Genomic DNA, 72,089 nt, shown 5'->3' with positions numbered 1-72,089 from the left:
AATGTTTGTTCAATACAGTGTTTACAAACTACAGAATCCAACGAGAGTTTAGGACATCATCCCCAACACTTTGGTCTTAAAAGCTTGAGAACTTTGGGAGCTTGAGAACTTGAGAGCTTGAGGAGCTTCGGTCTTCAATTTTTTAGATCTTAAGAGCTTCGGTCTTTGGGGTTTGAGAACTTGGGAGCTTCAATCTTCAAATCTCTAAACCTTTGGTCTTCAGATCTTGGGAACTTTGGTCTTTAATTCTTCAGAACTTCAATCTCTAAAGCTTTCTATCTTCAAAACTTTCAGTCTCCCCCCCTCAAATGAAAGGTGAGGACCTTTATTTATAAAGGTTTCTCATGGTTCTAATATAGGCTTGGGCCTAGTTGTTATTGGGCTCAAATATTAGGTTTGAGCTCAATATTTAATTTGGCTCAATTTTCACCATGAGCTTGAATTGGATTGGGCCTGAGCGACTTTAATTACCCGACTCGATCCATTTGATAATTTTCACAATGCCTCTAGGCTTTCATTCTGATGACATGGCAAAATTTAATCTGCCAAAATTTCTCATTCAACAAATGGCCCTTTTCGAAATTTATGCGTCTATATGGTGGGTGAATCTAAAAAAAGATAATTAAAGATAATTTGAAATCAAAGTATGATTTTCACTCCTTTAATTTGACGCATCATCTTAATCAAAATATGAGAACTTAACTTAAAATTTTGATTTAAAATTTTGTTTGCTTGATATACTTCTCGTCAAATAAACAAAAGATGAATTTTAGTCCTTGATTTTCTTGTTCATGAGTAAACTTTGATTTGAATTAAAGTAGAATTTTTGCTCAACTTTAATTGAAAATTAAATTTTGAGGAGTATTAAAAAAATTTAGCAGTGTTTTTTTTTTTAGAATATAATGCGAATTTGACATAGAATTTTCACTTCAACTTTGACTTGGGACAAAAATTTGGAATATGCCAAAATTTTAGATAAATTTAAGGTTTATACAAGACGAAGGTGAAAGAAAATAAAAATTACGTCGTGACTGCATTGACCAGTGAAAGGAAATAAAAATTATGTCGTGAAGTACTCTTTGCGTGGATTTCCACTAGCATTCCAAGTAAATTTACTTAACATAATAATCGTGTTGTTTGATTTAACATTACTATTGTTCTTAATATGTGTTAAATTTTTTTTAGGTATGGACGTATGAGATCCTAGCAGCATTGATAGCTAGAAACAATGCAGAGCGAATGAGCAAGGTGGCTTTGCCTTGTATATTACGATGGTCATGCTCCTACTCAGTGTCCTTCGAAGTACTCGAGAGAGACATATTCGAGTCTAACAATGTACGTTTACTCTATGCATAATATGTTTATTTGGTTGTTAAATTGACACTAACAATTTTATTGGGTTGTTAATGCAGACAAAGGTTAAAGAGGGTTTTGTCATGGTTGACACTAAGAGGGAGTTTCGCGATACCCTAGTGGATAGTCGACCTATATTCGATCTAGGTGCCAATGATGATAGTGCTGAAAATGGCAGTAAGTCGAGTAGTGAAAGTAGTTCTGAAAGCGACGGTGATGATCATCGTGGAGGTAACAATGATGAACACAAGCATTCTGAGCACGAGGATGCTAAATGTGGAAGGGTAAAGGGAGGGACATACACACCTAATGATGATATGTTCCGTGTGTGTCCTAATTCTCCCGGAGTCTCGATGTTTTGTAAAGACACACATTGTTTAATGAATAAAATAAGTGTTATTTAATTCTGGCATTTACTCATATCCAATAAACAAAGCTCCTTGGTTATCTTATGTGAACTTAAGCATGTATATGTGATATACAAGTGGATCATGCCTTAAGTGATAACCTAAATAGATCTGTAGTATAAGGATTAAGGTGGGATACCTAATCCTGGTGACACTACGGATACAGCCTGCTTTGTAGAGGTTTGTAAGTGTTATAAACTACTACAGATGGTAGATCCTGACCATTCATGTGGAGATGTGCGAGCGGGGGTGTCCTATACAAAGAGTTTGTATAAGACCTAGACCACGAGATGATTAAACTCTGTATATAACAGCGTTGATACTAGAGACTTGCATCTCACCTAAATGACCATAGGTGACACGACCTCAATCCTGAGTGTTTTGGGAACTCTTGCCTTTTAGAGAGGTCCTTTGATTAGTATGGGTGAGATGTGGCCAAATTGCCAACTCAACATGCCTACCTTTTTGGGGACTTGTCTGATCTTGGAGCTGGGAACTCAATCCACAAAATGGAATTTACTCCTTTCTCAAAGCAGGGACAAGTAGAGAGATTGCTCCCTTAAAGGCCGATTCAGGGGCTTGAACATAGTGGCCACAATTTCTCTTTGGAAAAGAAGACTCAGTCATAGTAAGACTATGACTTATGTTCATTAGAGAGATCAGTGGTACTTAAGGGGACATATGTATCTACAAGGGCATAACGGTTATTAGCCCAGCTATACTTACGAGCGATCTGTGAAGGGTTGTCGCACTGCTGATTGGTTAAGATGAACACATAATATATCTGTGGTAAGAAGAGTTCAGTTGTCAGTCTTTAGTGGAGTGTCTGGTAGTTAACGAATGGTGGATCCCATGACCAAAGAGTTTAGTCAGTTATTCATGTACCGTTGGAGCTTTAAGCTACAGGTCTATGAGATCCCCTTGGTAGCTCAATGGATTCAGTTGAGGATCAGTTCTTGGTGTTGATTTGAAATGTTCAAATTGAAAAGAGGTATTTTGATTATATATGATATAATCGATATGATGTATAAGATACATCTAGTGAAGGATTGATATAAATGAAATTTACATTAAGTACTATAGAATAGAAAAAGAACTATGGTTTATATGTTTCATGAAATGAAATATTAAAACTATAGGTTATAAAGATAGTATAATAAGTTGGTTATCATTTATATTTATAATAATATTAATTACTGGATAATCAATTCTTTTTCTTTAATAACCAATTGAGTGGGTGGTTATTAGATTTTCATGGTAATCGTGAGTTAAAAGAAAAATTGTTTTCCTAATTTTAGTAAGGTTTTACAAAAATTGAAATTTTTTTTTGAGCTTTGTCTCGACAAAAAGAAACTCACGACGCTTGTCAAGTAAATACCGATTTACTAAGTGACAGTGTGTTTTCTAAATGATTGTGTAGTGTTTTGTAGGCGACAAATACCGAGCTAAACGATGAGCTAAATGATCGCATAGCTTTTGTTAGACGAGCTAAACGATTAGGCATCGACCTATGTGATAGGTTCTTGTCATCTCCTACTTGCCCGATCGTGTACACGATTGTTCTTTCCTCCTTCGTCTGCCTTATTCCAAGTCCGAACATAGCTCACCCTCTGGATTCTCACAATGAGAATACCAAGATAACCTTTTTAGTGGTGTCATACTCAACTCGACACCGTCAAGGTTATGTAAAGGTCGTTGGTGCTATTAAGGAGTTCGTAACCAAGGCGATCGCAGAGTTCTAGTGCACGGTGTTCGTGCTGCGGAGTTGTCATATTGTTCAAGCGTTCGAGGTTGTTGTGTTTGAGCGTTCGTGAGCAAGGAGTGTGAAGACGAGTCTACAAATGTTCGTAGAGTTTTCTCTTTGTTCAGTAGTAGTTGTTCATGCTGTAATTTCTGTATTAATTGTTTAACCGCATGTTTTGTGTACGACTGTAGTTTATAATGTTCATTCATGATTGTAATTTGGAATGATCTATTTCCGCTGCTCATGGAAATCTAGAGTTCGATTTTCTTCAATTGGTAGCAGAGTCAGATTTACTGATATTCCAAATTATAACTCTATTTTGAACTTCATTTTACAGTCGCGGTGGGTTTCTACATTTGTGATTAATCGTTTTCTGCATTTGTGGATGAGTTAATGAATGTTTCAGGTTTATATTGCCTTTTGTTAAAGCTTTCTATCATTATAAAGTGTTAATTTGTAAGGGCCCCTGAGTTTTCTGACATAATTAACTTTGCAATTGAGTCTGTAATTCAAAAAGTTTGAGTTAGTCGAGTCGTTTGTGATGAAGCTTCGAATCATGGTGATACAGTTCTCAACGAAGAAGAAGACCACGCGTTGGTCGTATCGTGTAGCTGGTGACGACAATTTGGTGAACGCAATTATGATGCATGTCTTAAGCTATGCATTTATACTCATGCATTGGTGGTCATGCGCTGGAATGAAAATATGTGTTAATCTCGTATGCAATGACCATGTGTTCCTATCATAAGTTTTCTTGCGCTCTTGCTAAGTATAACGGGATCGCAAGTTTCTCGGGTAATCCGAGGTCAAACTCAGGGATTTGTAGCTAAATATTATGCGGTAGTGTGTTTGCGGCGAAGAAATAAAAGAATGATGATGGTTATGACTATGCACTACTCCTACTCCTAACTATCAAATTAAGCGGTGGAAGTATGACCGAGAGGTAGAGACACGAGAACTGTTAACGCGTATTAAAATGCATGGAAAATAGATGAAAAGGGGAGGATGTCTTCATCGCATTAATAAACTCGACCGCAAGGGTAACCCCAGCTAGCGCAAGCTTATGCGATCATGCTATACACACTTGACGAAGACGCATGCGATGTGTAATAGCAAACGGAGCTTATTCCTAAGTCTCCATTCTTGCTTATGCGATTCTAATCTAACTTTCTCAAGCCTAGATTCTAATCTAACTCTCTCAAGTCTTAGGTTCTTTCTTTAGTCTCTCTCTCGAGTAGCTATAAAGGGGTGATGGACGCATACATAAGACAAGATGATTGCATACAACATGGCTGACGTAAGATTATTCCTATCTCTAGTGAACATTTACTTACATTTCTTAATGCGATCAACTACTTACCCTCCCGGGCAGTTAGTTGTTGTTGATTCTACTCATAGACAAGCATTGCATCCGCTTATAGAAAAGCGTTGCTACAGCTTCACACTAAGCAAATAAGGTTTTGTCACAACACTCGCGCAACACACACCTCCCGATGGTTTGCTACATGCTTCACATCCCTATGTCGCATGATTAAGTATGCGATACTCTAGCAGTCTTACTCAGTTATGCAATGAAAGTAAAGGATGCTAAGTAAATGAAGATAGAGATGGAATCGAAGGAAAATATAGAAATGCATTGATAAAAAAATGTATTAATCTCTTAAAGCATAATGTAACACAATACAAAGATAGAAAAGATATGGAGGGGCGGATGAAAGCAATGTCTTGCTTCCATCAAATGTATGTCAAGGCTGCTGGTGGTTCCATGGATGGGCGGTGGAGTAGACTCTCTCGAGCTTTAACTCCGGCGAAGGCTCCGGTCATCACTCGGAATGATTGAAGGGATGAAAAACTCTCAAGACTATTTTCTCACGCTTTGGTTTGGATCACAAGGATTCACCCTAAGGCAGGAAGCCTTAGGCGAAAAACCTTGGATGATTTGAAGTTCTGCTCAAAGGCTTCTATTTATAGAGCTTGATCACTGACAACATTAATGAACCTACTCTGAATTTGACACTCGTAGCGTGATGGTCCTTTTATGAATCTCTGCTGCTATCGGCGTGGTAGGTGAAATGTCAACATCATCTTTTTAATAATCCCAATGTATGCATTCATGTTTGCATTCCACCAAGATTGTGATCACCCTTCTATTATAGTCATTATTCTGTAGCCACAATCTCTCTGTGATGACCGCATTCGCTTGACAGCCGTAACTTTTATGCGATGGACGCATGCGGTTGATGTCCGTAACATCTATGCGATGACCGCATTCGCTCGACAGCCGCAACTTCTATGCGATGGACGCATGCGCTTAATGGCCGCAACATCCATGCGTCGAACGTATGCGTTTGCTTCAACAATGGAGAGATTCCCTGCATGCGATCGTCTTTGTTATAGCCTGGCTTCCGCACATGCGATCGCTTTCTGCGGTTGTTACAAAAATAAACAATTGAACACATAATGGTGGGTTAACCGGGATTCTTAATGCCCATTGACGCAAACTCATTTTCTCATGAATTCCTAATATAATCGTCGCATATTCTACTTAATAGCCCTCATAATTCTAAATAAAAGACCTATGATGATGTGCATTTTTGCCCGTCATCAGTAGCCTCAGGTAAACGATTGTTGGGATTTAACTAAGCAATCGTTTAGATTTTTCTAGACGATCGTATAGTATTTTCTAAATGATCTTTTAGCTAATGCTAAGCGATGGGGTAAATGGTTTACTTTATTGCGTAGCGTTGGTTGCGTGATCGCGTAGGCGCTGGTAGATGATCGTAGTGGGAGCATGTGATGCTCGTCGTTTAGTATAAGGCGCACGTTAGACGATTGTGTAGTTAGCAAACTTCATCGCATAGTTACTACCTACACGATCACGTGTATGCGATACGGAGGCTCTAGCTAAGCAATCGTTTATATACTTGTGGAAATACAAGTTATCTATATACTTGAATAACTTCTGGGAGCTTGTTGATCCACCTGATGGGGTAAGACCTATTGGGTGTTGATAACTTGTAGAAATACAAGTTATCTTTGCTATTAAGTTGGAACAACTAAGGTTTTTATGATAAATTCTCCTCATTTATAGTAGAAATGCATGGAATTTTTCAAACATTAGCAAATTGATGCAAAATAAGTTTTATTACTAAATATCGCGGCGCTAACGCATTGTACTACAGGATTTCAACACGAGGATTAACACTAATGCATTAGAGAAGTGCCGCAGAGAAAGCTCTAACGCATGGGCCATGCGTCGGAGGGAGTTTAACGCAGAGAAGATTCATTGATCCAGGCTGATTGTGTCATGTCACCACTTGCAAGTGTGGGCACCTGCAGCAGGCGGCGTCTGAAAAGCTTCCGAGAGTCAGGCGGCAGACCATGGCATGGACTTTAATGCTGACTAGGATATGGAATTTGGTGCTGCTCATTCACCAAGTGGACATGACCAACGCTTATAAATAGATGAAGTCCCTCTAGCGTTCGCAGCGAGAAAATTATTCAGTTCAGAAATTATTAAGATCCTTACTCTTTGTAATTAGTGTAGTCGTAGTTTAAACTGTGCTGTGGTGCCAAGACGATCAGAAGGGTTGAGAACCACCACCACCGCCGGTCAGGGAGCGGAGGAAGCTAAGCTTAAGAAAGACACTTCGTCCTCTTCCTATACAAGTGATTGTACACAACAAAATTGAGCCAAATAGAAACAAGAGATTGTACTCTGCGACTTGACTCAATTTCCTTCATCTCATTTATCGCTTTCATTTCACCTGATTGAATATTGCTTTTGTAAAGACAATTTTCTTCTTTATAAAATTCATATATTTGATCCATCACATTTTTGCCATTGTTTATTTCTTGTTCATGTTGAATGCATTTATACTTTATGCAAAATTTCATTTCAACGCTTAAGCCAACTTGATCACTTGGTAAAAGCATCTTTAACTTAGATTACTCGAGAGAATAACTAAGCTGCATCAAGTAGGACACCTAGTACAGCTAGAGATAACTTACTAGTGTTTATTGCATTCTGTGTTAGACGCATGCATCCTAGAGATAGGCTTTGTTTGTTATTCACATTAAGAAATGTTGAGTAAAGTCTAACGCATGAACAAAAGATAAGCAAACCAGTCCATCTCATCCACATCACATTTTGGTTTGTGTACACTCATCTTAAACCGACGCATACCATTTACATTAAACTCCATTTTTGCATGATCCATCAGTCACCACTCAACTCTTTTGTATCTCCTTGCACAGGCACAACACTTTAGTGTAAATAACATATCTCTCATTCATTTAGGAAAACCCCTATAATAGATACAACACAAGGTCTGCATTTGTTTAACTGAATCCCTGAGTTCGACCCTGGACTTGCCAGGAACCTAAATTAGATTTATACTTGGGTCTGATTTAGGAAAACTTGAATGTCATTAATAGGAGTGTTGTGTGTTCTGATTGCATATCTCTAACGCATCAACGCATTTTAACTACTTAAACGCATCACAGCATCAATGCACCATTTATACTTGACACTTATTTTTCCAACTTATTTTATACAATACACTCCCTGCTCGAATTATGATAGCAACGAACAAGTTTTTGGCGCCGTTGCTGGGGATTCAGATACAAGACTAACCAAGAATTTTGTTTGTCTCTGTTGTAGGAACACTTCGGTCGAAGGAGTATTACAAGCTAAGCCTAAGCTTGTGAACATTTATAAGCAGGGAGAGCACTCCTGAACTCATATATGACCCTGAGATTGAAAGGACCTTCCGGCGTAGGAACCGATCTAACCGTTGTCGAAGGTTGAGGCAGCAATTTCTCAGACAATAGAACAAGCAACGAGCAATGGCGGAAGAACAGGAAAATCAACAACTAGCTCAGTAATTAGCTCATGCTGCACATAATCCAATCCTAATGGTGAATAGTAGCACGCGTCCTATGAGAGAGTACACGTCCTCTGTACTATATGATTTCTCTCCAGGAATCATCTACCCAACGCCAGACGGGACCAGGTTCGAGATGAAATCTGTAATGCTCTAAATGCTCCAAATTGCTGGACAATTTGGGGGTGGTCGTGGTGAAGATCCTCATGCCCACATGAAGCATTTTTTGGAAACGTGTAATTCATTTGTGATTCCTGGAATCACCCCAGAGGCGATCAGGCTGTCTTTGTTCCCCTATTCTTTGCGTGATGACGCAAAACAATGGGTGAACTCATTGGAGCTTGGTGAAATCACCACCTGGGAGAAGTTGGTGGAAAAATTTATGCAAAAATACTTCCCACCTACCACCAACGCGAGAAGGCGTCGAGAGATTATGAACTTTGAACAAGAAGAAGCTGAAACCTTAAGCGCCGCATGGGAGCGTTTTAAGGGTTTGGACAAGAATGGCCCGAACCATAGACTACCACTAACTATCCAAATGGAGACATTTTATGGAGGATTGAATTGAGCATCACAGATGGCAGTAGACATAGTAGCGACTGGTGGACTTATGGACAAATCTTACACTGAGGCTAAAGAGATATTAGACCGCATTGCTAAACACAACATGAAATGGGTGGACAATACGTATGATGGAAGAGCTGACAGGAAGAAGAGATCTTAGAACGTTAATTCTATCAATTCCAATGCAATAGCTACACTTTTTGCTCAAGTGGCTACGATGACCAGCCTTTTGTAGAACATAACGCTAGGAAATGCATCAAATCAGCAAAAGATGAATCAGGTAAAGGCGTTTGGGCAGCCCATGGTATGGAGATCCTCACTCCTATGTGGATTGCCCAAAGAATCCTCAGTCAGTATGTTTCATTAAAGACAACCCATTTTCCAATACAAATAATCCTGGATGGAGAAACCATCCAAATTTTTCTTGGACAGGAGGAAATCATCAAGAGTACCACCCAGGGGCGAACTAACAGCAAAGGAATGGACCGCCACCTGCATTTCAAAAAATGCATCAGCCACATCAACAACCCTTTAATAGAGAAGGACAGACGTCGAGCTCAGGATCTCCACTTGAAAACCTATTGAAGGAATACATAGGCTAGAATGACGCGTTGCTGAAAAGCCAGGTGTCATCTATCAGAAACCTGGAAATCTAGGTAGGGAAGATAGCGAGCGAGTTGAAAAGCAGGTAACCTGGAGTTCTACCTAGCAATACTGAAATGCCTGGAAACAACAATGGGAAGGAGCAATGTCACGCGGTGAGGTTGCGAAGTGGAAAAGCTCTTGAAGAAAGAAAAATGAATCCAAGAAACAGTAGTCCTTCGAAAGAATGCATCACACGTTCAATGGATCAAGAAGAAAAAATGTCTGAGACTACAAGCCATTCAGAACCCATACGTCCAACGCGGGAAAGCCTGAGGTGCCACTGAATGCACCATTCCCTAGACGTCTGATGAAAAAGAATGATGAACAACAATTCAAGCGCTTTCTTGAGCTTCTAAGGCAGTTGCATATCAACATTTTACTTATAGAGGCCTTGGAGCAGATGCCAACATATGTCAAATTTTTTAAGAACATATTGACAAAGAAAAGAAGAGTCAGTGAGAATGAAGTAATCGCGCTAACGCAGGAGTGCAATACGTTAGTAAGCAACAGTCTACCAAAGAAGCAGAAGAACCCTGGGAGCTTCACAGTTCCTTGCTCGATAGGAAGATTGGATGTGGGTCATGTGTTGTGCGATTTGGGAGCCAACATTAATCTCATACCACTCTCAATTTTTAAGAAACTAGGAATTGGCGAAGCACAACCCACTTCTGTTACTCTTCAGCTTGCTGAGAGAACAATTAAGTACCCAGAAGGAAAGATTGAAGACGTTCTGGTAAAGGTTGACAACTTCATATTCCTAGCAGACTTTATTATCTAGGACTATGAAGCAGATAAGAAGGTACCAATTATTTTTGGACGCCCCTTCCTACCTACTGGGAAAGTTTTAATTGACGTGTATAAAGGCGAATTGACTATGCGCGTAGTTAATCAAGAGGTGAATTTTAATGTGCTCAACGCATTGAAGTTCCCAGATAGTGAAGATTGTCATCTAAACAGTATTGAGTTGCCTGAAGAAGAGACCCATGTATGTAAGGTCCTCGCGTTGGAGAACTTAAAAGAATCAGAGCCGCCAAGTCTGAGTGAGCGGAAGACAAAACCAACACGTCCATCACTTGAGGAACCACCATAACTCGAGTTGAAACAGTTACCTGGACACCTAAAATACGCATTCCTTGGAGCCAACAACACTTTACTTGTGTTCATTTCCGAAAATCTTATAGAGCCTAACGAGCAATCTCTTTTGTAGATGCTGAAAAAGCACAAGCGTGCAATAAGCTGGACGCTTGCAGATATCCGTGGCATTAGTCCATCTTATTGCATGCATAAGATTAGGCTGGAAGAAGGGAAGTCGGGGTCAATCGAGCCTCAAAGAAGGCTGAACCCCATAATGAAAGAAGTGGTCAAGAAAGAAATTTTAAAATGGTTGGACGCGGGAGTCATCTATCCTATATTCGACAGTAGTTGGGAAGTCCAGTCCAATGCGTTCCTAAGAAAGGGGGAACGACTGTGATAGTCAACAACAATAATGAACTCATACCCTCGAGGACTGTCACGGGCTGACGCATTTGTATGGATTACAGGAAGCTCAATGCGGCAACTAAAAAAGACCATTTCCCCCTTTCTTTCATCGATCAAATGCTTGACAGACTTATGGGCAAAGAATTTTATTGCTTTCTTGATGGTTATAACCAGATTTTGATAGATCCGGAAGATCAGGAGAAGACAACATTTACCCATCCCTTTGGAACATTTACATTCAGACGCATGCCTTTTGGGCTGTGTAACACACATGGGACATTTCAAAGATGTATGATGGCTATCTTCTCTAACTTCCTAGAAAAGACCGTTGAAGTCTTCATGGACGATTTTTCAGTCCTTGGAGACTCATTCCAGTCATGCCTAGATAATTTAGAGGCCATCCTCGCTCGATGCGAGGAAACAAACTTGGTGCTGAATTGGGAGAAATATCACTTCACGGTGGCTGAAGGAATTGTCTTAGGGCACAAAGTATCTAAGGTTGGCCTAGAAGTAGATGAAGCCAAAATAGATGTCATAGCAAAACTTCCACCACCATCAAATGTTAAAACGTTACGAAGTTTTCTAGGGCATGCTGGCTTCTATAGACAATTCGTTAGAGGATTTTCTCAGATTGCGCGACCTCTGAGCACGTTACTAGAGGCAAACTGGCCCTATGATTTTAATGAAGACTGCACTGACGCGTTTGAAACCTTAAAGTATGCGTTGACGACAGCTCCAGTACTAATAGCACCGGACTGGATGCAACGCTTTCTTCTCATGTGCGACGTGAGTGATGTGGCAGTAGGAACAATGTTAGGGTAGAAGAAGGGAAATTTGATACATCCCATCTCTTACGCATCCAAAACACTAAATGACTCTCAGGAACACTACACCACCACTGAAAAAGAAAGGTTAGTTGTAGTATTTGGTATTGAAAAGTTTAGATCTTACCTAGTTGGTGTGTCAGCCACCATATATACCGATCACTCAACCATAAAATTCCTGATGAGCAAAAAGGACGTGAAGCCAAGATTGATAATATGGGTGCTACTGCTACAGGAGTTTGATATAGATATTCAGGACAGAAAGGGAACCGAGAACCAGGTGGCTGACCACCTGTCAAGGCTAAAACATCAAGAAATACAAGATTAAGAAAGTGAAATCAAGGATGCATTCCCTGATGAAAGCTTGTTTAGAGTTGAAGGCAGGGAACCTTGGTATGCAGACATCGTCAATTACTTAACTACCAAGAAATTACATGGGAACTTCAACTCTCAGCAAAAGAAACGATTAATACATGACAGCAAGTTTTATTTTTGGGATGAACCGTTTCTATATAAGCAAGGCCCTGACTTCATAATGCGTCAATGCTTTCTGGAGGAGAAGACACAACACATCTTAGCTGAGTGTCATGACTCTCCTTACGGAGGTCATTTTAGTGGGCAGAGAACCGCTGCGAAGATTCTTTAGAGCGGATACTTCTGGCCCACCCTATTCAAAGACGCCAAGGAGTTTGTTCGTAATTGTGACCCCCGCCAATGCACTAGAAATATTTCTTCAAGGGACGCAATGCCCTTGAACAATATTCTCGAAGTTGATCTATTTGATTTTTGGGGTATTGATTTTATGGGACCTTTTCCTTTGTCCTGCGGCCAACAGTATATCTTGCTTGTAGTAGACTATGTGTCAAAATGTGTAAAAGCAGTAGCCTGTGCTAGGAATGATGCGTCCACTGTTTCCAAGTTTCTTACCAGGAACGTTTTCACGCGATTTGGAACACCAAGAGCCTTGATAAGAGATAAAGGTACACACTTCATTAATTGTATCATTTCTAAATTACTTGCAAAATATAATGTTAGGCACAAGATCGCTACTGCCTACCACCCACAAAAAAACGGTCAAGCAGAAGTATCCAATCGAGAAATCAAATCTATCCTGGAGAAAGTCGTCAATGCAATGCGGAAGGACTAGGCACAAAGGCTGGATGAAGCTCTCTAGGCTTACAGGACTACTTACAAAATCCCTATAGGTATGTCTCCATACTCTCTTGTATTTGGAAAAGCTTGTCAATTACCTTCAGAGTTGGAGCACAAGGGGTTTTGGGCAGTTAAGAAGCTAAACATGAACTTGGGCGCCGCGGGCGCTCAACGCAAACTTCAGCTCAATGAGCTCGAGGAGTGGCGATTGAACGTATACGAGAACAACAAGCTAGACAAAGAGAAGACAAAGCATTGGCATGACCAATGCATCAGTAAGAAAGAACATGTTGGTGGCCAAAAAGTTCTATTGTTCAATTCACGTCTGCATTTGTTTCCAAGGAAGTTAAAATCCAGGTGGTCAGGACCCTTTATCATTAAGACAATCTTTCCATATGGAGCAGTGGAATTAATACGAGAGGATGGCACCAACGCATTCAAAGTAAATGGCCAAAGAGTAAAGCCATACTTTGAAGATGGACTGGAACGTCAAAAGTCATCTCTCACACTACGCGAAGCCAGCTGAGGCCTGCGTTGAAGTATCCCTGCGTTCGCATCGCCATATATTCCAGGGACGCTTCCTTTATCCTTGTCTTTTTGCATTCTGTATTTTATAATGCATTTGAGTTTGTTGGTTTGTTTGTCTGCCTATGATTTCAAGGTTGATTGTTCTTTGTTTCTGCCTTTATAAATTAGAAATTTTACTTGTTTTCTTTTTAAAAGTTGTGTATAATCGAGTTGGGAATAATGGACGTGTTAGACTCAAGTTTAACGCATGGCCCAGATGAAGGTACGCGTCTCGAGAATACAAAAGCACTCGAGTTCTTAGAAACCTAAGACATCTCTTCAGCTTTACATTTATTACAGACGTCAGGCGCTGCCTGACGTCAGCCCACTAACCCTCTCTCAGCCTATAAAACGATCGAACGGTTCATTTCCTTCTTCTCTCTTATTTCACTCTCGAGCTCTCTGAAACGAAAAAAACCCTAGCCTCTCCGTTTCCTTCACCTCCGATCTGCTCAAACCTACCTCCGGCCACAATGTCGTCCGCCTCAGATAGCCTGAACCAAACCGTGGGCTTTAAGAACGACTCACCGATAAGTTCCTACTCTTCCTCGTCTATTTCGCTTTTGCCTCCCCCAAACTCTTTGTCCAATCCAAACCTATGCACGGCGGAGCAACCTCCTCTTCCTCCCAAAGGCCATCGAAGCCCACCACAACACCCACAAAACTCCCTTCCAAAACCTTCAAAGACATCGTTACTCTTCCGGCCAAGACCCCTCATCCAAAACTCAAAACTACACCTAAGTCGAAGCTCAAAACACCTGTAAAACCGAGGTTGCGTCCATCATCTATGGCTGCCTCTAAGCCCCACACCAAGCCTGCCCCACCACCATTCATTCCTAACATAACCCCGGTGGGTACAATGCATGACCCACTTCCAGCCTACCTTTACAATGCCTCATCTCCAACCGTGCGTCCACCGACTCCACTTTCAATCCAACCCTTAACAATCATCTACTCTGTCGACTTAGACGCGTTTAGTTAACCACCACATTCACCCATCGTCATATCCTCCCCTGGGACGCCTCATACCCTAGTGGGCACCCCTCCATTCACTCCACCCATACCCCCTTCTGACAGTCCTGCGTCAGAGCGTAACCCTGAAGAGTTGGCTAAATAGGCTCGACTGGATGAGCAGGAAGTATTTGGAGCTATTTTGGTGAGCCTCAATCAAGGCCAAGAGGAAAATTAAGTGATGCGTTTCGACCCACCTAACGCATTACTCGAGTTGGACGAAGCGGAGCGATACGCTATGATGCTAGAGGTAGAATTAGAAGAAGAAGATAGAGAAGAAGATAGAGAAGAAAGTAGAGAAGAATAAGATGGGAGAATTGGCCCAGACATGTCTCAATCACGCCAAACCGACGCGAATGAAGGGCCTTTAAAATCAAAGAGAGTAACAAGGAAGAAAAAGTTAATATTGGAGGAAAAAGATGAGCAATCTACATCTGGCCCTGAGGATGCAACGCATGAGAGTTTCTCAAGGCACGACGCACTAGAGAAGAACTTAGAAGACTACCAGCCTGCAAGGCAAGAGCGAAGGAAGACGGCTCTCCAAAGGGGATTGGAGAATGAATTGAGAGAACTGGCAAGGGAAGCTAAAGAGCATGCGGCAGGAAAACGTAAGGTAACCGACGCGTTACCTAAGAAGACCTCGAGAAGAAAGTGTCAATTTAGTGATATACTTGTAGAAAAGGGCTTCTTTCCCGAGCTCCACCCATTGCCTATATACATAACAAAAATAATAAATGCATTGGGGTGGAATCAGTTCTGCATTGGGCATACATGTATTTGGCTCAACCTCGTCCGCATGTTCTACAATAGTGAGTTTGATATGGAGAAGAACACAACCTTCATTGATGGGGTATTAGTGCGCTTCTCAGCCGATAAGATCAATGAAGTGTTCAACATTGATAGTGATACGGATGTGGAAGGTAATCGCATCTTGGAGCAGCCAACGACAAGTCAATTGGAAGATGTGTTAAGAACGGGTAGCCAAACCTGGAAGCAAGTGGCAAACTTCTAGAAACGGAGCAAAGATTCTAGCTTCCAGGAACTTAACTCCAGATGCGAATTTATGGTATTACTTAATCAAAAGGAGAATCATGCCTACAACGCATGATGAAACATTGTCAAAGGAACGCATCCTGGATACCTATTGCGTCATGCAATGCATCCTTTTAGACGTTGGAAGAATAATAAGGGATCAGATCAAGGCCATCAAGACCAAATCGAGAGGGCAACTATACTTCCCATGGCTGATCTGTGCATTGTGTGAATGCGGGGGCATCCCTTTGGGGGATAATCATGAAAATATCAATGGCTTGATAGATATAAAGTTAGTAAGGCGTCTACTTCAGGATTTGTCGCATCAACCTGCCTTACCCACCAAGGAAGTGGCAACCAAGCCTCGATCATCAAAACGCACCCCCAAAAGAAGACGCGTCCAGATTGTTAAAGACAGTGATGAAGCTTCAGAGCATGAAGAATATGAAGCTAAGCTTGAACTTCCAGGTGAAGAAGCGCAACCAATCCTCAACCTTACTCTTCATGACTCACCATTGGCCCCACTAGAAGGGAGTCCTGAACAAACGTACCAAGAACCAACTCATATGTATCAGGACATCTCTTACTCTCTTCCTTCGCCCCCACCAAGTCCAATTCCTAATTTCGTGCCTCCTCCAATAATCTTTGAACCAACTGGGTTAGGATCGAGCAACGCAACAAATTTTGAAGACCCAGTTGGAAGAAATGAAGAACCAACCCCATCTCGACGCAGCGCTGATTTAGAAGAGTTGAAAACTTTTATCAGTGATCAGCTCAGACCACTGGCCGCGTCCATCGAAGGTCTTCAGCAACAAAATCGGGTTCTGAGGGATTATCTAAGGCAACAAACAAGATGGATGCAAGTCCAATTCATTTATACAACGCAGTACATCAATCAGGTCTTGATTGGAATGTTTGCTCTGCCTCCACTGCATCAATAAGTACATCATAAAGAAAAGGGAACAAAATAAGAAAAGTTAAACGCAACTCCTCTGTCATTACTTCAAAAGAAAAAAAAACCTTAAAATGGCATGAGTTAAGTTGGAAAAGGAACTTAGCCGTAGTTGGATGCTCGCATGACACCCGTGGGGGAAACCCAAAACGAAGTTAAGTCTCCTAGACCAACGCGTCCCATAGAACTCCTCTATCTAGTATGAAGAAATTATATCTTGAAATTCACGAATAATAGATATGAGTTTAGTTGTGAAGGGTTCTCACCCGTAGTTAGATGTTCGCATGACACCCGTAGGGGTAAGCCACAATGAAAGTGGGATACCTGGAACAACACATGGGTAAGTAAAAATTCATAATTGTTTTTTTCTTTTTATCCAGTATTTATCTTAAAAAGTGCATTTAACGCATTGCTGGTTTAGAAGAAACGAGAATGTTTTGAGAAACAAAAGGAGTTGGTGATAAAAGGCCTGCTGCATCTGAAACTAAACATTAGTCCTTTTAGAAAAGAGTCAATCTGAATTATATTTTCCAAACTCTTATCTCAAGCTTATGAATGAATATGATGAGAGGCGAACTTTGCACCCCTAAGACAAAGGAGATAACAAAGAATTATTTTGGAATGCTTGAGGACAAGCATTGTTTAAATTTGGGGGTGGTGATAACTTGTAGAAATACAAGTTATTTTTGCTCTTAAGTTGGAACAACTAAGATTTTTTATGATAAATTCTCCTCATTTTTAGTATAAACGCATGAAATTATTTAAACATTAGCAAACTCTTGCAAAAGAAGTTTTATTACTAAATATTGCGGCGCTAAAACATTGTACTACAGGATTTCAACACGAGGATTAATGCTAACGCATTAGAAAAGTGCCACAGGGAAAGCTCTAACACATGGGCCATGCGTCGGAGGGAGTTCAACGTAGAGAAGATTCATTGATCCAGGCTGATTGTGTCACCACTTATAAGGGTAGGCACCTACAACAGGCGGCATCTGAAAAGCTTCTGAGAGTCAGATGGCTGACCAGGGCATGGACTTTAATGCTGACCAGGATATGAACTTTAATGCTGCCCATTCACCAAGTGGACATGACCAACGCCTATAAATAGATGAAGTCCCTATAGCGTTCGCAACGAGAGAATTATTCAGTTCAGAAATTATTAAGATCCCTACTCTCTGTAATTAGTGTAGTCATAGTTTAAGCTGTGTTGTGGTGCCAAGACGATCAGAAGAGTTGAGAACCACCACCAACGCCGGTCAGAGAGCGGAGGAAGCCAAGCTTGAGAAAGACACTTCGTCCTCTTCCGATACAAGTGATTGTACACAACAGAATTAAGCCAAAGAGATACAAGAGATTGTACTCTGCGGCTTGACTCAGTTTCCTTCATCTCATTTATCACTTTCATTTCACTTGATTGAACATTGCTTTTGTAAAGACAATTTACTTCTTTATAAAATTCATATATTTGATCCATCACATTTTTGCCATTGTTTATTTCTTGTTCATGTTAAATGCTTTATACTTTATGCAAAATTTCATTTCAATGCTTAAGCCAACTTGATCACTTGGTAAAAGCATCTTTAATTTAGATTATTTGACAGAATAACTAAGCTGCATCAAGTAGGACGCCTAGTATAGCTAGAGATAACTTACTAGTGTTTATTGCATTCTGTGGTAGACTCATGCATCCTAAAGATAGGCTTTGTATGTTATTCACATTAAGAAATGTTGAGTAAAGTCTAACGCATGAACAAAAGATAAGCAAATCAGTCCATCTCATCTACATCACATTTTGGTTTGTGTACACTCATCTTAGATTGACACAAACCATTTACATTAAACTCCATTTTCGCATGATCCATCGCTCACCACTCAACTCTTTTATATCTCTTTGCACAGGCACAACACTTTAGTGTAAATAACACATCTCTCATTCATTTAGGAAAACCCCTATAATAGATACAACACAAGGTCTGCATTTGTTTAACTGAATCCCTGAGTTCGACCCTGGACTTGCCAGGAACCTAAATTAGATTTATACTTGGGTTTGGTTTAGGAAAACTTGAACGTCATTAATAGAAGTGTCGTGCATTCTGATTGCATATCTCTAACGCATCAACGCGTTTCAACTACTTAAACGCATCACAACATCAACGCACCATTTATACTTGGCACTTATTTTTCCAACTTATTTTATACAATACACTTCCTACTCGAATCACGATAGCAACGAATAGGTGTAAGTGATCTTTAGGTGAAAGAAAGATGTAGATAGAAAGGTGCAAACCTTTAAGGCTAGACTCGTAGCAAAGGGTTATACCCAGGTTGAGGGAGTTGACTATGAGGAAACTTTCTCACATGTTGTCATGCTTAAGTCTATCAGGATTCTCCTGTCCATAGCCACCTTTTATAATTATGAAATATGAAAAATGGACGTCAAGATTTCTTTTCTTAATGGTAATCTTGATGAAGCCATCTATATGACTCAACTAGAGGGGTTCATAGTTCTAGATCAAGAGCAAAGAGTTTGCAAGCGTAATAGGACCATTTATGGGCTGAAACAAACATCTAGATCATGGAACATCAGATTTGACACTGTTGTCAAGTTGTTTGGCTTTGATCAGAATGTTGATGAGCCTTGTGTTTACAAGAAAATCATCAACAGCTCAGTGGCTTTCCTGGTACTGTATGTGGATGATATCCTACTCATAGGGAATGATGTAGGGTATCTGACTGACACTAAAGAGTGGCTAGTTGCCCAGTTTCAAATGAAAGATTTTGGTGAGGCATAGTAAGTTCTCGGGATCCAGATTATTCGAGATCGCAAGAATAAACAAAATCTTGTCTCAAGCATCGTACATTGATCAAATGTTGATTAGGTACAGGATGAAGGATTCCAAGAGGGGTTTATTACCCTTCATGCATGGAATCGTTTTGTCTAAGGATCAATGTCCTAAGACACCTCAAGAGGTTGAGAAGATGAGATAGATTCCCTATGCTTCTGCTGTAGGAAGCTTGATGTATGCAATGTTGTGTACTAGACCCGACATTTTCTATGCAGTAGAGATTCTCAATTGGTATCTGTCCAATCTAGGATTTGATCATTAGATGACGGTCAAGATGATCCTCAAGTATCTTCGGAGAACGAGGGACTATATGCTTGTGTATGAAGATAAGGATCTGATCCTTACAAGATATACGGACTCTGACTTTCAGACCGATAGAAATTCTCGCAAATCGACATCGGGGTCAGTGTTTACTCTGAATGGAGGAGCTATAGTCTGGCAAAGTATCAAGCAAGGATGCATCGCGAACTCCACTATGGAAGTCGAATATGTAGCGGCTTGTGAAGGAGGCTGTTTGGCTGAGGAAGTTCCTTTCAGATTTAAAATTTGTTCCAAATATGGATTTGCCTATCACACTGTATTATGATAATAACGGGGCTGTGGTAAATTCGAAGGAGCCTCGGAGTCATCATCGGGGTAAGCACATAGAATGGAAATATCACCTAATCAGGGAGATTATGCATCACGGTGATGTGATAGTCACAAAGATCGCATCGGAGCACAACGTTGCTGATCCCTTTACAAAGGCCCTCACGGCTAAAATGTTCGAGGGTCACTTGGAGAGTCTGGGTCTGCGGGATATGCGGCATCTTGTCTAGGGCAAGTGGTATGTGATTAATGAATAAAATAAGTGTTATTTAATTCTAGCATTTACTCATATTCAATAAACAAAGCTCCTTGGTTATCTTATGTGAACTTAAGCATGTATATGTGATATATAAGTGCATCATGCCTTAAGTGATAACCTAAATAGGTCTGTAGTATAAGGATTAAGATGGGATACCTGATTCTTGTGACACTACGGATACGACCTGCTTTGTAGAGGATTGTAAGTGTTATAAACTACTACAGATGGTAGATCCTGACCATTCATGTGGAGACGTGCGAGGGGGGTGTCTTATATAAAGAGTTTGTATAAAACCTGAACCACGAGATGATTAGACTCTGTATATAACGACATTGATACTAGAGACTTGCATCTCACCTAAACGACCATAGGTGACACGACCTCAATCCTGAATGTTTTGTGAACTTCTGCCTTTTAGAGCGGTCCTTTGATTAGTATGGGTGAGAGTGGCCAGATTACCAACTTAACATGTCTACCTTTTTGGGGACTTGTCTGATCTGGGAGCTGGGAACTCAATTCACAAAATGGAATTTACTCCTTTCCCGAAGTAGAAACAAGTAGAAAGATTGCTCCCTTAAAGGTCGATTCAGGGGGCTTGAACATAGTGGCCACAACTTCTCTTTGGAAAAGAAGACTCAGTCATAGTAGGACTATGATTTATGTTCATTAGAGGGATCAGTGGTACTTAAGGAGACAGATGTAACTACAAGGACATAACAGTTATTGGCCCAGCTATACTTGCGAACGATTTGTGAAGGGTTGTTGCACTGTTGATTGGTTAAGATGGACACGTAATATATCTGTGGTAAGGAGAGTTCAGCTGTCGGTCTTTAGTGGATTGCCTGGTAGTTAACAGATGGTGGATCCCATGACTAAAAAGTTTAGTCAGTTATTCACGTACCGTTGGAGCTTCGAGCTACAGGTCCATAAGGTTCCCTTGGTAGCTCAATGGATTTAGTTGAGGATTAGTTCTAAGTGTTGATTTGAAATGTTCAAATTGACAAGAGGTATTTTGATTATATATGATATAATCGGTATGATGTATAAGATACATCTAGTGGAGGATTGATGTAAATGAAATTTACATTAAATACCATGGAATAGAAAAAGAACTATGGTTTATATGTTCCATGAGATGAAATATTAAAACTATAGGTTATAAATATAGTATGATAAGTTGGTTATCATTTATATTTATAATAATATTAATTACTGGATAATTAATTCTTTTTCTTTAATAACCAATTGAGTGGGTGATTATTGGATTTTCATGGTAACCGTGAGTTAAAAGAAATTTTTTTTTTCCTAATTTTAGTAAGGTTTTACAAACGTTCAAAAATTGTTTTGAGCTTTCTCTCGACAAAAAGAAACTCACGGCGCTTGTCAAGTAAATACGAATTTAATAAGCAACAACGTGTTTTCTAAATGATCATGTAGTGTTTTGTAGGCGAAAAATACCGAGCTAAATGATCGCATAGCTTTTGCTAGACGATCACTTAGCTTTAGCTAAATGATTGGGCATCGACCTATGCGATAGGTTCTTGTCATCTCCCACTTGCCCGATTGTGTACATGATTATTCTTTCCTTCTTTGTCTGCCTTATTCCAAGTCCGAACAGAGCCCACCCTCTGGATTCTCATACCGAGAATACCAAGGTAACCTTCTTGGTGGTGTCATACTCAACTCGACACCGTCGAGATTCTATAAAGGCCGTTCGTGCTGTTGGGGAGTTCGTGACCGAGGCGATCGTAGAGTTCTAGTGCACGGTGTTCGTGCTGCGGAGCGGTCATGTTGTTCGAGCGTTAGAGGTTGAAGTGTTTGAGCGTTGAGCAAGGAGAGTGGAGACGAGTCTACAAATATTCGTAGAGTTTTCTCCTTGTTCAATTGTAGTTGTTCATGTTGTAATTTCTTTATAAATTGTTTAACCACATGTTTTGTGTATGACTGTAATTTGTAATGTTCATTCATGATTGTAATTTGGAATGATCTATTTCCGCTACTTATGGAAATCTCGAGTTCGATTTCCTTCACCATGATGTGGTGGAGGATGTTGATAACGGGCAGAAATGCACGTTATTACAACGCAAAGATATAAAACAATGCAGGATTGCGAAGGTAAAAATATATAAAATCGTGTTCAAAAGCATTAAGTTTAGAACATTGCTATCGCATGCGTCCATCGCATTAAAGTGGCTAATTTACGTATTTTGTGCAGAAAAATGCGTTAGCGCAAGACAGAACTGCGATCCAAGGAATACAACGTTCGGGCACATTAAAAGATTGCAACCGCAAGGCTATGCAATCATATGCGTTCGTGAAGTTCTGCTCAAGAAGGTGGCCGCATAAAACTAGCACATCAAGGTGAAAGCTTAATAAATCACGATGGGACAGAAAGCTGATAACAGTCGAATCCGAATTTAGTTGACAAGTCGTTAACGACACACTGTAGCAAGTACACTCAACTTTTTGGTAACAATTAATCGGTGCATCAGACAGAGAATTAATGACATCCCATCAGTGCAATCATTTGAGAGAAAAATCTCTTCACCTTAAAGCTCTATAAATACCGAAGGCCACCTTCGTTAAAGAAGTTCGGTTCCATTTCAGCTGAGCCATATAGAGAGTTCACCATACAAAAGATAGTTAGCCTTTGTTCATAGGTTTTTTACACTTAGAAGGCAGAGGCGAGTGAAGAGAGAATATGCTGAAAGATCGTCCTGGTTAACTCGGAAGAGTGTCGGGAAGCGTTAAGAATAGAGAGAGAGCCGACTCTTTGCGGAAGCAAGAACATTCTTTTGGGTAGAGTAGAGAAAACTCAGTGTAAAAGCCTTGGGAAGCAAGACATTGCTTTCAGGCTCTCTATCCTTATTTTTCATTGTCATTCTGTATTCTGGCTTATTTATAAAATGGAATTTGCATCTCTACATCTGTTCACTCTCTCTATATTACACATGAGTAACTAAACTGTCGAATGGGTTGAGAAGCACTTAGCTAGCATAACCCGAGATCTTCACTTTATGGATCATCTTGTATTATGTATGCATCATTCGTCCTTTAGAGATGCTCGGGAGGGTGGTCTAAGGATAGAATCTAGGCTTGGAAAAGTCAGATTATAATCTAGGCTCAGGAGAGTCAGATTAGAACTGCATAATCAAGAGATAAAAACATACGAATAAGTTTTGTTTGCTATTAACGCATCGCATGCACCCTAGAGATAGGATATGATGGTATGCGATCACCTTGTATCTGTGTGCATCATTCATCATCGCATAGACAAGAAATAGAGACTTAGAAATAAGTCCTATAGACATCATCGCATACATCGCATGCGTCCTAAAACTAGGAACTATAACATTTGCATTGGAAGATGATTTGCTGTTGTTTGTGTGTAGCATGATTGCATAGCTTGAACGCAATCTCAGGAAGCGCTAGCTAAATACCTTCTCAACCCGTTCCCCCACATACTTATTGTAACTTTCGTTATCATTTACTCTTTTCTCAAATCCGCCACATAGAATCTATACATTAAACAAACATACCAACCAATGCATTATTTTATTCGTTACCGCAAAGAAATCTTAAATCATCGTCACATACTGTCTCGATAGTCCCTGTGTTCGACCCTGGGCTTACCAGGAAACTTAGTAGGGTTTATACTTGGATTTTGCTAAGAAAACTTGCATGCACAACGCATACACCACCATCGTATTATACACCATTATTTCATCGCATTAACCACGCATCAGATGTACATGATGAGGATGAGTTGAACCCACCTGATGTCCAACTTGCGGAATCCCTATAGAGAGCAATCTATGGATGAAGAGTGTCTTGAGTGTGCTGCCCGTAGGGAGGTTGCCAATCCCAATGATTCTATTTAATCATACATGCGTAGCATTGACAGCTCACTATCGAGGTTGGATGGCCGTATATTGAGTTTAGATAGTCGTGTATCCAAGATTGAGGAAAACATGACAGACATGAAAGGAAAATTGTCAGCCATCCTGTCACTATTGCAGTCTATGTGCAAGGTTTGCATTTACTATCATTTTATGTTTTTTTGTGTTCGTAAACTCATCATTTTAGTTTACTATTTAAAGGGTTCCACGGTGATTGAGGAGACGACAAGGTCACCTATCCCACATACAGGTGACGATGCCACGATGTCGCTCATCCCATCTCGGGATCCCGATACCACTGATGTGACTGCCTCTCATACTCCCATCCCTCTTGTAGAGCCTCAAAATACCACTACTACACCTACTCTCATCCCCTCTTTAGAGCCCGATACCACAACATCATCTACTGACATCCAACGTATAGAAGCCAACGTTCCATATACACAGTCTGATGTGCCTACCTCACCCATTGACATCCCACATCCAGAGGCCGACACGTCTGACTTACTCACCATGCAACATATAGAGGTTGACATGTCTGACATCCTAGAGGCCGACACTTCTAATATTGTTATGACCACGGAAGGAGTTAGCTTAGTGAGTAATTTATTGATCAGTAATCTTTGTTTTTATTTCATGATTTGAAATTATATTTTTTTTATATTTCTTGATGAGTAATTTTTTGTATCTGTTTATGTAGGAATCTTGAAGAACTACTCGTAAGAGGAAAGATGTTGATAAATATACACCTTCAGCTTAACTAAAGAAGAAAAGTGTGGATTATAGGGTACACCTTTCATTTGGAAAGGTTAAGTATCCTTTCTTTGGTGTGCCTACGTCACTATTCAGAGAGATTGTCGGGTACAACGTAACACATAACGTTCCACTTAATATCTTCACAGAAATGATGAGCTGGATCACAGATGAAAATACCGATAACGAGGTTCGAGAGAATTCTTTTAAGCCACTATCGAAGCAATTTTTCAAGGAATTTATTGAGCCAAGTTCGTGGGTTGAGTGTGATGTAAGTTTCCTAGTCTTGACTTCTTTACAATTGGATATCTTGTACTTTGACTGATATAGTAATTTTTTGTACAGACCATAAATACTTTATTTTATTTTATGAAAGAAAAGTTTTATACCTGCTCTGACATGTGCATGCACAAGTTCACCATCTTGCCAATTGAAGTAACGGTAAATTTTGATATTTTTATTGTGTAAAGTCATTTTACAATGATATATTTTGTTACTTAACTTATCATTTTATTTTGCAAAGTCACCTTAATGCTCGTAGCGGGGTATTTAAACGAATAAAGAATAAGTCGAGACTGGAGGCTGTCCTAGAATGGGAGGATGAAGACACATACAAGGACTATGTCACCGGTAAATTTGATGTCAAATGGGCAGATGTGGATTTCATGTATATGGAAATGAACATCAGTGAGCACTAATGATGTAGCTGGGGACTTGGCTGGAGCCATGCACATCGATCTTAAACTTGAAGATGGAGCGAAGCCATGCACACTGATCTTAAACTTGAAGATGGATCAAAGCCATATGTATCGATATTTAACTTGAAGATGGAGTGGAGTCGTGTGCACCGTTCTTGAACTTAAAGATGAAGTGGAGTCATGCATACGGATCCTGAACTTGAAGATGAAGTGGAGCCATACGTACCATTCTTGAACTTGAAGATGGAGTGGAGCCATCCGTACTGTTCTTGAACTTGAAGATGGAGTGGAGCCATGCACACCAATCTTGAACTCGAAGGTGGAGCCGAGCTATGCACACCGATCTTGAACTTGAAGATGGAGCAGAGCCATGCATACTGATCTTAAACTTGAAGATGGAGCGGAGTCACACGCAATGATCTTAAACTTGATGATGCAACGGAGCCAGACACATAGATCTTGAATTTGAAGATGGAGTGGACTAACAGTTACACACATCAATATTTGAGATGGAGCTGAGTCAGCCACACCAATCTTGAACTTAAAGATGGAGTGAAGTCATGCACACCGATCTTGAACTTGAAGATGGAGCGGAGCCATGCACACCGATCTTAAACTTGAATATGGAGCAGAGCCATGCGTATCGATCTTTAACTTGAAGAAGGAGCGGAGCCATGTATACCGATCTTGAGCTTGAAGAAGGAGTGGAGCCATGCACACCGATCTTAAACTTGAAGATAGAGCAAAGCCATGCACATCGATCTTTAACTTGAAGATGGAACGGAGCCGTGTGCACCGTTCTTGGACTTGAAGATGAGTGGAGCCATGTGCACCAATCTTGAACTTGAAGATGGAGTGGAGCCATGCGCACCGATCTTGAACTTGAAGATGGAGTGGAGCCATACACACCGATCTTGAACTTGAAGATAGAGTGGAGCCATGCACACTGATCTTGAACTTGAAGATAGAGACCTTAATACAATTGACCATAGAGAGGTTTGAATAACCTGCCAACCTTAGAGAGGTCTGAATTACTGCCAACCTTAAAGAGATCTGAATTATCTGCCAAGCTTATAGAGGTTTGAATTATCTGCTAACCTTAGAAAGGCCTAAATTATCTGCCAACCTTAGAGAGGTATGAACGATTTTCTGACCTTATAGAGATCTGAACAATCTATCGACCTTATATAGGTCTGAACGATTTGTCAACCTTAGAGAGGTATGAATTGGTTTCTGACCTTGGCTTTGCACCTTTCGCATCAAACATGATTTTTCACCTTCCACATCAGATATGGCTTTGCGCCTTCTGCATCAGACTTGGCTTTGCACCTTCTGTATCAAACTTGACTTCATGCCTTGAGCATCTGACCTGACATTGCGAAACCTTCAATAATAAGCATGATGCAACATTGGAGAATCTTTTGCATTTGAACTTCAAGAAGCCTCGACAAATCCTTCGAAATTGAGCTTGATGAAGCATTAACACATTCTTTGAACATAAGCTTGATGAAACATTGACGAATCTTCGAACATAAGCTTGATGAAGCATCGATGAATCCTTCGCACTTGAGCTTGGTGAAGCATCGGTGAATCGTCTACAATTGATTTAAAAGATGTGTCATTGAAGCCTCCACACTTGTGCAAGCAAACCGAAGCCAACCATACCATACTTTGAAGATGAAGTATAGCCATCTACATCGAACTTGAAAATGAAGTGAAGCGGCTTCCGATCTTAAACTTTGAAGATGAAATGTCGCTTCAACTGAATGAAGCCCCCATGTTGAAGATGAAGTGTCGAAATTTAGGCATGGTTTCTTCTTGAAGCTTGAAGCCCCCATGCCCATGCCCAACACTTGAAGCTTCTTCAATTAAGATATCGATGACATGTTTTCTTCTTTTCGTGAACACCCTTTTTGTATGCATCTTATTTGTGTGGTCTCGTGCAATGCAAAGTATTTCTTCAATTTACTATATCACCATCTTACTAGGGATGGACATCTTGAATTTGTTGCTCCACCCCAATTTGTTGTGATGCCTCAAATAAAGATGAAAATCTTCAATTTGGAGTTTCATTTTTCATTGAAGATGAACAATATCAATTTTGTAATGCCACAATTAGGTGGTTGCGATACCTCTATTTTTGGTGATAATATTTTATGGACTCAACTTAAATTTTTGTAAGTTTCCTATGTACCCTTGAAGTAAGGGATCAAGTCAGAACATAGTTCAAACCTTTTTTTTTATTACACATATGGTCGTTCACCTTTTAAGCTTATGTAGGCGAGCATCATGCAGTTTATACTCTTACATAAAGTGTTATTACATTTATATTTCAAAAGCTTTTACTTGCAACATGGTTTTGACCCTCTTCTTTATTTGTAGGATTCGTTAATATGATGAGTTTTGGCTTCACAGTTAAGGAACTTTCTATACTTATGACAACAAACAACTTTCTCTTCATGCATGAAGGGACAAGGCTGTGACTTTTATCATCATTGTTTGCTTCACGAAATGGTCTTGCTTTCAAGGTTTGTTTCATGTCGATCGCTTGTCACTTTGAGACGATAAAATGTGGAGATACTCAGCCTTTTGAAAGTTGTAGTTCAAATGGAAATAAACGTTAAACATTGATTTTCTTATTTTCTCATGGCCATACCCAATCTTTGGAAGATTGAAGATCGAGTAGTTGAAGGCTTAATACGATCGAAGATAGAAGTTCTTTGCTCAATCATTGGTTTCTTCGACATTGATATGATATGAACTTGTATAGTTTATTTGATTATAACTATTTGTTGTTATTGTAGCATGATTTGATTGAGTTGTTTCATCAAAGTCTAGTTCAAATTTTCCCTCTTGAGCTAATTTTAAAATTAGCACTTTTAGAACAAAGCATTTTTCTAGTAGATGACCGATGACTCGATGATACTTACAATAGTTTGGATTATCGAATTTTTGTATCTCTTTCGGTCGTTTAGACTTAAGAAACTATATCAACCTTGCTTTCAGTAGTTGTTCTAACATATCAGGAATGTCAAAATCAGGAAAATGATAGACTTTTTCTTATCTTTCTTGCAAAGTTAAGCAACGTATTTCATATTCTTATTGTTTTTCAAGTTTCATGTCTTTTCCTTTGAGAAACAACTAAAGAAGGCTTGTATTGACAACCGTAGATTCTTATAAAGTCACATCGACATCATTTTCTTCATTCTTTACGTTAGGGGTTAAAATATTTTTGTCTCCTCGGCTAGTAATACTTAGCTCCATATTGTGCATGAATTGCTAGCTCTTCAAAGGTGTGAGGTTTTATACCTTGAAGAATGTAAAGAAGTCTCCAATGCATGCCTTGAATGCACATCCCAATGACAAACAATTCAGTGAGACGATCTTTGCAATCCAGATTTGCAGCTCTCCAGCGATTTATGTAATCGATAACGAGTTCACCTTTTTGTTGCTTGGTGTTGGTGAGCTCGAACATACTGGCTATTCTTCTTGTATTGTAAAAACGGTTTAGAAACTCTTTTCCAAGTTGTACCCAATTGTCAATTGACTCAGACTCGAGGTCAGCGTACCAGTCAAAAGTATTTTCTTTTAATGTTCGAATGAATTGTTTGACTAATAAATCCTTTCACATACCAATATTTTTTGCATGTTTCGATGAAATTACCAATATGTTGCTTTGGATTGCTCTTCCCATCAAATTGTTGAAACTCAGATGACTGGTATCTAGTTGACATTGTTAAATTACCAATTCTCTTTGTATATGGTTTAGAATACAAGAGAGAACTTTGAGAATGACCACCATACTGGGCCCAGATAGAGTTTGTGATTATATCTTGCTATTGTTTCCTTGATAATGAAGCAATTGAAATTAATTGTATTTTTCTGTTTTCTTGCAAGATTGTCTTCCTTTTACTGTTATACTTGACATAGGTGCTTAGTTTGATTCAGAAGTATCACGACTTTGAAGTGACTCTTTAGAGATTGATTTCATAATCTCTCTTTTTTATTGCCTTCATTAGCATGCTCATCTTCTTTTCTAGTTCAACCATTCTTTTTTCATCTGTACCCATGCCTGTTATCACGACTGACATTATATTGGGTTATGATGTTTCTTTGATTGATTGTTCAGAATGAAGTAGCTTCATTAGACAATGGACTCCCTTTGATGACAATCCCACTATTTGTTGATTACGACAAATGTCTCATATATTCTTTGCGACCTTAAAGAGTGGCAACTCTTCAGATCATTGAATTTCCTAGGAGTGACTTCAAGTAATTATTCTCATGTAAACATCGCCTGAAGTTTTGGAAGCGTTATTTTTAGATGTCATAACTTCTTTTTGTTGTAGAGAAATAGATGAAAGGTAGAGATGGTCCCACTAGGCGTGCCAATTTGTTCACATGAAATTTCCTGAGAAACTTGTTTTGTGGAGTTGAACTTGTGTTGATGTTGATATTGATTTGATGAGATGTGGTTCGATCTCTAGTACTTGATCCTCTAATTCTCTCTCAGTTGAATGTGTATGCTTGACTTGAAGAAGCGAAGTGCGTGATGTTCTTGAAGTCGAAGTCTTGGAAGAGTCTTTGTATCTTCAAGAGACTTGTATCTTTAAGGAGTGTGCAACTTCAGGAGTCTAAAAGTCTTTTAATTGTTGGGAGATTCTCTTTGGGCTCTCTGGAATGTAGAATTGCAGTGAATTCTTTCTTTTCTTTGTAAAATTAACTTTTATTTCATGCTTAACCTTTGCTACATTGTGAATGCATGCTATGTTTTCTATTCTATATTGAAAATTCTAAAATAAAACTGAAAGCAAAGCGATCAACCCTTTTACTACAGGATTCGATCTCTTCAATAATATGTCTTTGAATTTTCAATTTTGTGCTTAATAAATCTCTCAACTTTAAAAACTATCTAATAAATTTTAAATTTTGATTTATAGTTAATACACCAACTTTTAATTTTGTGTCAAAAAGATCATTTTGACATTTTTTAAAAAAAATTCATGAATCAATTGAACTCAAAATTAAATGTTTAATATCTTTATTAGAAACAAAATTTAATTGTGTTCGGTAAATTTGTTAATTAATATTGAACACGTCAAGGACTCTTTAGACATAAAATAAAAAATTTAAGGATTTATTGAAAATTTTAAAATTTATAGATTTATTTGACGTGTAATTGCAATCGTTATATCTATTAAAAACTTTTAAAAATTTAAGGAGGTATTGAACACATTATTGGTAGAGATTAGACATTTTATGTAATAGTCTAACTCCCAATTTTTTTTTCCTTCTTAAACTTCCATTACTGTTGCTATTTTAAATTTTGAAGAGTCGATTATAATTCATAAAATTTTTCAGATTTGTTTTGTTTGAGTCCATGAATATTTTTTATTTTGAAAAATGGGTCCATGATATTAGAAATTTCTATTTTAGTTTTTTTTTAAAAATAAATCTAAAAAAGTTAATAATTTTTTTTAAAGTTAATAATTTTCATCAATCCCACTACTTGCAAGTACTTCTTTACGTTATTTTGGAATAGTGGTCGAGTATTAGCATTTTTCCCACCTCCACCTGAGTTAAAGTCCAACTCACACATGTTTTTTTTCTTTTTATTTTATTTTGAAAATTTGAATCCTAAATATTAATAATTCTATCACTTTGCTATTAAAAAAAACATATATTATACTACATTTTATTTTCGGATATAAATATATTTGACTTTTTTTAATTGAATTTATGCTAGTTCAATTACAATTGACTTAGTTAGACAGTTAAGTTATAATTTATATTTGTTTATTTTTTTACTCTTTACAAAAGTATTCCTCTTTAATTTTATTTTGGGGTGTTTTTAAAAATAAAAAACAAATATTTAAAAATATTTACACAAATTTCAAAAGAGCACTTTTGAAACTTTTTGTTATAAAATGTATATATTTTTAGGATTTTTTTTATTTATAAGATTTTTTCTTCTATTTTTTAAATAAAAAACTTAAAATAAAATAATGGTTTCTATAAAATTCACTTATAAAATAAAGTTATATATAAAATGTACTTTGTTAGATAGTTAAATTAAAGTTTAAATACTAAAATAACAATTATTTAACTTTTTTATTCTTTACAAAAACTATTCTTCTTCAATTTTTTATTTTTTTTAATAAAAAGTTATAATAAAATAAACAATTTTTATAATAGTTAGGATATAAAGATTTTTAAATCTCAAAGGTATAGAAATCTTTATTTTATTGTATCTTTTTATAACTGAATTTTATAGAAATCTTTATTTTATTATAAAAAAGTAGAAAATAAAGAGAAATAGTTTTTGTAAAGAATAAAAAAAAATTATTGTTTTAGTATTTAAATTATAATATAAATATCTAACTAAGTAAATTACAATTGAACTAATATAAAATTAAACAAAATTTCAAATACATATATTCAAAAATAAAATGATTTATTAATTCCAATATCTTTATAACGGAGTGATAGAATTATTGATATTTAACATTGAACTTTTCAAAACAAAAAAATTGAAAATGAAAAAAAAAAAAAAAAAAAGTGTGGACTTCGACTAGAATCAAGTGAGGTGGGGATAGTGTAAATACTCCACCATTGTTCCAAAACTTGACTGTTAGAATTCCAGTCAACACTTGACACTCTCCATCTTGTTCTTGAAATTTGACTGTTTGAAAAAGCAGAGGAAGAAAAACACCATCAGAAACAAACAACTACATCTTTTAAGCACATTAAATCGATTAATTATTCCACTTCATCTTACTACAAACTATCCTTTCAATTCAAATACTGTACTACTACAGTCTGTACGTGCATTGATTCTTCTTCCCACTCCCACCATGTAATTTCATTGTGTAGTACTACTGTACTGGAATTTCTATATAACTTCCAATGGGATTAGGGAAAATCCCACCTTTCTACTCTAATTTTCAGCCACACAAACAAAAAATTCATCCTGCTACATGTCACATTCTTATTGGTTGCAGATCATCAACCATTCCACCTCAGCACTCTGTTGCCAACAAACACAGAGCCCTCAAGCTAAGCCTTGTCATCCCCTCCATTCAATCATATCCCTACCAAAAAAACAATCAAATTGGCATGAACCCTTTACTTGTTATGGTTGTTGAAGCTCTCTCATCAATTTTCTGAGCTTCAGAAAGTTGCCATGGAGGCCCTTAATGCAGCAAGTTTAAGCCCCTTGGCTGTTCTTTCCGACAGAAAAAGAGAACCCAGAAAAATCTCCCCAATCCCATCTTCTTCCTCATTCAAGTTGCCAAATCTTGCTAGTTTTACCACAAATTTACCAGTCCCACAAGGGTTTTGTTCATCAAGAAGCTTACAAGGAAGTCTACTGCTCTTATCTTCGTTATTCAATGCTGGGGTTTCTGGAGCTCTTACATATGAGGAAGCTCTCCAACAATCTGTGAGCACTTCCTCATCTGGGGATTTAGATTTAAATGGGGTTCTTGATGGGATTATAAATTTTGGAACAGAGAATCCTGGAATCGTTGTTGGTGGTGTTTCCATTTTGGCTCTCCCTTTGATTTTCTCTCTTTTTCTTGGAAAATCTAAGCCATGGGGTGTTGAATCTGCTAAAAGTGCTTATGCAAAATTGGGTGAGGATTCTAATGCTCAGCTACTTGATATTAGATCGCCAGTTGAATTAAGGAAAGTGGGTGGCCCTGATCTTAAGGGCTTGGGTAAAAAACCTGTGTCCATTACTTACAATGGTGAAGATAAGCCAGGTTTCTTGAAGAAGCTTGCTTTGAAGTTCAAGGAGCCACAAAATACCACATTGTTCATTTTAGACAAGTAAGACTTTGCATTTGTTAACTTAGTCTTAGTTTAGAGCCTTGTTTGATGGTTTGTTAGAGTTAACTATTTAAACTACCAATCATGTATTTCCTTGTGATGGGTGTTAACTGAAAAGGCAACGACAAGTCTAATGGATACCCTCAAGCCATATCACTAATTTGAAGATAAGAATTGGTTTTTTTAGTTCACAAATCAATCAGGATGCATTTACCTGCACGCCAAACCGATAGGGAAATATATTGGTTGGTTAGTGAAAACAAGAATGTAGATCAATGAACTACATTTAGCAAATGTAAGGATCTTTTGTGATCTATGGAAGATTGAAACCATGTGGTTAGTCCAGAATCATAGTTACTCTGTAAGCATATGTATGAAAATGATCTGTCTACATTTTGTTGGAAGACAGATATGATGGGAATTCCGAACTCGTTGCTGAGTTGGTAACTGTTAATGGATTTAAAGCTGCTTTTGCTATTAATGATGGTGCAGAAGGACCTCGTGGATGGACGGTTATCACCATTCTTCTTAGTTTCCATATTTTCATTCAAAGATATCTTTGAGTATATTTAGGAGGTTCTTACTTGGATCTGTGTCTTGTGCAGAATAGTGGTCTTCCATGGTTAACACCGAAGTCAACTTTGAGTCTTAGCAGTCTAACAGATGCCATTGCTGGCGCATTTGGAGTATGCATTTCTATTTCAATTTATTTACTTATACCTTTTTTTACATACCAATGCTTAAATTGATAGGAAACAATAAGAGCCGATTACGATGAATTTCTCATGGCTCTAAACAGCACATTTAGGTGGGGAAAATGTATGTAGATATAGAAAGCAGCCATCATTCTGAAATATCATAATTACAATGAAAAGCATGATTGTTGTAGCAAATGTATTCCATATCTTGATAATATTCTTCATCTTCTTTGCTCAAAAGTGTCCTAAAAAGCATGAAATGAGCAAATTCTTGATTGAAATTTCTGTAGGAGGATTCTGAAGGTCTGCCTGCTGTTGCTACTGCTGTTGCTGCAGCAGCTACTGGAGTAGGTTTATTGGCTTTTACTGAGGTGGGCTCATATCCTTTGCCTATGAAATTGCAACAGAGAATCAATAATAACAAGTCTTAAATTACTTCTTTCAACAGATGGAGACGGTTCTCCAACTTCTGGGTTCAGCTGCAATCATTCAGTTTGTGAGCAGAAAACTCCTATATGCAGAGGTGAGTTGGATGTTTGTATCCTAATGCTGCTTTCACCACTAAGACGGCTTAGAAAGAGGATGTCAATCCTTTTCAAAGAACAAGAACTAGCCAGATGACAGTCAAAATTTTCCAAGATGTGTGCATCCTTTAGTTCTTCACCACTAAAATTAGACATCGAATGCATAATTCGAGACAGCATCATCATGTAGTTAATGTTATAATGTGATGACTATGTAGCCTTATACATTTTTCTACATCGTCTACTTTATATTGCCTACCTCTTGTGGGAAGTCGCTCTTTTATTCGAATTTCAGACGATAATACATCGTGCTATAACCTCACTGCCATTTCATTATGTGACATCGGAATTGGTTACTTAAGTATGATTGACCTCAATCCATTGGCAATAGGATCGGAAGAAAACTTTACAAGAAGTTGACGAGTTCTTAAACACCAAGGTCGCCCCACAAGAGCTCGTTGATGAGTTGAAGGTGCTTGATACTTAAGTTTTTTAAGTTCATTCTTTTAATCTGCCTACTTATAAATCTCAACATTGCTGCTACAGTTACAATCTCATAATCCCATCCGTTTTACAATCAAACTATCTATGAATTTCAGGACATTGGAAAGGCTCTATTACCATTACCTGCTACTGGCAAGGCACTTCCTGCACCAGCAGAGGTAGCTGTGGAGGCTGCAACATCCAGTGACACTGTACAGAAAGCAGAAGCTGTTGCAGAGCCTGCTCCCGAGATAAATTCGGTTGCCAAACAAGAAGTAAAGGCAGAATCATTGCCTAAAATCTCGCGGCCGCTTTCTCCATATCCTTCTGTAATTCTCATGTCCATGAGTATTTCTTTTCTTTGCTCTTTTCTTCCCAAGCTTCTAGTTGTAGATTGCATCTCATAAAAGTGGAAAAACTTGTCAACTTCCTAGATCAGCTTGGTCCATATGGCCATCTACATAAAGGCTTCCAACAAAACATCTTCTTGGAGGTGTTAGAGGCTAGGAATGGAGTTAGACATCTTTTAGGAGGTGTTAGAGGCTAGGAATGGAGTTGTGAACTTATGGAACCGATAGTGTAAAGAGTTAATAAGACATAAAATTGATGTTTTTTTTAGTCGTGGGGTTCACGAACGTCAAGCACCTCCTTATAGTTCGGCTTTAGCACGTAGGAGTAACTCAAGCCATGTTTTCTTTTACTCAAAACTCGAAGTTTGATGATATTCTTGACATCAAACATTATGGTTCTAATCTAAGACCAAAATGGGTGCTTTAATACTTAACTCTTGGCCGTAGGCACAAGAGTTATTTGTTGTCTGTCAATGACATTCATGATACATATATACTACCTCTAAATCTCCATGTTTTTATCTCTGGTTGCAGTATCCCGATTTCAGGCCTCCAACGTCTCCTACGCCATCACAGCCGTAATGGCAGAGTAATTTAGCTGGGAATTGCAGAGTCTATATTAGTGAGTTATGGTGGGTGAGCTCCATATTTTTTAGTGTTGAAAGAAGGTGTGGATGACAGACTGAGTCCGTGCTCTTAATCTCACCAAAAAGTATGCTGCTTTTTGCTTTGCTTTTCCTACTATAAGTCAAATGAAATTGTAGTTATTTGCTGAGTGTCTCTCAACATTGACCTCAAACTTTTCTAGTGAAGATTGAATTTTCCAAATCCAAAAACTCATACTTTTTCACCTTCACTAAAGAAACCAAAATGGGGAACAGATGTATGACATGAATCACTAGGAATTGATAGTTGGAATTTAATCAAGTGGTAATTGTATAAGAACATGGTTTCTGCCTAACTTTGAAGGGGGCCATGATTTCTTTCTTTTTTTCTTTTTAAATTCTTTTCCCTCAGGTTTTGAAATGTTCAAAACAACTGGAATCATTCATATAGAATAATGAGTGTCTTTTGCTTGGAGAGCTGGTTGTTGAGCATATCTGCTTGAGTTGAAGTCTTCTTCTGTGAGTTTAATGTTGAAATTAAATAAATCCATACCCAGATCATTTCTTTTAAGAAAAAGAGAAAAAAAAGTTTTTTTTTTTTTTTTTAAAAGAAAAAATTAATTAATTAATTAATTTAATAATAAAAAAAAAGGCAATCATGGGGAGACCTCTATCAGTGAGAATTATTTTTTGGTCTCTCCCAGCTTCTGAGTTTAGCTAATTTGAAATCACATTTACCCTTTCTTATGCTCTAGGGTTCACTTATCTTTAAAATGTCTATGGTAACGGAAGATCTGAGGTCTCAATCTTATGAAATTTTTGATGAAAATATCGATAAAATGTATATTTTTGGAAAAGTTATAAATACAAAAAAATCCAACAATTGTTTAAATTTACAAATAAATATTTTATGATTTAACCCGTTAAAATGTTTATTATTTTTATTATTCTCAAAATAGTGATATTTTGTTGCTTATTTTCTATGTTTTATAGATTTTTTAACAAAATAATGAAAATATGATTAGTTTTTTTTCAATTTCTTATTTTACTATGTTTATAATGTCAATTTACTTCTCAGGTTAGTCGACATCGAACCTATAAAATTGTGAAAATATAAATGAAAATATCTAACTTGTTGATGGAAATTTAATACTATAATTGTAACTAATTTCCTATAATCGATAACACATCATAAAAAAACTATTCAACCAGTCACAACAACCTAAAGGGCTAGAGTATTCTATGAAGTTTTTGGTTAATCAATACTATGCTTGTTACTAATTTCCTATGATTAATAATAGTTTACTGTCAACCAATATTTAGTGGATAACTACAACTTAGTTTTATGATTTAATAAATATGGTATCAAACACATTTTAATTAATTATTTAAATTAGAATATAGTCTCTGAATCTATTACCAAACACATAAGAAAACATGAAATACAAATATTTTTTTAATTAAATTTTCTTGTTTTCAATTTCTCTTCCAAATATGTCCTTAATTAGTCTCTGATCTCAAACACAATGTTAAATTCTAAAAAATAATATTAAAATTTATTCAATTGTGTGTTGAATAAAATCGAAACTTCTTTTTAGTTAGCTATGGACCTTCATGATATTAATAGGTGGATAGGTAATTTATCCATTTGAGCTATCTCAAATGGACAATAAAATTAAAAGTTTGGTTTATATGTTTTTAACTAATGAAATTGAAACCATTTTTTTCCCATAAAATAAGAGGTGGAGTGATGAGGAGTTTCACTTAGAGATTGAAAATGGAAACTTTAATCAAATTAATTGGTACCATTTTGCACTTGTGAACTCTATATACACATGCATATTGTTTTATTCAAGATCTAGAATTAATTTCTTTTTGAGTCTTCACTATTTATTGTGTTTGTTTCAAGAAGATTTTTTTTAAAATTTTTTTTAAATCTTCATGAAGTTGTTTAAAAATTTCATTAAAAATGAATAAATAGGGATTAGGGAATTCTTCTACTTGCAATTTGCATAAGGGCATAAGGTATGTAATTAAAAGCTAAAATGGAGAAAACCCTAATGACATTTAGTCAAAGTTTTATGATGATTAATTCATTGGTCTAAATTTGAAAAGAAATTTAAGGACAAAATTTGAAGATGGAATTCAAATCCTTGACCATATAGTCCACAAAATGGAGTTGGAATTATATTTGAAATCAAACGATATGTACGTAAACACCGTTGGTCGCCTAATTAGGTCTCTTATTTATGTCCTCTTCTAACCCAACAACAAAACAACTCGCCCTTCTCTAACAACCGTTTGCTTGTTTTTCTTTTTTCAATCATAACTTTAATATTTGGATGTTCGAAATTACAGATGCTTGGAATCATATATGTCGGACATCTTTGTATAAATATGTATTTTTTTTTTTAAGAATATATTTTTTTCCAAACTATTGGAATACATGAATAAATATGTTTGTTTCGTAAGATTTCTACCTACAAATGTCTTAAATTTACATAATATTTCAAGAATATCTTTACGGTTATTCACTTATTATAAGTAATCTAATCCCTACTATATTAAAAGGGGATAAAATGGAGAGAATCTTTAATTTCCCATTTTGGCTTTACTTCTTTTTACAATTTTCATTTTGCCCTTTTCTTTTTTCCTTAATTTTATTTTTTTCCTCTTCACGTAAAATGTGTTTTTAGCCTCACTTTTTTGCTTTTCATGTAACTGCTTTTTAAAATCTCACGCCTCTTCATTTTAAACTCTACGATAACAACTTTCTAAGAAAGGAATTTTACAAAATTAGTTTGTTTCAATTTCTTAATTAACGATCTCAAGAATGATGTTTAAAATTTATTAAAGGTTAGTGATTTACTCGTGCCTCTAAATTTTATTTCAACTTCATTTTTAGTTTGACGAATTGGTGATTAGTGTGTGTTGGAATGGTTGCTCTTTTCTTCCTTATTTTGTTTTTCTGTATTTATAGGCATTTTGATTTTTGTTTGTTTGTTTAATTTTGAGTTTTGAGATTTTTTAGTTTTGGAAATATTTGATTTAGAGGTTTATTTTATTTATTTTAGTTGTAGAGATTTAAGGAATGATAATTCATCCTATAATTTTTTTTAGATATTTCGATGTATGAATTTTATGAATATAAATTTTTCGATAACTATTTCGATTTTGTTCTTTAACGTCTCTTTGTTTTGTTCATGGTGGTTGCAAATAGTAGAGTTATCAATGATAGACTTTTTTCCTTTAACGGTTAAATAGTAAGTATATTTTTAGTTAAATGGGAATCGGTGATTAGTGGTGGAATTGTTACTTTTTTTTCTTCTTCATTTTGTATTTTGATTAACTTTATCACCATTGATTTTTGTTTGTTTGTTTAATTTTGGTATTTTTTTTAAGAGATTTGATTTATAGGTTTATTTTTTTTTGTTTGAGTTGTAGAGATTTAAGTACAATCGTTCATCTATAATTTCTTTTAGATATATCTATATATGAATTTTATGAATTATTTTTTAAAGTCTTACAGGGATGTTTTTTTTGAAAACTACTTCAACTTGTTCTTTAATGTCTCTTTGTTTTATTTCTGGTGGTTGCAAATAGTCAGATTTGTGAGACTTTTTTTTTCCTTTATGGTGAAATTGAATGTATCGACACATGAAAGTAAGTAGATTTACTCATTTCTCAAAATTTTATGTCGACTTTATTTTTAGTTTGATGGAAATTGGTGATTAATAGTGAAATTGTTATTTTTTTCATCTTTATTTTGTTTTCCGGTGTTTGTTTACATTTTGATTAATTTTATCAAGTTTGATTTGACATTTTGATTAACTTTATCACACTTGATTTTGTTTGTTTAGTTTTGTATTTTGGTTTTATTTTATTTTATTTTATTTTGTTTTGTTTTGGATAGATTTGATTTAGGAGTTTATTTATTTTGTTTAAGTCACAGAAATTTAAGGAGTCATTGAATTTTTTAGATATTGATAAAAATAAATTTTATGAATTTCTTTTTTAAAGTCTTGCGGATAATTTTTTTAAAAACTATTTCAATTTGTGTTATGTGTTCACTTAACCTCTCTTTGTTGTTACTCATGATAGTTGTGAATAGTTATTAATGAGATTTTTTTTCCTTTTATGGAGAAAATGAATGTGTCGAAATATATATGAATGTATGATTTACTCATGTCTCTAATTTTATTTCAACTTTGTTTTTAGTTTGATGCAATTGGTGATTAGTAGGGGAATTGTTTCTTTTCCTCATTTTATTTTCTCACGGTTTGTTTTCATAGGTCTTTTGATTAACTTTATCACGCATTATTTTGTAAAGATTTAAGGAGTCATCATTCATCCTACGATTACTTTTAGATATTTCGATATATGACTTTTATGAGTTTTTTGAAAGTGATCTTGTAGGAAGTTATTTTGTTTGATTTTTTTTTTTTTGCTACAATATCATGTATGTTTGTTTGTTCGTTTCTTTCAATCTTTTAAATTTGTATTTTATGTAATTATAATTTATTTAAATATTAACACACACTTTCATAAAATTCATTTGAAGCAAATAATGTTTTGATTTTTTTATGAGATGTTATAGAATATAAAAAGCTTTAAAAAAAGATAGGAAATATAGAGACATGGGTAGATAAGTTGAGAAAATTGGGGATCCGAGATTCGTAAAATTGATTTAGTCTTCTCAATTTTAAGTTCAATATTAATCCAACTCTTACGTGATGAAATATAAGTAGCAACAACCTTATTTTTTCAAAATAAGGATAAAAAATTTGTTTAGCCGAAATATCTTTATATATTTGAAATTTTAAGTTATTGGTGCATATGAAACAACTAAAATGTGATCATTATAAAATATTATAATAAATTATTTAATTATTTGACTTTTAGAAGGCTATGAAAATTAAAAACAAAACTATATATAATATTTATTTGTTACATACTATAAATCCACTATTTTTTTACTACATTTAATTAAATTACAAGATTTCACGTGCATTGCATAATCTATAAAACATAGGATTTTTTTATCAATTTGATTTTTTTTCTAATTAATATGGTTAATATAATTTTTATATGTTATTTTTTTTCAAAAATAGTTTATATTAATTTAATATTTTTATAAAATAAATATTAATTTAAATCATAATATGGATTTCTTTCTTAAAAAATAAAATATCTACAAAATAGCAAAAAAGAGTGACATATACGTAAGAGAAAAAAGTAAAAAGAGAATAATCTCAGCATGAAAATCTTGAAAACTCTTGCTTCATGAAGGTATCTAAAACTTTCGAGATGTCCCGTAAAGACATCATAAGATATCCATACACTTTTAGATATCTGGACATCTTACATTATCGCAAAACAGAAATACAATAAACCAAGTCATCATTCCATAAAAATATTGAATTTCCATAAAACAAACATCCCCTAAATTACCCATTTAAATTCAACAACACAATTTTCCAATAATAATAGTTGATTTAGTTGTCAAATTATATGCCAATGGTGTGTTTAAAAATGCTATAATAAATAAACAATTTTAGTCTATCATTTTCTATCTAACTAAGACCCATTCTTCTCTGAGTACAAACTTTAGATAACAATAATATATAATATTTTGAAAAGAAGATTAATTATGAAAAGTGTTTTAAATTCATGGTGTGATGTGAAGTAAAAGTAATTCAAATTATATTAATGATCAAAGTTGGAAGGTCTAGAAAGGGAAAAAGAAAATCTTGGAGATGTTATAAAAAGAATCCCTAGAATTGGTATTATAGGTAAACTTCTAGGATAGAGAATTAAAATATGATGAATTTGAATTATAATATATATTAAGATCGAGAGTTTGGAGAGAGAAAATGATAAGTAACTGTCCCACACGGTTTATGAAATTGACATGTCAATATGTCACTCACATCTCTTTCCTCCAAATCTAACCAAATAGTAAGCCTTCTTATTTCTTTACCCCTTCTAAGATGTTGAATTTCTTCGTGGGACGGTCCCGTCCACTTCGAACGGGACGAGGATTTCCTGATTAGACAGAAAATGTGGGAGGATGTGGGAAAAAAATTTTCCCGAGAGCTAACGGAGACGGGTTCCCCATCCCCACCCCATTTCTCATTTTCGCCCCGATTAGCTTCTACATATCTATTTAGTGTAGTTATCTAATGTTTATGTTCTTCTTATTATTATATAAATATTACTTTTAAATTTCAAATTTGATTATTTATAGAGAAAGATAATGAATATGTTTAAATTGAATATTTAAATTTAGATTATATATATATGAATAATTTGATTTACATTTATTTCTTTCTACTAAAAAAAGTTAATTAATTTTTTTAGACCAAAATTTGAGTAATCTATCTTTAAATTCAAATTGTCATATAAAACTAACAATAATAAACAATTTAATGATAAAATTAATTATTTAATTAAAATTTTGTTCATATTAGTGATTTAAATTAATTTATTTTTACAAAAAGAAAAAATAAACGGGAAAAAATTACCCATAGGGAACCCGATCCCCGCGAATTCCCCACAGGGAATCCCCACCCCGATCCCCGTGGGAAATTTCACGAGGATAAGGAATGAAATGGGGAGCGAGGACGGGGATGGGGAATGGCATCCCAGCCCCGCCCCGCCCCGCCTTGTGTACATCTCTACCCTCTTCCCCCAATGTTCATTTTTTTTTTAATATTAATTTTAAAAAAAAATTAAATTTACCTTAATTTTAAAATTAACGCATTTTTTTTTAAAAAAAAAATTAACACAACCCTTTGAATAACTCTCGTGGATGAAATTGTTAAGTTAGCTCCTCTTGTGAATGTGGTCTTTTTCGCTTATTGTCCAAAATCTGATAAGGTTGTTGCTCACATATTAACGATGACTGATATTTGTAAAGGTGATTTTGATATTTCTTTTGTTAGAATTTCATTTTCTTCTCATATGCCTAACTGATTTGCTTCTACTCTATTGGAGGTATTTGATGTGTATGTTCATTCTTAAGTTTTAGTTTGAAGAGAAGTTATTACATGAAGCAACAAGAAGAAACGATATTTTAGTTATTACTGGACAATCTAAAAATAATTTAGGTTAAATATTGGTATAAAAATTGAAGTCCTGTACATATTGTTACAAGCTAAGCCACCGAAACAGGAATGTTGCTTAGTATATTTGGTGATATTGTAAAAAATAGGGATGAAATAATCTTGCTACTACAACATCCATAGCGTCGAGAGTGTTAGGCGTAGCATCTAAGATTCTAATTGCTATGATGTGAGAAAACTTGTATTGATGTCATATATATCTATAGCATCGCAACGTTGGGACATTTTTTCTTTAAATACCTCATTATGGCCCTCTTAAAGTATAAACCGCTAAGTTATGATAAAGAATTCAAAACCAACCCCTCAAACTTTTCTAGTAAAGTTATTGTACTCCGAAAAATGTCCAATTTTAAAATCTAAAATTTAGTCCTCTGAGTAGGAGTGTACATGAGTTGAGTTAGATTGGGTTGAGAGTAGAGTGTTTTTTGGATGAATCCAAAAATTTGGGTTGATTGGGTCGGTAACTCAAAAGACCCAAATAAAATCCCCAACCCAACCTAACTTGAATGTTGTCAGGTTATCACTTATTTTTTTCTTATTAATTTAAAATATTCAAATTTATCTACGACACATAGTTAATAACTAATATCTCATAAAATTCAAATGTTAAAAAACAAATATCTATGATATTTATTACAAACTTTCATCACAACAATTTTTTTAAAAAAATTCATAAATTCATTAACATAAAATAGTTATACTTTAAACAAAGATATATATATACATAATTCGAGTTGGGTTGAGTTAATTCGATTTTTTATTTAGTCAATTCGAGACCCAATCCAACCCAATAAAAATAGAAGAAGTTCAATCCAATTTAGGATCCTGTTAAATTGTAAACTACTTTTGTTAGGATTTTCAGGTTGTAAAATCAAGTCTCATTTTGTTAGATAGTTGAGCTTTGTAAGCTATTTATACCGGTATAATTGATCAATAGAGACACACAGAAAATCATCCATTTAGATCTCGTTTCTACATGGTATCAGCGCCTTGCTAGTTGTTTTTTTTTTCTTTTGTTCTCTGTCATCGCTATCGTCCGGTCATCACACCAGTACCGTCCATCCAGATCCCCTGTCCGGCGTGAAGAAGAACCACCCAGATCCCCTGTCTGAAGCTACTATGAAGAACTCGACCCTTGATCCCCGATTCCCGATCCAGAACTCAACCCTCGATCCCCGATTCCTGATCTAGAACTCGACCCTCGATCCATGATTCCTAATCCCCAATCTAGATTCGTGTTTCACATACGAAGCGCGTGAAGAACTTGACCCGAGTCTTGACCCACACCCAACTCGCAACCCGCACCCGAGCCCGTGAAGAACCGTACGTCGAGTCATGATCAGGTTAAGCTGCCGAGCCGAGGAGGGTGCTGGGTCGAATCCGAGCCGATCCTATTATTTTAAGTCAAATCCAAGTCGATTCTACTGTTTTGAGTCGAATTCAAGCCGATCCTATTGCTAGTTGATTTTGGTTTTTTTTTTTTTTTTTTTACTCATACTGCTATATTTTTTTCCTTGTTTTAAATGGAGAAAAATGACATCTTTCGTTCTATCAGCACAATCCTTGATGGCACTAACTATATTACTTGGGCCTATCAAATGAAGAGCTTTTTGATTGGACGTAAATTGTGGCGAGTGGTAACAGGTGATGTCGTTAAGCCTGTCAAAGGAGCCACTAAAGAAGACAGGAAATTTGTGGACAGAATAGAAGATTGGAACAACAAGAACCATAAGATAATCACCTAGTTAGGTAATACCTCCATCCTAGTCATTCACACCCAATTTGATGCATTCGGCACAACTAAAGAACTTTGGTATTTTCTGTCTGAGCGATTCCAAACCGTGGGTCTTGCCCACTACTATCAACTTCATACTACTCTAGTTGGCACAAGTCAGGAGATTGGCAAATCTGCGAATGAGTATCTCGCTATTCTTCAACCTATTTGGACTCAATTAAACTAGGCTAAGATCATACTACTCTAGCTTCGTCCTGAGTATGAGTATGTTTGTGCTGCCTTGTTACACCGCAATCCACTACCATCTCTTGATGCAGCGATTCAGGAAATTCTCTTTGAGGAAAGGCGACTTGGGTTAGTCTCCTTTCCTTCCCTGGACGTTGTTCTCGCAACTAAGCATTCCAAACCACCTATTGCAATCAATAAATCTACCAAATCACCTCGACCTCCAGGATACATCAATAAATCTAAGAATTCCCCCAAGCATGGTTCTTCGTTTTTCGCGGCAGCTGCCACTGCCTCAGATGTGGTACCTCTAAATCCTCCAAGTATCCAGATCAGCGATCTTCAGGACTTGCTGAAATAAATGCTCTTTCCCAACTCTTCTGCCCTTGCTGTCACACCAGGTACATCTTGGATTCTTGATTCATCCTGTTGCAATCACATGACCTCGAATATGGCCTTACTGTCTTCCTCCACCCCTGTATAATCCTTGCCTCTGGTATATTCTACTGATGGTAACCATATGCCTATTTCACATGTTGGAACTGTCAGTACACCGAGTATTAGTCTATCCATTACTATCATGTCCCGCACTTAACTTTCAAGCTTGTCTTTATTGGACAATTGTGTGATGGTACTAACTGTTATCTTTTCCTCTCATGGTTGTCAGGTTTAGGATCTGCGGACGGGTCAGATGGTTGGCACGGGTCGCAAGGTGGGAAGATTATTTGAGCTCATATCTCTTGAGCCTCCTGTTCTTCCATCTGTTTCTGCAGCTATCACTGATACCAATACATATCAGTGGCACATTCGTCTTGGCCATCATCTGACAAACGTCGTAGCCTAATTTATGTTGGTACCTTAAGTAATGCCTTTAAATTTCGTTCATTTGATTGTTTACCTTGCAAACTGGCAAAACAACCTGCTTTGTCATTTCCTACTTCAGCATCTCTCTGTGATAAACCATTTAGCCTTGTTCATTCTGACGTTTGGGGCCCTGCTCCCACCCCTACAATAAATGGTTATCAATATTTTGTTTTATTCATTGATGACTAATTTCGTTTACTTGGATATATTTTCTTAAGAATTGTTCATCTTTACCCCAAATTTACATTGAATTTGCTAAAATGATTCAAACTCAGTTTTCTCAAACCATTAAAATTCTTCAGACTAACAATGCCATGGAGTATAAGAACTCCCACTTGCTTTCCTTCCTAACTCAACAGGGCACTCTTGTTCAACGCTTATGTCCTTATACCTCTCAAAAAAATGGTCGCGTTGAAAGAAAGCGTCGCCATATTCTCGACTCTGTCCGTGCACAACTTTTCTCTGCATCTTGTCCTAAAAAGTTTTGAGGAGAAGCTGCACTTACATCCATCTATGTTATCAACTGCCTTCCCTCTACTATTCTCCACAATGTGTATCATTTTGAGTGATTATATGGTACTCTACCCTCTTATTCTCTTTTCAAAGTTTTTGGCTGTGCCTGCTTTGTTTTACTTCATCGCCATGAACATTCCAAACTTTAACCTCGGGCTCCTTTGTGTTACTTTCTTGGTTATGAAATTGAACACAATGGATTCCGGTGTTGGGACCCCATATCCAATCGGTTACGTATTTTTCACCATGTCACCTATTGGGAACATCGTATGTTTTCTAGTATTTCTTCATTCCATACCTCCCTTCTTAGTACCCAATCATTCTTCACTAGTCCTACCATAGATCTATTTCCTGCCCATGAATCTTCATTTGAGTTTCCCACTCCACCCAGTCCAGATTCCACTCCACCCATTCCAGAGCACAAGTCTTTATCTTCACCCTACCAGAACTTGCGTCTTTCATCCCACCCATCCTAGAGCTCGGTCAGTATTCTCCGTCTGCTGCACTCCTGGACCTACCATCTGTCCCTGATGCTGATCATAATCTTGCACCTGTTTGTCGGTCTGCATGGGTAAGAGAAACTCCACAGTATCTACAAGACTATAATTTTTTTTCCATTAATATGTCCCTAGTTGAACCGCGGTCCTATCATGAGGCTTGTACTAACCCTTTTTGGCAGCAAGCTATGGATGAGGAACTTCAGGCATTAGACAAGACTTACACTTGGGAGTATGTTGATCTACCGTTTGACAAGAAACTTATTAGATTTAAGTGGATCTATAAAATCAAGACCTACTTTAATGGATCTATCGAATGCTATAAGGCTTGTTTGGTGGCCAAAGGGTATTCACAGGAATATGGTATTGACTATGAGGAAACATTCGCTCTAGTTACGAATGACATATGTCCGGAGTCTATTAGCCGTAGCAGCTGCCAGACAGTGGCCTCTTCTTTAAATGGATGTTAAGAATGCCTTCCTCAATGACACACTGTCTGAGGAAGTGTATATGCAGCCACCACTTGGCGTACCTTCTCCACCAAACAAGGTCGGTCTTCTTTACCATGCATTATATGGGCTTAAGCAAGCTTCTCGTGCCTGGTTTGCAACCTTCAGCTCTACAGTTATTCAGCTTGGATTTTCCTCCAGTGCGCATGACTCTGCTCTGTTTACTCAGAAAACTTCTCGTGGACTTATTCTCTTTTCGTTATATGTGGATGATATGATCATTACTGGTGATGATCCTTAGGCTATTTCGGATCTCCAACGTTATCTAGGAGAACATTTTGAGATGAAAGATCTAGGACCGCTTAGTTACTTCCTTGGTCTTCAGGTTTCATCATGCTCTGATGGATACTACCTATCTCAAGAAAAGTATGTATCAGATCTGTTAGCTCGTTCAGGTATCACTGATTCTGCCACAGCATCGACATCGTTGGATTCTAATGCTCGTCTGACCTCTTTTGATGGTGTTCCCCTCCAGGATCCAACACTATATAGACAACTGGTTGGCAACCTTATATATTTAACAGTAACTCGTCTAGACATAGCTTATGCAGTTCATATTGTCAGTCAATTCATGTTCGATCCCCGCACTATCCATTTCACAGCTGTCCTTTGTATTCTGTGTTATGTTAAAGGTACGTTAGGACATGGACTTCAATTCCCCTCTAAATCCTATTTGGTTATGTTTGAATATTTTTACATTGATTGGACGGGTGGTCCTACGGATAGATGGTCCACCACAAGTTACTGTTTTTATTTGGGTGATTCTCTCATCTCTTGGCGGAGTAAGAAACAAACGGTTGTTTCTCGATCCAACATTGAATCAGAGTATCGTGTACTTGCTCATGCAACCTCTACAACCTCAGAGGTTTTGTGGTTGCGTTGACTCTTGACTGACATGGGGGCTCCTCAAAATTCAATCACTATTCTTCACTGTGAACATCATAATACCATTTAGATAGCACATAATGATGTTTTTCATGAATGGACAAATCACATAGAGACTGACTGTCATTTTATCCGTCATCATCTTCAAAACTCTACTCTGTGCCTTCAATCCATACCTACAACTGAGCAATGGACCGACACTTCACCAAAGTCCTTCCTTCTAGATGCTTTCTTCGGCTACTGTGCAAACTCAAGTTGGTTTCTACCCTACCAGTTTGAGTTTGAGGGGAGATGTTAAATTGTAAACTACTTTTGTTAGGATTTTCAGGTTGCAAAGTCGAGTTTCCTTTTGTTAGGGGCTTCTTGTTAGCTAATTTTAGTGTTGTACCAAGCTATTTATACCTGTACAAATGATCAATAGAGACATATAGAAAATCATCTATTCAGATCTTGTTTCTACATATTCCAAAGGATGGAGGAGGCTAGGTTAGTCGAAAGATGGTTATTGTAAAATCTCGATATCCACAAACTTATTAGCTATCGAACTTTTATAATTTGGATTGAATAGTCTAGGTTGTTGGGATTTTCAAACACCCATATCCCCCACATTAAAATTTTAAAGGATACAAACACTATATATATATATATATATAAATATGTTTTTGAAGAAGTCAGATGCGAGTTGACTACGGAGGGAGGGATGGGTCAGAGTTAAGAGAGGGTTCTTAAAAGTGTGTGTGAAGGGCCACATGATTTGTGACGTAACCAATGGTTTTCCATCTTACTTCACTATATGACGTCACTCCCCTCCTCCTATTATCTTATTTCGTAATCAATAATGTTTTAATAAATAACAAAATTTAGAACTGAGAGAGAAGGACACTCGAATTTTCAACTCTCTTTCCGCGTTCTCCCTTCCAAATTCCACATCATCATCTCCTCTCTCTAAGCCACACCATTTTTTCCCCTTTTTTCTTCTATGCCTTTCCTTTTGAATTGGTCAATCCTCACCCCTTTTTCCATCATTTTTTACCCTTTTTTATTCATAGCCTCAGCCTACTCGCTTTCTCATACTTCAAATTATTAAACTATAGAAAAAGAAAAAAAAAAAGAAGAAGAAAAATCTCTCTTTTTCACAGCCCTTCTTACACGTCTTCTTTCTCTCTCTTCAATTTAAGACATCTTTATAAACCCTTCTCTTCGAAACCCAACTTCCATACCCTCATACCTCTCTTTAATTCTCTCAAAGTTTGAAGCTTTTTCCCTTTTCCTCTTTTTGGGTTCTTAGTATTAGGGATTTTGGAGTGACCCATTTTAGTGAAAATTACAGTTTTTGTTGGCTAAAATATTGAAAACCCTTGAATGACCATATTATCCTTTCTAAATCCTTTCAAGATTACTATTATTGTTGTATTATCCTTTGGGGTTTTGGGCGATCGTCATCCCAACCACGACTGGGCTGCAGCCGCCATTGCTTCTTTGGGCATTTATTGTAATTTAAATGGAAATTATGGAACACAAGAGTTTGGTATCCCACTTGACTCAGGGGAAGCAACTCGCCATTCAACTCAAAACCCATTTTCACCCTTCTTCTTCCCCTGAACAAGCTTGCCTTTTCTTGACTGAAATGATCCATTCTTCTTTTGAGAAAGCACTTAATCTGCTTTCTTCTAATTCAATTTTACCAAATCATCAAATTGCTTTGCTGGATGAACAACAACAACAACAACAAGTAGAAGTAGAAGAATCATCCAATAAGAACAAGAGGAAAATCAGTAGCAAAAGAGATGTGTTGAAGAAGAGGTATATTTATTTATTTACTTATACTATTGTTATTCTCCCCCCACAAACTCATAACGTATTGCGTTACGTAGCTCTAACGCAATAGTTGGTCTCCCACAAACGTATAAAATCACACATTTTGTTCTTTATTATAAAATGTTATAGTATGTTCAGATTTCATATATTTGTAGGGTGAGTCATTAATCCTAAAGATGTTTGTAAAAGTTTCATTCATACAAAAATCTCTTGTTATTATTATTTAGATAATTTGGAGGTTATTTATTTAATTTGTTGGATTAATTTTTGCAGAAAATTGCTGCCTAGATGGACTGAGGAAGTTAAGGTTTGCAATGGAACTGCTCCTGAAGGCCCTCTAAATGATGGTTATAGTTGGAGAAAGTATGGTCAAAAAGATATTCATGGTGCTAATTTCCCAAGGTAAACTATCATTTCATTAATATACTCTTCCATATAAAGTTGATTAAGATATAATTCAATATTTAGTTGCTGATTACCCATTTAATTCCACATGTTTGTAGAATAGTCAACAATTTAATTGGGTGAAGAATAGTCAACACATCAGGGTTGCAAGTGGTGCACATGTTAATTAATTTATAAATTGGCTTCGAAAAGACATCATTAAAATTATTCTTTTCACATGTGTTTTTATATAATATTTTAAATATAAACAAATCCTTAACCTTATCAACTACCAAGTTGCATTGCATCTCATTGATATACTAATAATAAGTATTTAGGATAATTAAATACTTTCATAAACTATAGTCTAATAATGGACAAATTTCATGTCACAAATTTAAAACTAAAGTACTCAAAGTCGATTTGAAAGGGAAATACATCCATTACGATTTCAAATATATCGATATCCATGAACGGTTAATTTTTTAAATAGTCTCTAATCTTTGAAATTTTTTGATCGTAGATGTTATTATAGATGTACACATAGAAATGTACGAGGATGTTTGGCAACAAAGCAAGTCCAAAAATCGGACAATGATCCAAACATTTTCGAGGTAACATACAGAGGAAGACACACATGTAACCAATCCTCTAATTTAGGATCGGCTTCCATTTCATCTCAAAATCAAATCTCTGAAGAAACCAATCAAATTCAACAAGATTCTGAAATTTGGTTCAATTTCGGAGAAAACAATTTCAATCTCAAAACAGAAGATTTTGACAATGTTTTTTCATCATTTTCCTTTTCCCACGAGCCGATTGTGGACCCAACTTTTATTGCCGGCGGCGGCTTGTCTGCAGTGGCAGTTTCGCCAGCGGCGTCGAATACGGCCTGGGATTGGAACGCCTACGGTGGCGAAGACGACGGAGGACTACAGAGAGTTCAGTCGTCGGAGCAATCAGACGTGACAGAGATAATCTCGGCGACAACTTCGGTGACAAATTCGCCAATTTGTAATGGGGATTGGGATTTCTCGCTTGATAACATTGATTTTGACCAGAATTTCCCCTTTGACTGTCTAGATTTCACCTCTTGATTTTTTCTTTCTTTTTTTGGTATTTTGTACTATTTTTTCTTTGTTAGTATTTATTTTTTTTCCTCCATATATGATTGGAGATTTTTAGTTTTCCTAGTTATTCTTCCCGCATGTAAGAATAACTTTGAGAAGTGCGGCGATTCATTATCTATGTAGTTTAAAGCTTTTTTTCTTGTTCTTTTTTTGTTTGTAATGTAGTTATTGCATTTTTTTTAAAAGAAACTTAATGATTTATTGAATAATATTTTTAGTGATGTAAATTATGGATTAAAAAAAAACATTAAATCACATTCTTAGTCCTTTAACTTTGAAGTTTTTATCTATTTACTATTTAATTTATAAACATCATTGAGGTTAGCATCTTGATTGTAGATGTATTGAATTAATTTTTGAAATGCAAGTCAAAATATTGTACACACAAATATATATAGTAGGGTGGGGGATTGAATCTTCGACATCTAGGAACAAAGCATATATTAATGCCACTAATCTAAGCTTACTTTGGCCAAAATATTGTATATATGCTTTATATATATATATATATATATATATATATATAATGTATAGAATTAAACTAACATGTAACTAACTTTTATAAACCCCCTATAGGCAGTTGTCCGTCGTCGTAAAGTAGTCCTTGGGATGTTTTGGGAAGAGGGGTAGTCTTGTGTGTAAGCATAGAATTTCAGGTCAAACCTGCCCACCACGATGAGAACTTGGAATTGGCAGGATTCGAGTTCGAGCAAGTGTAGGTCATTGAGTTGGTAGAACCAATCAAGGAATATTTAGCCCTGAAGATTTTTGGTTGTGTCTAGGTCTCGTATAGTTTGGTTATATCTAGGATAATCAACCCAAACAATGTTGGAGGATTGTACATGCCGAGCCTTAACCAAGCCCTATTAGAAAAAGGAAGCGCATTAGTTATTTCGACTATAGGATCTTGGTATGGGTCAACTAGTCATAAGTGGATATGTTGTTAGCTCTACTGGAGATAGGTATGGAAGCCAGTATTCATATATATATCTCTTTGCCTAATGTGATTGTGCTCTCTTTTGTACCTATTGTTTCTAATAAAGAGAGAGTATACTTTTTTTTAAATCTCGACAGCATGCCCTAGGCATATCTCCGCCGTACTGACCTCATCTTCGGAATCAAATATTCAGTATTTACAAACAAAAGTATTCGGTTATTGGGGCCCAACTTGTAGCAAGCCAAAAGTGTGACTTGAACCTACTTTGCTAAGAGAAGATCTTGAAGGGAAAAACAGACGGTAGAAAGCTATCCCTTCCAACCAGCCAACTCGTAGAGTTGGACACAAGCCCTTTTTAGTCATGGCTAGGAGATTGATCTTATATTCTTAATTATTTTGTGTCTATTCTTTAGGCAGAATACCGTCACCCAAATTGAAAATTCATAAAAAAAGAGCTCCAATGAGTACGTAAATCGATTGTATACCACCACTGATAAACACCAGAATAAACGATATTCACTAGGCCAAAAGCACCACCTCGAATAAAAGCTTCGTCGGTTGGTCAACCTTCGAGATCTCAAGCAAAAGAAGAGAGGTGAAACTCGACTTTGGGAAGTTAGCTCTTGTATGAGGACACCATATACGTACGACTTTCTTTCACCACTCGGAGCTCCTATGTGGCCGACCCACAGAACTCTTATAAAAAGACACTTATTCAAACTAGAAAGTCACCTAGGCCCCAGAAGTAAGGTAAGGAAGCGAAGCTGTATCGGTTCTTTTCCCTTGCCCTTGGGCAATCAGATCATAGAAATCCTTAAGAGTCTTCCAAAAGAATAAGAATAAAGGATAAAAAACCTCAGTAGAAGTCTTGATCCCACTTCATGCTTCCACCGAAAGGAAGTGAACCACTTTTCTTTGGAAGGAAAACCACATTTTCTTTGGAAGGAAAAGTTAGAAGAAAAAAAAGAAGAATGAGTGATCTATTCCTCTACAGATCACAGTCTTACCATTCGGTCCCCGATGGCTCACGAAGGATTCAGTATAGCAGCTCACATTCGGTTGCATTGCACGTTCCCACTAGATACGTGTTAGCTGTAGAAAGTATGGTTTTGAAAGTGACTTTGATTCGCTAGTTTGAGCTCAACTCCTCATTTTACGCACCACTGCCTCCCTTGCTATCAAAAATCTCCTCAGTCCAATCTAATCCAGGATTAGATTACTAGACGATCGTAAAAATGATCCTCACGTATATTCGAAGAATGAAGGACTATATGCTCGTGTATGGAGATAAGGATTTGATCCTTATAGGATACACAGACTCTAACTTTCAGACTGATAGATATTCTAAAAAATCAACATCAGGGTCAGTGTTCACTCTGAATGGAGGGGCTGTTGGCGAAACATCAAGCAAGGATGCATCATGGACTCCACTATCAAAGCCGAATACATAGCCACTTGTGAAGCTACTAAAGAGGCTGTTTAGCTTAAGAAGTTCCTTATCGATTTGAAAGTTGTTCCAAATATGTCTTTGCCGATCATACTCTATTGTGATAACAACGAGACTGTGGCAAATTCTAAGGAACCCCAGAGTCACTGAAGAGGCAAGCACATAGAACAGAAGTATCATTTGAATTAGGGAGATTATGCATCACAGTGATGTGATAGTCATGAAGATCGCGTCAAAGCACAACGTTGTTGATCCGTTTACAAAGGCTCTCATGGCTAAAGTGTTCGAGGGTCATCTGGAAAGTCTAGGTCTATGAGACATGAGGCACTTTGTCTAGGGCAAGTGGGAGATGATTCTGGGGTATAAAGTATGCCCTATTTTATTGTATATTGTACTATTTTTATGTATTATACAGTAGTCTCCCGATATATTAGGACAAGTGGGAGATTGTTGGGATTGGTGTCCTAATTCTCCCAGTGATCTCGTAGTTTGTAAACATTTTGTACACATATTGTTATTAATAAAATAAATGTTATTTTATATGCATTTACTCAAATCCAATAAACTAAATTTCGTGGTTATTTCATGTAACTTAAGCATGTATGTAAAGACATACAAGTGAATCGTGTCTTCAGTAATAACCTAAATGGTCTGTAGTAGATGGATAAATGAGCGATACCTTATCCTGTTGATACTACGGATACGACCCGTTTTGTAGATTTTACAAGTGTTATAAAGTGCTACAAATGGTTTGATCCTAACCATTCATGTGGAGACATGCGAGCGGGGGTATCCTATACAAAGAGTTTGTATAAGACTAGACCACGAGATGATTAGTCTCTTTATATAACGCCGTTGATAATTGAGACTTACATTTCACTAAAATGACCATAGGTGATATGGCTTTAATTTTGAGTCGGGTCCCATATGCATCTGTCGTTGACAGATTGATGTACGTGATGCTCTGTACTCGTCTAGACATCTGCTACGCTGTGAGCATAGTCATTAGGTATCAGTCTAACCCAGGCCATTTTAATGTTGTTGACTCGTTTACGAAGGCTTTCATGGCTACAGTGTTTGAGGGTCACCTACGGAGCATGGGTCTACAGGATTGCCAGCGGCGGGACAAGGGCAAGTGGGAGATTTTCTTGTATTGGGCTTTTGTGCCCTAGTTTATTGTTTTGTACTAGTTTATTGTACACCCCACTTCGTTTTAGAACAAGTGGGAGATTGTTGGGGTTGATGCTCTAAAGTCTCGTATCCTGTAGTTTGTAAACAGTTTGTACAAACGCTTGTGTTGTATAATATATGATATTTTACTTCACATCTTGTATTTTTCTTAGTTGCATGTTTTATTTGCTTTGCCACAAACCATTAAACTTAAAATCCCTGGTTATTTGTATGTAACTCAAGCATGTATGTGGTGATATACAAGTGGATCAAGTCTTGAGTGATAAAAAAAATGGTCTGTAGTATATGGATATAGGAGGGAAACCTTATCCTAATAACCCTACGGATGTGACCCGCTTTGTGGAATGGTCACAAGTGCTATGACTTGTCATAGATGGTCTGATCCTGATCATTTATATTGGGGATATGTGAGTGGGGATATGTGTTGGGGATACCTGACTACAAAGTGTTAACGACTCGTTATATAACACCGTTCATGACAGAGACTTCACTTCACTAGGATGATAACCACAGGTAACATGACCTCAATCTTGAGTGAGTTGGAAACTCCTACCATTGAGGGCAATCCTTTGATTTGTATGGGTGTGAGTGACCAGGTCGCCGAGTCAAACCTACCATAGGGATTCGTCTGATTTGGGAGTTGAGAACTCAGCTACACAAGATGGAATTCACTCCTTCCCCGAGGCAGGGGTAAGTAGATAGATAGCTCTCTTAAGGGTTGATTCTGGGGCTTGAACAATGTGGTTCCATACACCTTCTTTTGGCCCGAGAGGTGTTCACACATAATTGGACTATGTTGTATTGTTCATTAGAGGAATTAGGTCTCATCTCCTCAACCTCTTGAGGCGTCTTAGGATACATGTCCTTAGACAAAGTGACTCCATGCTTGAATGACAGTAGGCCCCTCTTGGAGTCCTACATTGAGTACTTGAGCAACATCTTGTCAATGTACGATGTCTAAGACAGTACTAGCACTTTATTCTTACGATCTCGAAATATCTGTATACCTAGAACAAATTGAGTCTCTCCCAAATGTTTCATTTGGAATTGGGTTGCTAGCCAGTTCTTAACTGCAGTCAGTAGACCTACATCATTCCCAATGAGTAGGATATCGTCTACTACAACACTAAGAAGACTACTGAAGCGTTGATGATCTTCTTGTAGACATGAGGTTTATTAACGTTTTGGTCAAAGCCATACGACTTGATCGCAGTATTAAACCGTATGTTCCAAGATCGAGACGCCTGTTTCAGTCCATAAATGGACCAATTCAGTTTGCAAATCTTTTGCTCTTGACCTTGGGCTATGAATCCCTCGGGCTGCACCATGTAAATGTCCTCCTCAAGATTGCCATTTAGAAAGGCTGTCTTGACGTCCATTTGTCAAATCTCATAATTATAATAAGCTGCAATGTACAGGAGGATGCAGGTCGACTTTAACATATCAACAGGCAAGAAAGTCTCCTCATAGTCGACTCCTTCTACCTGGGTACAACCCTTTGCCACAAGTCGAGCCTTGAAGGTCTGTACCTTCCCATCAGCACCTCGTTTGCACTTGTAGATCCATTTACAACCTATAAGTCTTACCCCATCAGGCTGATCTACAAGTTCCCATACTGAGTTGAAGTACATCGACTCCATCTCGAGATCCATGGTCTTAACCCATTCATCTCGGTCAACATTCTTCATTGCCTTCCGATAAGACAACGGATCCTCAACGTCACCATTTGCTACCATAGCAAGGATTTTTGTGAAACCCAGATAGCAAACGGAAGGATTCGCAACCCTCCAACTACGTCGAGGTTCCCTCAACTCTTGAGGTGGAACCGACCTACTAGATGAACTTCCATCAACAACTCTTGCTGATGTAGTAGGCTTTTTAACAACTCTTGTTGAAGTTTCAATAGTTTCATTGAAAAGCTCACGCAACACAACTTTGTTTCGTGGGCTGTGCTCCCTTATATGATCATCCTCTAGGAAAGTAGCGTTTGTTGAAACAAACACCTTATTTTCCATTGGATCATAAAAATAACCCTCTCGTGTACCTTTGGGGTGGCCTACAAAGAGGCATAACCTCGACCGTGGTTCCAACTTCTTGGGATTAATGTTAAGCACACCCCAAATGCGGAAATGACGTAAACTAGCTTTACGCCTATTCCACAACTCCAGAGATGTTCTTGCAACACTTTTGGAGGGAACACAATTGACGTAAACCTCAAAACGAGTCCGGTAAGAAAGTGTAACTGTTGGAAGGAAAATTAGAGATGGATGGGGTTGTACACGAAATCATGCATTAGACATGGCTTAAGCTATGCGTTTAAGGTCATGCGTCGGAATGAAAATGCGTTAATCTAGTATGCAATGACCACGCGTTCCTATCACAAGTTTTCTTATGCTCGCGCCAAGTATAACGCAAACACAAGTTTCTCGGGTAATCCGAGGTCGAACACAGGGGCTTGTCACTCAATAATGCTTGTGAAGAAATGCATTTGAGGCGATGAATAAAAATAAAAAGAAGAAGTTTAATGGATTTACACACTACTTCTACTCCTAAATAAACAGATCGAGCAATAGAAGACTTGCGATGAGAATAGGTAAATGCACAACAACCATTAACGCGTAGTAATATTTATTATCTTAAATCACCCTAGTAATTCCAGCTCGTCACACTAATGCATCGCACACCTCTCGGGGGTCAGCCACATGACTATATCTCTATAGTGCATGGTTGCGTTGAGCATAAGGTTGTGCCTATCTTTAGGAACAATGCATACTTTACTTTAGTGTGTTCCATCTCTTACCTTTTTAGGTAGTTAGATGCGGCTATTTAACTTATAGACAAGCATTGCAACAACCCATAGACAAGCATTGCTACAGCTTTTCACCAAGCAAAGAGGATTAACTCACTATACTCGCACAACGCACACCTCTTGGTGGGTTGCTACATGCGTCCTATCTCTAGGCTACACGATTAAGTATGCTATCGTCGTTGATAAATAAATGATGAAGGTAAACGATGATAAAGATAAAGATGATGAAGAAGATGGCGTTGAAGGAATCAAGATATGCATTGATTACAAAAATGTCTTAATAACTTAAGCTAAAATGTAATACAATACAAAGGTTAGAAGAGAAATGAAGGATTCTGCGTCAAGGCTGTCGGTGGTGCCATGGATGAATGGTGGAGATGTCTCTCTTGAGCTCTATCTCCAGCGAAAGCTCCGATCGTCACTCGGTCTGGTTTGTGGAAGTGAAGAATTCTCACTGAAAATCTTACTCAAGCTCTCATCTGTGATCGCAAACCTCTACCTTGAGGCAGAAGTTCAGATACTTTGAAATGAAGGTCGAAGAGGCTATTTATAGAGTTTAAACGCCGACAGCTATCATGATTACGTTATGGCTCACTGCTGCTTATGTCGCGGTATGTGCATTGTTACATCGTCTTATCTTATTGATACTCCCAAGGTATGCGTTCGAGCTTCATTCAATTGAAGTTATCAATGCGTTTTACCCATCTTGCGATCTTCTATTATGGCTATCACTCCGTGGCCACAATTTCCAAGTGATTACCGAATTCGCTTTGATCACTACAACTTCCATTCGATGGACGCATGCGATCACCACATGCATTCGTCTATGCAATGGCTTAGTTTTCAGCGCATGCATTTATCTTTGCGTTCGCCTGGCTTCAGCACATGCGCTTGATTGCGAGTGCTTATTTCTAACGCATGCGTTTGATTCCTGCGATGGCTACAAAAATAAACACTTTGGCACAAAGTAACACATAATATTGGGTCAGTGAGGATTTAGGTGCTAATCGACGCAAAACTCAATTTTTCACAAATTTTAAGTATTGTCACCGCGTTTTCTACTTGTTAGCCCTCATAATTCTAAATAAAAGGCTCATAATAACTGACACTTATGCCAGTTATCAGTAACTCATCATCGAGCAAACCATTTCCAACAAGATTCTATTTCTCTTCTCCATTACACCATTTTGCTGAGGTGTACCCGACGCTGAGAGTTGAAAAACGATTCCATGTTCTATCAAATAGTCCTGGAATGCCGAGTCTAAAAACTCTCACCTCGATTCAATCGAAGTGTTTTAGTTCATTTATCCAATGCGTTTTCAAATTCAACCTTGAACTCTTTGAACTTTTCAAAGGATTCAAATTTCCATTGCATAAGATAAACATACCCATATTTGGAGTAATCATCAGTGAAACTGATAAAATACTCAGAGTCATATCGAGCTCGCACATTCATAGGACCACAAAGGTCAGAATGTACTAACTCAAGAGGCTCTTGGGCTCTATAACCTTTTCTAGTAAAAGGTCGTTTAGTCATCTTACCCTCAAGACAAGACTAGAACACTGGCAAAGAATTTTCTTTTAACTCACTTAGTAGTCCATTCTTCATCAATCTTTCAATCCTATTGAAATTGATGTGTGTCAAATGTAGATGCCAAATTTGGGAATTTTCTTTTGGAGAAATTCGTCGACGTTTTGATTGAGTTACGACAGTTCTAAACAATTCAGTATTAAGGAGGGAATTAATGACTAACGGCTTTAGCACATATAAATTCGATTCCAGATTTTCTATGTAAATAAAAACACCATCTTTATGAATAAATGCTTTATTCTCATTAAAAGGGACAGTATATTTACATTGCAATAAACACTTTATAGAAATGAGGTTTCTTTTTAGTTCGGGAACAATATATACATCATTCAAAATAAGAAACCTATTTTGTAAAGCTAACTGGAGCCCTCCCACTACCATAGCCGAGACGATGTGCCCGGTGCCTACTCTTATCGTCATCTCACCAACCTATAGCTATCGCCAATATCTAATCCTCTGAAAAGAAAAACAAACGTGGTTAGTGGCGCCCGAATCAATTATCCAGGCTGAATCATCATTCTCCACTAAATAAGTTTCAAGAACAAGTAAATCACATTTACCTTTATCGCCTTGGCCTTAGCCTTGGCTACTTTCTTCTCTTTCAAATACCGAAGACAGTTCCTCTTCCACTGTCCATCCTGGTTGCAGTGGAAACACTTTCCCTTTTCAACTGGTGGATGCCTCCTTGGGGCGACAGGCGGTGGGTTAGTAGGCACCTTCCCTTTTCCCTTACCACCCTTCTTTTTCTTTTCTTTTCCAAAGTTAGAAGTAGAAGGTACAGATTTTGTTCCTGAGGTCGAACCTCTATGGAACATCCTAGAGGATGAAGCAACATTTACCTCACCCTACTTCCTCTCCTTACTTTTCAGTAAAGATTGGTAGGTCTACAACTCATTGAGGAGAGTGGTAAGGTTATATTTCACTTTGTTAAGAATCACATTACTAACAAAATATAGGAAGCTCTCCGACAAAGAATGTAGGATTATGCTAACCTGGCTGCTCTCATTGATGGTAGACCCATTCAACTCTGCCAGATTAAAGTGGACTATCATGTTAAGCACATGTTCACGAACAGAGGCGCCTTCTTCCATTTTGGAGTTGAATATGTATTTAAGAGCCTCATGCATAAGCTGTTCAGATGGTTATCCAAACATCCCCCGCAGAAACTCCATGATCTCACGCGTTGGGACCATAGGCTCATGTTTCTTTGCTAAAACTTTAGAAAGACTTTCCAAGATGTAGGCTCGGGCCTTCTCATTCACCTTTGTCCATCACTCGGAAGCAGAGTCTTGGACGCCAAGGTCATGATGCCTTTTAAAGAAACTGACCACGTCGTGCCCGATTGCGTTAATACTCACAACGCATCTTCCAACTGTTGTTATGTGAGATCATCAATGATTTTGTTACCCGGTGCATCCGGGTTATCCTTCATTTGATATAGCTCTTTGATGTCCTTTGCGCTGAATGGCACCACTTGCCCTTTTATGGTCACCACATCCCTGGTGCCATGTAGCTATCTATGGTAAAAGTCACGCATTACCTTGGGAACCACAATGGATGGGTATTGGAAAAATGTGTCCCAGCTATGCTCCACGATCACGCTCGTGATAAGGTCAGGTAGTGGCGTTGGCGTAGGGTAAAAGCCCATCTCCATCAACAAGTCGTCATTTTCTTTCTTTCTGGATGGACCTGTCTTTGCCAACGTGGGCTTACTGCTTTCTGCGACCACTTTGCCCTTTTCTGTGGCCAACGCAAGGCGGGATTATTGCCTTTGTTTTCTTTCCCATTCCTTGCGTTGTTCCTTCTTCTCTCGCTCGGCAAGTTCCTTGCCTTTCTTCTTCTGTAAGCGCCTTTTATTAGCTTCGTGCTTCTTTTCTTCTCTTCTTCCAATCTCCTTTTCTCCTCTTCCCTCTTCTTTTTCTCTTCCTCTTTTTCTTCTTTTTCTTCTCTCTCAAACTCCTCCACAAACTGCTCAGAGGCCAACAAAAGGCATTGTTCCTCTTCAATCTGCCTTATTTCTTCAAGCCTTAAGATTTCGTTATTGCGGCGAACTTCCTCATCATGCAATTTTCTCATCATGCGACCAGGGGGTTTCATTTAATAAAAATGTTGTGTACAAGAATATAAACATGCGATAAAGTAAAGTAAAGCGGTAAAGATACGATAGTAAAATAAATTGCGTTAAAGTAAATCTAATCTAAAATGATACCAAATACAGGTTTCATTATACAAGATACTGAGGTCAAGGTTGACTGTGAAGATTATGCAAAGATCGTGTAGTGCGGTGACAAGTCTTATGTACCAAGCAGAAACAGAAAAGATAATTAATACAAACATCGCAAGTTCTTTAATTATGTTAAAGGCATAAATACGGTTCCGCTTTTTCCTTGACGTACACCTCTCGGTGATCGATCGCGCTTCTACATCTCTATGGTGAAACAGGGACAAACGTAATGAACACAAGTTTGCTTCTAGCTCTGGAAGTACTTCTTGCTTTAGTTAACGCATTCTTCTAACCTTCTTTCGATAGATCAAAATGGCATCTTCACTTCTGCTCTCACAGGTGAAGATGTCGTCTAGTATGCTTTAGCTAAACGTTCTTATTTCTTTAGCACAGAGTAAGTTACTTGTTAATTCATATTAATTACCAAGGGATTAAGAAGACTTTATGAAGAAAGCGATAAACGGAGGAACGGAAATAGACAGAGAAGGGGATATGAAATCGATCAAGACATTTAATATTTCTATTCAGTGTCTAATACATGATTTGTGAATGAAGAGATTAAGAAGATGAAATATAATGATGAAAATAGAGTTACAAATAAATACAAATAAACGCCAGTGTGGATGGATCGTGCGGAAGGATGAGCTTACCTCTCAGGCTTGCTCAAGCAGTAGCAGGGATCTCAGTACAGAGCTTCGCGGTGGGGATCTGGCAGATTCGCCCTGAGACTCACCTCTCAGCCTTGTTTCTTTTCTTCCCAGATTTCTTCTGATTAGCACTCAGCTCAGCCTCTCTCTCAATAATTTAGCAGCAATAGACCTCGTATCAATTATATCTTTTGTGAATTCTATGGGGGTATTTATAAGTAAAAATTTTTGACTTTTGGCTGGTGGACCTCACTTCTTGTTATGGAAATTCAAAGATAGAGGAATAAATATTCTTTTTGTTATGTAATCAGATCGTCAAATCTGCACAACGGTTAATTGTACACGTGTCGCAATCCTCCGCCTTTCCGTTGCTCAGCTGCATCTTTCGATCGATTGCTCGCATGCAGTTGAAATTCAGCTCAGGATCGACTGTCGCATTGCGCCATCATTGCGTTAATCATCTCTTCATTGTTGATTGACGGGCGCAATGTGACAAAGATGCGTTATTTAGTTTCTCGTTGAGCCTTGATCGCAAGCGGTGAATTGGTTTCCTGCAAAACAGAATAAAAATATCCTCTTCTACCATTTTGACGATGTTAGTGGGTGTAGTTGCGTTAATTCATAATTATTGTATTTCTGATATAATTTTCATACAATCAACGCATATTCCTTCTCTTTTGGCTGCAATATCTAGATAAGACAGCATAAATAACTTGTATTCCTACAAGTTATCAAGAGCAAACATGAGATCCTCGATGATTAGGATCGTCGTGATCATGTGTTTCCATGTTGCAAAATTATCACTAGTTAGTTTTTCGACGCTTAACAATGCCAACGTGGCTATTGCCATTTTGAAAAAGAGTTGTTTCTAAAAATACGAACAAACCTTTATTAGATTTTGCTAAACCACTTTTAAACCAATCAGTTTTGCAAAACAGTTTCAAGTACCTTAAGTTATAGGCTTCTATTTTGCAATGATGCCCGAGTGAGGCAGGACAAACGTCACTAGTGGGGTGATCAGTTGCCCCTTCGTTGGGATGAGATATTCTCAACCATTAGGCAAAACCAACTTTTGGAACTGAACCTAACAGCCACCATTAACCTTTAACAATTCCATGTAAGTGTGACCTCTCGCTTTCGGTGCCAGAGTCCCGCCCTAATGAGCCCACCATAAGGAAGAAGCAGATTAAGATAATAGACTAAGTTACCTTATCCTTTTACAGGAGATCAAATAAAGAAATGCGCAAAACTGTCATCCTTTAGGGGAACACTCCTAGGGTGCCTCGAGGCGATGCGCAGTAACTTTATTCAACCTAACGAGGGAGACTGAGGGGTATGTTGTCGCACTTCCCGCTCCCACTTACTATGAACACTCTCTCCATCCACCTTGATATTGACCTACCCAAACACCATCCATTAGAGGGACACGCCAAAGGTGCTGCGAAGCTAAGGGTAGATCTCACGGTGTGGACTATTTAGGAGAAACGTGAAAGGTTTAAGTGAAACATCTTATGTCCCAAGTACCTCCCACTGAATGTTCTACCTAGGGTTCATTAACCTAGACAATCCAGCTACTGATTTGAGTAAAAGTCATCTTTTTAAACTCTGCTCATAAACAACGTTTGTTTATGAAATATGAACAAGTTCAAGTAGTCATATTTAAACACTTTAATGGACTGTCCTTAACTTGCATGCATGCATCAAATCTATCTAATTCACCTTTCCAAGTAAGTTCCCAGGTAGGGGTGTTACGTTTCCGTCAACCTAAATAACCCAACCTATACAGAACCCGCCTTAGACAAAAGGTCCCTTATAGATAGATTTGCTACACTTTAACCTTTTATTATCCAATTTAATCCTATTAAAATGATTAAAAGATTAAAGCCTTACGGTTGCTAATCATATTAGAACCGTGATCTTAGGTCTATGTGATCCAAGTTTTAAACACTGTAAAACCATGAATTAAACCTAAGTGAGCATGCATGTCTTTCTTATTTCTTTTAGTTCTAATTTCTTTTCAACTTTTAAAAAGAAACAATTAAAAACTATTGCGCACAATGAGGTGTTTATAACAATTATAAAATAATCTATGTGTCATGCTTCATGCAATGTTCGATCATTACTATAAATAACTTTTATATAACTCGTAACAACCAAGCACACATGCTATCATTCACCCTTATACTATAACAATTATAATATAAAGATGATGCATGTCAATTCTTTTTTATGCATGCATAAAAATAAATCTTATATTATATGATGCATGAGTATGCTCTTACATAATTAAATCATGCTTCTCTAAATTATAACAATTACAATAAAGAGACGATGCATGACCAATGCATAACCTAAGGTGGGATTTACTATAAGTGCATACCATATGACATATTAAAAACATACATCACATGTATTAAATAAAGGATTAATGGACCGGGATGAGCCTTTACAAAAACCAGAATTAAATAACCCTATCTATTACATTTTTCATCGAGCAAACCGGTTCATAGGCGAACGGGGTCTTGAACCGCTAGGAGGACTTCATTGTGTAATAAACACCATAGGTAGACGATCGTCGAGTGCGCACTAGACGATAGAATCAAAATTAAACAAGCATGTTGACGACAACGAGGCTGTAAAGCCTGATTATCTATGCGATCGCTGAATGCGGCGATAGGTAAATGATTTACCTTTCGTTACTAAGCGATCGTTTAGGTAGTTACTGAGCAATGAAGCTTGCTGGCCTAAACAATTGTCTAGTGTGCGTGCGTGTTAAACAATAATCGAGCATCCCATCGTCCACACGACCCGATACTAAGTGATCGCATACCCGATCGTTGACTCGATGCGATCAACCCTTGATCGCATACTCCACGTCTAACCGATGCGATCAACAGCAATCACGTACCCCATCATCTGCCCGATGCGATCAACATTGATCGCGTACCCCATCGTCTGCACGATGCGATTAACCCTTGATCGCCTCCTTCCTCGAAGAACCGCAATGCTTGTTCCGATCTTCTTCACGAACGACTCAACACTCAAATAAACTTCCAATACAGACTCAATAACGATTATCAATAACAAAAACGCAAAGGCCTTTACAAACAACCGCAAATGTAAAAGAATTAAATCAAACAGAGGCTAATCATCCACAAAAACATCCATAAATCTGCACATCCACAGCAATTTAACGATTGTAGAAATGCACCCACCAAGAACGTATTTGTAAACATTGTAACAATGAAATTGGTGTATCAGAACCTAGCTCTAATACCACTTGAAGTATCTCTTAACGAAGAGTTCCATGAGCGCGTTTGGATCGCTCCAATTTTACTGTGACCGAAATACACCATATACATTCAAACGCATAGTTATGCAAACAAACAGTAATTAACGGCATGTTTTGAGTAACAAATAACAAGGGAGAGAGTTCTCATACCAGTTAAAAACGTTCTTCAAGCTTTGAAACTCAACGCAGTAAAAGACCTCTACCCGATCAATCCACATCTAGCAGATGCGTCGGCTATAGTAGCACAAAAAACCGCAAACCAACGAATGCAGCAGGGACAACACCACGAAAAAAGAGCCCTAGGTATTCTCGGAGTGAGAACCCAAAGTGTGGTCTTCGGTAGGTTTGGTAGAGGTAGGAGGAAGAACTGATCATGTAGACGATAAGCAAGTGGGAGAGAATGAGAAACTATCGCATAGCTAGATGTTTATCGCTTAGAAGAAATTACACGATTGTGTAGATTTAACTGAACGATCATTTAGAAAAAGGTAGGCGATCGTTTAGCAAACATGGCACACTATACGATCATTTAGGAAAGCTAATTGATCGTTGAGGAATTGGTGTGCGATCGTTTAGGCGCTAAGTAGGTGATCGTTTAGGCACGAGGTATGCGATCGTTGAGGCGTTGAGCGACTATTATATAGGCTATCAACTTTAAGCGATCGTTTACATTTCCACACCAATGCAAAAACCTTCGATCTTTTTCCGAACTGTTCAAAATGAAACCAAATTTCATTTTTATTCTTCGGATACAATAATCGACACTGTTTTCCCACTAACGCACGTCGGAGAGAGATTTTAGGATAATTATCATATTACTAACCAATTAGATTATTAATAAATATAATCATATTATATTTTTACCCTATAGTTTGATATCACATATCTACTATAGTAATTTCTCCTATACTTGATATAAATCATATTTATATCTATTTTCCTCCAAAATAATGTATCTCATACATTTAGCCAATTATATCATATATAATTAACTAGTCCAATTATATCATATATAATCGAACTTCCTCTTGTCAATTTGAACATTTCAAATTAACCCAAACACTAATTCTCAACTTTATCCAAGCTACCCAGGGGACCTAATGGACCTATGGCTTGAAGCTCCAACGGTACGTGAATAGTTTACTAAACTCTTTAGCCACGAGATCTACCATCTGTTAACTATCAGGCATTCCACTAAAGACCAACAACTGAACTCTTCTTACCACAGATATATTTCTGTGTCCATCGGATATAACCAATCATAAATACGATGACCCTTCACAGATTCTCGTAAGTACAGTTGGACTAAATTACTGTTTTGCCCTTGTAGTTACATCTCACTCCTTAAGTACCACTGATTACTCTAATGAACAATACAACATAGTCCAACTATGTGTGAACACCTCTTGGACCAAGAGAAGGTGTGTGGTACCACATCGTTCAAGCCCCGGAATCAGCCCTTAAGGGAGCTATCTATCTACTTACCCCTGCCTTGGGGAAGGAGTAAATTTCTTCTTGTGTAGCTGAGTTCCCAGCTCCCAAATCAGACGAATCCCCAAAATGGTAGGTTTGAATCGGCGATTTAGCCACTCGCATCCATACAAATCAAAGAACCACCCTCAATGGTAAGAGTTCCCAACTCACTCAGAATTGAGGTCATGTTACCTATGATCATCCTAGTGAAGTGAAGTCTCTGTCATGAACGGTGTTATATAACGAGATGTTAACACTTAGTGGTCAGGTCTTATACAAACTTTTTGTATAGGACGCCCCCACTCGCATGTCCCTAACACGAATGATTAGGATCAGACCATCTGTGACAAGTCACAACACTTATGACCATTTCACAAAGCGGGCCGAATCCGTAGCATTACCAGGATAAGGTTTCCCTCCTATATCCATATACTATAGACCATTTTGGTTATCACTCAAGACTTGATCCACTTGTATGTCACCATATACATGCTTGAGTTACATACAGATAACTAGGGATTTTAAGTTTATTGGTTTGTGGTAAAGCAAATAAAACGTGCAACTAAGCAAAATACAAGATGTGAAGTAAAATATCATATATTATACAACACAAGCGTTCGTGCAAACTGTTTACAAACTATAGGACGAGACTTTTGGGCATCAACCCCAACAAGGTGAACAGAGAGAGTATTTATAGTAAGTGGGTGAAATATGTGTGTCAACATGTCCTGTGGTCTTCTTCATTGGTTTGCACCGTGAGACCTTCTTACATGATCTCGTGGCGCTCTGGGAGCGTTCCCCTTCGGATGGTTTGTGTAGTTGGTCAATATTAAGGTAAACTCTAGAAATGGATAGGGTCGCTTTAGTTTTGCCCCAACAGATTTTTTCCCTTCGAATTGGCTGCTTGGGGTGAAACTTTAGGATGTAAAATGAAGGATCACATCTGCGGGGAATTATTAAGCAAGTTAATGATTTCTTGACTAAATCAATGTTGGCTAGTCGTTATAGGAACAAAATTTGTTTTGGTATAATGACTGGTTGAGAGTGTCTCAATTCAGAGGAGGGATAAATTGACTACCTTTTGATAGTTTTTGTCCTAAACCACTGAATCGTCATTGCAAAACTAGATGTCACATGGGGTTCATTTAGATTTTGCTAAACTAAATTGGATTTTGTTTTAAAGAGTATTTGCTAAAATCTAATGTAGAACAATATTTTTGTTTTTTCAGTAACATGTCATTGTATGATTTTCCGTTAGTTGCCTTTTCCAATTTGACCGATTACATACATTGGAAAGAGTCTCTTAAAACATCTTTCGTTGTAAACAACCTCGAGTTTTTCATGGTTGAGGAATGTCCTCAAGTCCCGACCCTTGATACAATGCAAAATGTTTGTAATGCATATGAGTTGTGGATGAAGGCTAAATCATTGGCCCAATTTCACATTCTGGCTAGCATCCCTAATGCATTGGCCAAAAGGATTGAGAACATGGTCATCGCACGTGAGATCATGGACTCGTTGCAAGAATTTATTGAACGTAAGTTCTCACTTTTTGAGCAAAATGGGATGGATGACAAAGAAACTAGTAGTATCAGTTCCTAAGATAACCTCCAGCCTTCCTTGAATGTTAGGGATTAAAAGAGAAAGAAATTGTTGCTGACTCTGATGAAGTTCATCGACGAGAAGTGTTCTCTGACATGGAACTTGGAGCTTATATAGGTTCTAATACTAATCCCACTACTCTTCAGAAGAGGAAGAAGTCTAAAGATTATAAATGTGATGTATTTGTCTTGGAGACGTGTTTGGTAGAAAATGATGATTCTGCCTAGATACTTGATTCAAATGCTACTGCCCACATAAGTTCTTCCTACCAAGGATTTAGTTCATGGAAAAAATTAGAAGCTGGAGAGTTGATTCTTCGAGTCGGTACTGGTGGGGTTGTTTCAGCTTTTACTGTAAGCAGGCTGAAATTATTTTTGGACAAGAAAAGTTATCTGTTACTAGATAATGTTTATGTAGTTCCTCATATCAAGAGGAACATAATTTTAGTTTCTTGTCTGATTGAACAAGGTTATTCTGTCTTCTTTTTTGACAATAAAGTGTTTATTTTCAAGAATGACCAAAGGTTTCTCCTAAGACAACTGCAAAATGACCAAAGGTTTCTCCTAAGAATGCTCATCTTTGGCATCTAAGGTTAGGTCACATCCACCTCAATAGGGTTTAAAAGTTGGTGAAATGTGGTCTTTTAAACAGTTTAGAAGAAAACTCTTTGCCGGTATGTGAATCATGCTTTGAAGGCAAAATGACCAAACGATCTTTTACCGGAAAAAGATATAGAGCCAAGGAAACCTTGGAGCTTATACATTCAGACCTCTGTGGTCCGATGAGTGTTAGAGTTCGAGGTGGGTATGAATCTTTCATCTCTTTCATAGATGATTATTCAAGATACGGATATCTATACCTAATGCAACATAAGTCTGACGCTCTTGAAAAGTTCAAGGAGTATAAGGCTGAAGTTGAAAACTTATTAGGTAAAAAGAAAAAACGCTACGATCTGATCGTGGTGTAGAGTATATGGACTTAGAATTCCAGAACTATATAATAGAACATGGAATTACGTCCCAACTCTCGGCCCTAGGTACACCTCAGTAGAAGGGTGTATCAGAAAGGAGGAATAGAACCCTGTTGGAAATGGTTCGTTCTATGATGAGTTATGCTCATCTTTCAGACTCATTTTGGGGATTTACAGTGGAGACCACATAAGGGATCATAAACCACGAACTAAGCTTTTTTTAAATGAGTTTTCTAATGAGACTACTAAGAGTTCAACAAGAGTTATTGAATAGACTGATAGATCAATAAGAGTTATTGATGTCGGTACATCTAGTCAACCAACTCAAGAGTTGAGATTGCCTCGACGTAGTGAGAGGGTTAGAACCCACCGAAATGCTACATGGGTTTTATTGAAGCCCAAAACATCATATCTGATGATGAGATTGAGGATCCATTGTCTTATAAGTAAGCAATGGAGGATGTTGACAAAGATGAGTGGATTAAAGCCATGAATCAGGAAATGGAGTCTATGTACTTCAATTCCGTCTGGGAACTTGTGGGTCAACCTTATAAGGGTAAAACCTATAGGTTGCAAATGGATCTATAAGAGAAAAAAAAGCGTAGATGGAAAGGTGCAGACTTTTAAGGCTAGACGTGTGGCAAAGCGTTATACCCAGGTCGAGGGAGTTGACTATGAGGAAACTTTTTCACTTGTTGTTATGTGGAAGTCTATCAGGGTTCTCCTATCCATAGCCACATCTTATGATTATGAGATATGGAAAATAGACATCAAGACTGCCTTTTTGAATGGTAATCTTGAAGAGATCATCTATGTGGCTCAATCGGAGGGATTCATTGATCCAGATTAAGAGCAAAAGGTTTGCAAGCTTAATAGGTCCATTTATGAGCTGAAACAATCATCTAGATCTTCGAAGATTAGATTTGATGGTGCAATCAAATCATTTGGCTTTGATCAAAATGTTGATGAGTCTTGTGTTTACAAGAAAATCATCAACAACTCAATAGCTTTTCTAGTGCTGTATGTCGATGCTATCCTACTCATTGAGAATGATGTAGGTTTTCTAACTGACATTAAGAAATGGCTAGCCGCACGATTCCAAATGAAAGATTTGGAAGAGGCATAATATGTTCAAAGGAGATCATAAGGGATCATGAGAAAAAAAGGTTGGCCTTATCTTATGCATTGTACATTGAAAAGATGTTCATCAGCTACTCGATGCATAATTCCAAGAGGGGTTTATTACCTACAGGCATGGAATTAATTTGTCTAAGGAACAATGTCCTAAGACACCTCAAGAGGTTGAGGAAGTGAGACAGATTCCCGATGCATCAGCTGTTGGTAGCCTTATGTATGCAATGTTATGTACTAGACTTGACATTTGCTATGCGGTAGGGATTATTATCGATATCAGTCTAATTCAGGATTAGATCACTGGACGACGGTCAAAACTATCCTCAAGTATCTTTGAAAAACGAGGGACTATATGCTCGTGTATGGAGATGAGGATTTGATCCTTATAGGATACACAAACTTTGACTTTTAGACTGATAGAGATTCTTGAAAATCAACATCAGGGTCAATGTTCACTCTGAATAGAGGGGTTGTAGTTTGGAGAAGCATCAAGTAAGGATGCATGACGGACTCCACTATGGAAGCCGAATACGTAGCCGCTTGTGAAGTTGCTAAAGAGGTTGTTTGGCTTAGGAAGTTCCTTACCAATTCGGAAGTTATTCCAAATATGTCTTTGCCGATCACACTCTATTGTGATAACAACAGGGCTGTGGCAAATTCTAAGGAACCTCGAAGCCACCAAAGAGACAAACACATAGAATAGAAGTATCATTTGATCAGGGATATTGTGCATCATGGTGATGTGATAGTCATGAAGATCGCATTGGAGCACAACGTTGCTGATCCATTTATAAAGGCTCTCAAGGCTAAAGTGTTCAAGGGTCATTTGGAAAGTCTGGGTCTACGAAACATGCGACACCTTATCTAGGGCAACTGGGGGATGATACTAGGTATAGATATGCTCTAGTTTATTGTATATTGTAATGTTTTATGTAT

General features: G+C 37.4%; 3 protein-coding genes and 1 non-coding gene across 4 annotated transcripts; 3 read left to right on the top strand and 1 right to left on the bottom strand.

Annotated features, from left to right (window-relative positions):
• Positions 1-8,808: 8,808 nt before the first annotated feature.
• LOC120070387 (small nucleolar RNA R71) lies at positions 8,809-8,912 on the bottom strand. The gene has a single exon (XR_005479882.1). It is a non-coding gene; the product is annotated as a small nucleolar RNA R71 (small nucleolar RNA).
• Positions 8,913-13,109: 4,197 nt separating this feature from the next.
• LOC120075788 (uncharacterized) lies at positions 13,110-13,580 on the top strand. Its single transcript, XM_039029465.1, has one exon. It carries the CDS (start codon positions 13,110-13,112, stop codon positions 13,578-13,580), a length of 471 nt encoding a protein of 156 aa, XP_038885393.1.
• Positions 13,581-32,399: 18,819 nt separating this feature from the next.
• TROL (thylakoid rhodanese-like protein) lies at positions 32,400-36,375 on the top strand. The gene is made up of 8 exons (XM_039040586.2): positions 32,400-33,492; positions 33,902-34,004; positions 34,098-34,178; positions 34,481-34,561; positions 34,639-34,713; positions 35,106-35,186; positions 35,314-35,526; positions 36,082-36,375. The coding sequence occupies exons 1-8, from the start codon at positions 32,846-32,848 to the stop codon at positions 36,127-36,129; spliced, it is 1,329 nt and encodes a 442-aa protein (XP_038896514.1). The 5' UTR covers positions 32,400-32,845; the 3' UTR covers positions 36,130-36,375.
• Positions 36,376-49,378: 13,003 nt separating this feature from the next.
• Positions 49,379-52,115, top strand: WRKY46 (WRKY DNA-binding protein 46). Its single transcript, XM_039045087.2, has 3 exons — positions 49,379-50,307; positions 50,596-50,724; positions 51,230-52,115. The coding sequence occupies exons 1-3, from the start codon at positions 50,006-50,008 to the stop codon at positions 51,801-51,803; spliced, it is 1,005 nt and encodes a 334-aa protein (XP_038901015.1). The 5' UTR covers positions 49,379-50,005; the 3' UTR covers positions 51,804-52,115.
• Positions 52,116-72,089: the final 19,974 nt, after the last annotated feature.

Source organism: Benincasa hispida, chromosome 1 (assembly GCF_027475165.1).
Source record: "Benincasa hispida cultivar pf3 chromosome 1, pf3_genome.v1.1, whole genome shotgun sequence".
Taxonomy (NCBI): domain Eukaryota; kingdom Viridiplantae; phylum Streptophyta; class Magnoliopsida; order Cucurbitales; family Cucurbitaceae; genus Benincasa; species Benincasa hispida.
Note: the sequence above shows the minus strand (reverse complement) of the source record. Positions and strands in the feature narration are given on the sequence as shown.

What these genes read in the sequence shown, in the direction of transcription:
- LOC120075788 (XM_039029465.1), top strand. Translation starts at nt 13,110, where the DNA reads ATGTCTCCATACTCTCTTGTATTTGGAAAAGCTTGTCAATTACCTTCA.
- TROL (XM_039040586.2), top strand. Translation starts at nt 32,846, where the DNA reads ATGGAGGCCCTTAATGCAGCAAGTTTAAGCCCCTTGGCTGTTCTTTCC. An exon ending in ACATTGTTCATTTTAGACAA is followed by an intron (nt 33,493 to 33,901) that starts GTAAGACTTTGC and finishes GTTGGAAGACAG; the next exon opens with ATATGATGGGAATTCCGAAC. An exon ending in GTTTATTGGCTTTTACTGAG is followed by an intron (nt 34,562 to 34,638) that starts GTGGGCTCATAT and finishes TTCTTTCAACAG; the next exon opens with ATGGAGACGGTTCTCCAACT.
- WRKY46 (XM_039045087.2), top strand. Translation starts at nt 50,006, where the DNA reads ATGGAAATTATGGAACACAAGAGTTTGGTATCCCACTTGACTCAGGGG. An exon ending in AGAGATGTGTTGAAGAAGAG is followed by an intron (nt 50,308 to 50,595) that starts GTATATTTATTT and finishes TAATTTTTGCAG; the next exon opens with AAAATTGCTGCCTAGATGGA. An exon ending in CATGGTGCTAATTTCCCAAG is followed by an intron (nt 50,725 to 51,229) that starts GTAAACTATCAT and finishes TTTTGATCGTAG; the next exon opens with ATGTTATTATAGATGTACAC.